At 45.8% G+C, this 53,882-nt stretch overlaps 4 protein-coding genes, 1 long non-coding RNA gene and 1 pseudogene across 5 annotated transcripts; 2 read left to right on the top strand and 4 right to left on the bottom strand.

Annotated features, from left to right (window-relative positions):
- The first annotated feature begins 4,476 nt into the window (after positions 1-4,476).
- LOC139248316 (histone H1-like) lies at positions 4,477-5,356 on the top strand. The gene is made up of 2 exons (XM_070872111.1): positions 4,477-5,037; positions 5,137-5,356. The coding sequence occupies exons 1-2, from the start codon at positions 4,477-4,479 to the stop codon at positions 5,239-5,241; spliced, it is 666 nt and encodes a 221-aa protein (XP_070728212.1). The 3' UTR covers positions 5,242-5,356.
- A 3,100-nt stretch (positions 5,357-8,456) lies between these two features.
- On the bottom strand, positions 8,457-8,844 carry LOC139248160 (histone H2A.J-like; annotated as a pseudogene).
- Positions 8,845-15,625: 6,781 nt separating this feature from the next.
- LOC139248199 (uncharacterized) lies at positions 15,626-33,417 on the bottom strand. The gene is made up of 4 exons (XR_011591000.1): positions 33,333-33,417; positions 31,992-32,262; positions 31,543-31,631; positions 15,626-15,942 (listed from the first exon to the last, which is right to left on the bottom strand). It is a non-coding gene; the product is annotated as an uncharacterized lncRNA (long non-coding RNA).
- A 2,638-nt stretch (positions 33,418-36,055) lies between these two features.
- Positions 36,056-36,562, top strand: LOC139248159 (histone H1-like). The gene has a single exon (XM_070871904.1). The coding sequence runs from the start codon at positions 36,056-36,058 to the stop codon at positions 36,560-36,562; it is 507 nt and encodes a 168-aa protein (XP_070728005.1).
- A 2,286-nt stretch (positions 36,563-38,848) lies between these two features.
- On the bottom strand, positions 38,849-39,235 carry LOC139248252 (histone H2A.J-like). Its single transcript, XM_070872010.1, has one exon. It carries the CDS (start codon positions 39,233-39,235, stop codon positions 38,849-38,851), a length of 387 nt encoding a protein of 128 aa, XP_070728111.1.
- Positions 39,236-40,114: 879 nt separating this feature from the next.
- Positions 40,115-40,623, bottom strand: LOC139248185 (histone H2B 1.2-like). Its single transcript, XM_070871924.1, has one exon. The coding sequence runs from the start codon at positions 40,621-40,623 to the stop codon at positions 40,246-40,248; it is 378 nt and encodes a 125-aa protein (XP_070728025.1). The 3' UTR covers positions 40,115-40,245.
- Between the last annotated feature and the right edge of the window lie 13,259 nt (positions 40,624-53,882).

Raw genomic sequence — 53,882 nt, 5'->3', positions numbered from 1 at the left:
CCTTGGCCATGCCCAGGAGCAGTCCTACGAGGAGGCCTTCCGATCTGCCCGCTCCCCTCCGCACAGGGGGCCCAAAGATCAGGAGCGGGGGACTGAAGTGCAAACGATTGCATCCTTATGCAGGAGCCGTCAAGCAAACTCTACCAAGTAACGTTCATTGGTTCATGTGCAACGGCCTGCGGAGAACCATGAGATGCTACTGTAAGAACTGCTTACAACCAGAGTCATCAGAGGACCATTTTATCCTCAAGTCGAAAGTAAGAGACTGTCCACACACAGCCCGAGAATGGCTTCTCCCTTCCCCCACTCACTCCATGTTCCGGAACTAGTTCCTGCTCCACTCTGCCTCTGACAAACAAACAGCCCCCGACGGAACTAAACCAGGATCGTTCACTCCTGGTTAGGAGAGAGAAAGCAGCAATGATTGTAAACAGCAGATTCTGCCCATTCTGTCTCCCTTCCCCCTGGACACACACTGTCCACACACAGCACGAGAATGGCCTCTCCATCTCCCCACTCACACCACGCACTGACACTGGTTCTTGCTCCACACCGCCCCTTACACACAGACCCCGACTCCCCCCGGACTCAGTGCCGGTCTCTGAGCCCATCTGCGGACACGCTCCCAAAGCGCTGCGCTGCTGTAAGGAGGCTGCTGCTCGCTGCCTTACCCCAAAGCCGCGGGCTCTCCATTCCCGGCTGTTTGAAACCATCTTCTTCCGCTCACTGAGTGAATGGCGATCACAGGCAGGACTGGGGGAGGGGAGGGCGCATGCGCTCTTCTGCTCACTGGGAATCGACACAGGGGGCGGGGCTGAGCCGCGCATGCGTAGCTCTCTGCAATAATTCAGCCTGTAAAAATCAATGTGCACCTTTCCCAATTTACTTTTATCAGAATCTGACAAAGGAACTGGGCCTGGGGGGAAAGGACAGATAATGATTAAAGCTGGGAGCCTTGTCCCTTGGAGATGCTCAATTTGGGATCATTCCGTGCAGAGTGTTTCTCTCTCCATGAGCCCGTCTTCACAAAGCAATCCTGCAGAAACATCGGAGGGACGAGGGAGTGGGAGTGTTTGCTGGGACCGTGCAGGAGTTAATATCTGACAGAAACAGTCCGAGATTAGTTTAAACACTCTCACTGTGAGTAATATCGAAGTGCACAATCAAGAGGTTATAGGTAGGGAGGAACTTATTACAATCACTATCACTAATGAAGTAGTACTCGGTAAAATAATGGGACTAAAGGCGGACAGGTCCCTTGGACCTGATGGCTTACATCCTGTGGTCTTAAGAAATGTGGCTGTAGAGATAGTGGATGCATTGTTTGTAATCGACCAAAATTCCCTGGATTCTGGGGAGGTCCTAGCAGATTGGAAAATTGCAAATGTTCAAAAAAGGAGGCAAACAAAAAGCAGGAAACTATAGACCAGTTAGCCGAACATCTGTTGTTGTGAAAATGCTGGAGTCCATTATTAAGGAAGCAGTAACAGGACATTTGGAAAAGCATGATTGAATCAAACAGAGTCAGCATGGTTTTATGAAAGGGAAATCATTTGCTGGAGGTCATTGAGGATATAACAAGCACGGTAGATAAGGGGCAAACTGTGGAAGTGGTGTATTTGGATTTCCAGCAGGCATTTGATAAGGTGCCACATAAGTGGTTACTACACAAGATAAAAGCTCATGGGATTGGGAGCAATATATTAGCATGGATAGAGAATTGGCTAACTAACAGAAAACAGAGAGTCAGGATAAATGGGTCATTTTATGGTTGGCAAACAGTGATGAGTGGGGTGCCACAGGGATCGGTGCTGGGTCCTCAACTATTTACAATCAATATTAATGACTTGGATGAACTGGCCGAGTTTAATTTAGCCAAGTTTGCTGATGATACAAAGATGGGTGGGAAAGCAAATTGTGATGAGGACACAGTACATATGCAAAGGGATCTCGACAGGTTAAGTGAGTGTGCAAACATTTGGCAGATAAGAATATAAGAACATAAGAAACAGGAGCAGGAGTAGGTCATATGGCCCCTTGAGCCTGCTCCGCCATTTAATACAATCATGGCTGATCCGCTCATAGACTCAGGTTCACTTCCAAATGGAGTATAATGTGGGAAAATTAGAGGTTATCCATTTTGGCAGAAATAATAGAAAAGAAAATTATCATTTAAATGGAGAAAAATTGCAACATGCAGCAGTAGAGAGCCCTGGGGGTCCTTGTACATGAAACACAAAAAGTTTGTATGCAGGTACAGCAAGTAATCAGGAAGTCAAATGGAATGTTGGCCTTTATTGCAAGAAGGATAGAGTCTAAAAGCAGAGAAGTCCTGCTGTACAGGGTATTGGTAATGCCACACCTGGAGTACCGTGTACAGTTTTGGTCTACATATTTAAGGAAGGATATACTTACATTGGAGGCTGTTCAGAGAAGGTTCACTCGGTTGATTCCGGAGATGAGGGGGTTGAGTTATGAGGATAGGTTTGAGTAGGTTGGATCTGTACACATTGGAGATCAGAAGAATGAGAGGTGATCTTATTGAAACTTATAAAATAATAAGGGGGCTTGACAAGGTGGATGCAGAGAGGATATTTCCACATGGGGCAACTAAAACTAGGTTACATAGTCTTAAAATAAGGGGCCGCCCATTTAAAATTGGGATGAAGAGGAATTTCTTCTCTCAGAGGGTTGTAGATCTATGGAATTATCTGCCCCAGACAACTGTGAAGGCTGTGTCATTGAATATATTTAAGGCGGAGATAGACAGATTTTTGATTGATAAGGGAGTAAATGGTTATGGGGAGGGAGCAGGGAAGTGGAGCTGAGTCCATGATCAGATCAGCCGTGATCTTATTGAATGGCAGAGCAGGCTCGAGGAGCTAAATGGCCTACTCCTGTTCCGATTTGTTATGTTCTTATGGCGCTGGGCTGCACGATTGCAGATAGTTCAACAGGCAAGCGAGTGATAAATGTGGGACATTGTTTCTCTCACTCTCTGACACTGTCCCGCAGTGTGGGATTAATAATGTGTCTGTCTCTGGTACAATATCAGTGAGAGAGGAGACTGCATCTTCTGTCTCTCCAATGGGAACTTTCAGAATAAAACGGGACTTCACAGGTCAGTCTGGAACTAATACTGTGCATGTCTTCTGTGTCTCACCGCCCTACCTCGCACTCTTCTGTCTCTCGCTCAGCCGTCTCCCCTCTCTCTGCCTCTCTGTTGCTATCCCTCTCTCTTGTACTTTTTGTGAAGGCGGGATACTGTTATTTAGCGTGATGTGGAAACAGTGTTGGAAGTGCAAGACTGATAATGTCTCTGTTCTCTCTGGTGCAATACGTGAAGGTGTGGCATTGTTACTGAGCGTATTATGGAGACACTGATACAAAGTGTAAAACTGATACTGTATCTGTCTCTGTGTCTTTTCCGCTGGTGCTGTACATTAATGTGTGATAATATTATTGAGAGTAATATGGAGACACAGTTCGGTAGTTTAAGATTGATTCTGTGTCTGTCTGTCGCTCTCTCTGATAGCCATCTCTGGGTGTTGAGTATGGGATGGATCGGGCACCAGTAACTGTTCCATCTCCCTCATTTTCTGAGAAGAGAGAGACAAAGAGAGGCTGCAGGGGCGGTGAGCTCATAATTTGTATTTTCATGTTAGTCAAACATATTTCGGCATTAGAACAATAACAACTTAAAAGCAGATATGGGTTAAGCCAGCCACAGCTGTGATTGGCTCCTGCCCCTGAATCTGGGAACAGACACTGTGAGGAGCGCCGGCCTCAGAGTGTTTAACACTTACTGAGCTGGGAAACGACAACTGACCCGAGAATCGGCAGCACAGCCGAGCGGAGAGGAAAACCTGTGCTGGGAACTGTAAATCTGGGAACAGTTTGTGCTGTGAATGTGCAGATTTCAACATTGTGTGAGCGAGAGTGTGTTAAAGGGGCGGGCGGGTTAGACTAATGTTACTGTGTTTGTGTGTCCGCTCTCATCGCCGGATTTCAGAGTCCCTCTTGTGTAAAATTCAAAGATTTCCCCGTCACAGGATCGCCCTGCTGCCCTGCTCAGGCCTGAAGTGGGACTGAATCAGAAAGTTTGATTTGGTTTCAAATTTCAGTCAAAAAACAGAGAAAATATCCGCGATCGGCTGAGAGAGCGCGACCAGTGCAGCAATGAAACGGGTTTAAATCGAAATTACTGCCTTCAATTCGGATGGAACTTTCTCGGCAGCAAACATCCCGGTCTTCGGGACAGAAAGAGGCCAGTCTGGGAATGTGGAGGGCCCGAGTTGAATTCGAATCGGAGAGTTAGTGAGGAGAGAGAAACACAGAGAGGCTGGAGGGACCGGGAGCTGACAGCAGGATGTCTCCACCCCGTCCGCTCGCTGCCTTTAAGTTGCTCTGTGTCGCCGCCTCTCGTTTCATTTCTGACCCAGCTCTGACTGTCAGAGATTTTCCAGAGTCGCGGACATGACTGATACTGCAGCCGCCGAAACGGCTCCTCTTGCCGCCGTCGCTCAAACCAAGGCTCCCAGCAAGAAGAAGAAGGCGGCTCCCCGCTCCGGGCCAGCCGGTCCCAAGTTGCGCGACCAGATCCTCAAGGTTGTGGCTGATGGCAAGGATCGCAGGGGAATGTCCCTGGCCGCGATAAAGAAGGCTCTGGCGGCCAATGGCGTCGATGTGGAGAAGCGCGGCTTCCAGATTAGGTCCAGTATCAAGAAGAATGTGATGAATGGTTCCCTGAAGCAGATCAAGGGCACGGGCGCCTCGGGCTCATTCAAAGTCGCTAATACAGATCCCCAGGGGAAAGTGGGAAAGAAGGTGAAGAAGCCAGCAGCCAAGAAATCTCCAGCAAAGAAAGCAGCAGCCAAGAAATCTCCAGTAAAGAAAGCAGCAGCCAAGAAATTACCAGCAAAGAAAGCAGCAGCCAAGAAATCTCCAGTAAAGAAAGCAGCAGCCAAGAAATCTCCAGTAAAGAAAGCAGCAGCCAAGAAATTACCAGCAAAGAAAGCAGCAGCCAAGAAATCTCCAGTAAAGAAAGCAATAGCCAAGAAAACGAGCACCAAAAAGGCGCTAACGGCAAAAAAGACAGCGAAAGGGCCGGCTGGGAAGAAGGCGGCGGTGAAGAAGCCAAAGAGCCTCAAGAAAGTGAAGGCGGCCAAAAAGGTGGAGAACCCGAGGGTCAAGGCCACGTCCAAATCAGCAAAGGCCAAGAAAGCAGCGCCCAAAAAGTAAATAAAAAGGCAACTTCTAAACATTTAAACCCAAAGGCTCTTCTCAGAGCCACCCACGCCTCTCAGAAAAGAGCTGATCCCGGAATCAAATAATCCCTGTCCCGGGCTCAGATTCCAGATAGAAATCATTGAAAATGACCCCGGGATCCCTCGTGACTCGTTGGCATTGGCTGCACCCCACCGCGCCCCCAGTGTCTGCACCCACCCCTCCCCCAGTGCCTACAATAAAACACAGAGAATGGGATGTCCGGCCCGGGCCTCACTGTAACTGGGGTTTGAGTCCGGCTCCAGTCTCAGTTCTGGTCATTGTCATTTCACAGATTCAGGGCGAAGAGTCTCTGTGAGACGATGGGACTGGCGGCGATATCTCGCCTCACAACTTAAACCCCAAACTCCAGATTCTCCAAATCAGCTGGAATAAGGTGTTTGTAAAGTGCTGCACCTGTCTGTGAGAGGAGATGGAATGAGGTCTGAGATTGACAGGGAACGGACTATATAGGCGGGAATATTCCTCATTGTTAATTGTACCGGGACCTTATTTAAAAGCTTCTGGTCCCTGGAAGCCTTGAATATGAATTCCGAGTCTGTAAGGGTTTGTGCGGAGCGCTGTGTATCGGTTGTATTGTGGAGAAAACAATTTGAAATTGGCGGTTGCAGAAAGCTGGAGGTGGAGCTGGAAGATCAGAGGCGGCGCTCTGCTCTGTCTCTCAATCTTGATTCTGTCTCCTTCCCTGCCGCGCTCTCTGTTTAATCTCTCACTCTGTCTCCTCCCCTTCCCGCCTCTCTCACTCTGGGCTTTCTCAGTCAGGTCGGGGTCGGCTCTATAAAAAAGGAGCCATGAGAAGTTGTTTCCTCATTCAGCGACAGTTTGAGTGAAGAATCATCATGTCTGGACGAGGAAAAGGAGGCAAAGGACTGGGCAAAGGCGGAGCCAAGCGGCACCGGAAAGTGCTCCGTGATAACATCCAGGGCATCACCAAACCCGCCATTCGCCGCCTGGCTCGCCGTGGCGGTGTCAAGCGGATCTCGGGCCTGATCTACGAGGAGACCCGCGGGGTGCTGAAGGTTTTCCTGGAGAATGTCATCAGGGACGCCGTCACCTACACCGAGCACGCCAAGCGCAAGACGGTCACTGCCATGGATGTGGTGTACGCTCTCAAACGGCAGGGCCGCACTCTCTATGGATTCGGCGGCTGAACAACTCCACCCTTTCCACCCAGCACAACACAAAGGCTCTTTTAAGAGCCACCCACCGCTTCACAGAGAGAGCAGTGACCTGAGGATGGGTGTGTGGACAATTTGGGTGGGAAATTATTTTAGTTATTTATTTAATGGAAAGTAACACGCCGAGTTATGTAGCGCCTTACACGGCCATCGGACTTCTCAAAGCCAATAAAGTACTTTTGCAGTGTAGTCGCTTTCGGAATATGGGAATTATTAAATATTTGAGAACAATAGTTTAATATGAGATCAGAAACTCCGGGTGTCCCGGTCACAATCAGCGGGCGGGGATACACAGTCTCCCCTCACAGATAATCCTGTCATGTTGTGAGCTTTGTGTAAGAATCGGTGAAACGGGACGGCACTGGCGGGATGGATGCGGGACTTTGTGTTTATAGGATGCAGTGACCGGGGAATTATTCCCGCCCGCTACAGACACATCAGGGAATGGGACAGAATTAAAAACCGGAATGTTAAAGAGAATGGGATTGGTGATTTATAATGGGGCACCATCGAGGTTATAAAGAGCCGAATTCTTAAATTGCTGGCGGGAAATTAGAGTTTCTTTAATCTCTGTTCGTTGAGACTCTGAAATTGGCGGGCTGTTTGAAATTGACGACCTGTTTGAAATTGACGACCTGTCAGTTTCATTTCAGTCAATCATGGCCCAGTAATCCCCGCCCTTCCCTTTCGCTCTCGGTGATTGATTGAAACATGATTGGCGGTCGGACTGTGACCAATCACAGCCCAGGGGCGGACCCTGACAGACACTTTAAAAGGACCATTCCCAGTCCGTGTGTCCCAGATTGTGCTGAGATCGGTTCAGAAGATGGCCAGGACCAAGCAGACAGCGCGCAAATCGACCGGAGGGAAAGCTCCTCGTAAACAGCTGGCGACCAAAGCGGCCCGGAAGAGCGCTCCGGCCACGGGCGGAGTGAAGAAGCCTCATCGCTACAGACCCGGCACCGTGGCTCTGAGGGAGATCCGCCGCTACCAGAAATCCACCGAGCTGCTGATCCGCAAGCTGCCCTTCCAGCGCCTAGTGCGTGAAATCGCTCAGGACTTCAAGACCGACCTGCGCTTCCAGAGCTCGGCCGTCATGGCCCTGCAGGAGGCCAGCGAGGCTTACCTGGTGGGGCTGTTTGAGGACACCAACCTGTGCGCTATCCACGCCAAGCGAGTCACCATCATGCCCAAAGACATCCAGCTGGCCCGCCGCATCCGCGGGGAGCGCGCCTAGACTCTCCCTGACCGGGCTCTAAGCTTTCGCACCAAGTGCAACAACGGCTCTTTTCAGAGCCACCAAATCAGCAAAGGAAAGAGTTGCGACCGGATCCACGCAACCTGTCCCGTGTACACACCGTGCACGTCTTGTGTTACTATAACTGGGGCTTTAGGCGGTGATTATCTGACGGTGCGGCTTTGATCCAGGTATCAATGCGAGTCAGATGCCCAGTATACCGACTGCACCAGCCCAAAGGGGGGCGCTAACTAAAAGTGGGAGATCTGACAGTGAATTGATCCCACTACACATACCGGGATAGATTCCAGAGGGGACGAGCTGCCTGCAATCTGTATCTCACCTTTAACCCAGCTCTTAATGCGGGCACAGGTCGGATACTATTTGTAATATTTTAAATTAACCATGAGCTGGAATTCCATCCTTCTGTACGCAAATTTTAAAAAAGGGTAAAAGTCCTCATGGATCAATGTGTTCAGAATGTATATATTTCTCCCTGTGGAATTATTGCCCATATAAAAGTAAGTGAGCCCATCAACCGCTCATTCCTTTATACTCGGCTCTTATCATCCGGTTCATATTCGGCTGTCCCAACATGTTCAATGACGAGCGGTCTCACGTTCAGCTTCCGTCTGTTTAGTATTAAATTAGATCAGGGGCAATTGTGATCCACAGAACAGAAATCAGCCCTTTCACAGATAGTGTGGGTTCCTCTGAAAAGAGCCTTTGTGTTATTAGATTAAATCCTGTCCGCTTTACTTGCCCTTGGGCGCACTGCCGGTTTTCTTGGGCAGCAGCACAGCCTGGATATTAGGCAGCACCCCTCCCTGAGCGATGGTCACCTTTCCCAGCAGCTTGTTCAGCTCCTCGTCGTTGCGGATGGCCAGCTGCAGGTGTCTGGGGATGATGCGGGTCTTCTTGTTGTCGCGGGCCGCGTTGCCGGCCAGCTCCAGGATTTCAGCGGTCAGATACTCGAGCATAGCAGCCAATGTAGACCGGGGCTCCGGCACCCACACGCTCAGCGTAGTTCCCCTTTCGCAGATGCCTGTGAACACGGCCCACAGGGAACTGCAGTCCGGCCCGCGAGGAGCGAGACTTGGCCTTGGCACGAACTTTACCGCCGCTTTTTCCTCTCCCAGACATTTCCGCAATCCACACGTTCAGAGAAAGAATGAGAAACTCCTCCCACATCTGCCTTTCTTGTACCTTCTGGAGGAATGCAGGGAACGAATTTGTGATTGGTCGCTCGGTGGTGAATTTCATTGGTCTTTCCAGGTGACCAATCACAGTCTGTTTAGCCCACCAATGAAAGTAGGGCGGAAATTACTGTCTCCAACAGTCAGAATATCGATTTTTAATTCAAAAACCCCAAGAAATTTTAAAATAGCGGATTATGTGATTATAAATTCACCATTAGTCAAAGATTTCCCAACACGTTTTAATTAATTTTGTCTTATTCCATATTCCCCTTGCAAGTTCCAGGCTGTTACAATCAGGATTAAATTCGGGTACTATTTCAAACTGTCTAATGGGCGGGAATCAATCCCCACCGATTCTGTAACGGGACACATTACAACTCAATCTTTGTAAAAGTTGGGTTTCACAGATTATCGATCGATCCCCTGCAAAGGCGGGAGTGAGCCCAGAACTGGGAGTCCTTCTGTGAAAAGAGAAGAGGGACAGAGTATTCAAACTGCTCCGGTTCTGGTCTCTGTAAGAACTCCCATTCTGGGTTGTGACACTGCGGGGAGTGTCGGCTTAATAAACGGACTGACCCGCAACAGGAATGGAAAAATAAACTTGAAAAGGGCTTGCGAGAGAGAATGTGTGACTGAAATCTGAGTCTCAGCCCCTAAACAAGCTCTTAATTCGGCAGGCGGTGTAAATGAACGTGTCTGAGAGCAAAGGGAAACAGCGACCAGGGACCGTATTTGTCGTTGGCGGAAAATTCCAGCGACGCTAAGGTGGAACCGGACAGTGAAACTGATATCTGAGAATTCAAAACTAAATCTGCAGCTGGAAGTGTAAAACGTCTCAAATATACTTGTTCAGGAAATAATTACAGTAAATAGAGTGTAAAGGGAGATGCGTTTGTGCAGCTCTTTCAGAGAGGTTGTGGGTGGCTCTTAAAAGAGCCGTTGTGTTTGGGGTTTGATCTGTCAGGACAGCGGGCAGTCTCACTTGGAGTTGGTGTACTTGGTCACCGCCTTTGTCCCTTCCGACACGGCGTGCTTGGCCAGCTCCCCGGGCAGCAGCAGGCGCACGGCGGTCTGGATCTCCCGGGAACTGATGGTGCGGCGCTTGTTGTAATGGGCCAGGCGGGAAGCCTCACCCGCGATGCGCTCGAAAATATCCTTCACAAACGAGTTCATGATGCCCATGGCCTTGGAGGAGATGCCGGTGTCGGGGTGAACCTGCTTCATCACTTTGTAGATGTAGATGGCGTAACTCTCCTTCCTCGACCTTCTGCGCCTCTTGCCGCTCTTCGCTGGGGTTTTCTTGATTACTTTCTTGGCGGGACCTGTTCTCTTTTCGTCAACCATCGTCTCGTTCAGTCAGGCGCAGATTTGGGGAAACTCTGCTCCGAGCCCGCATTAACCCTGATCCATGAGCAACTCAAGCCCAAGGAGAGCATCCTCACAGTCAGACACTGATTCTACACCCACCGACGGCACGAAAGCCAGGAAATTGCGAAATACGCTGCAGACCTCAGGAGGCTGGTGGCACCGTGTGATTTCGGCAACCACCTTAACAAAGCGCTGCGGGACATTTTTGTTATTGGAATTGGCTATGAGGGCCTTCTTCATAAGCTACTGTCGGCGGATACCACAGTCACACTGCAGAAGGCCATCTCCGTGAGCCAGGCATTCATGACCTCGATCTGTGGCTCCAGGCAGATGACTCACCTACAGGACTCAAACCCGGCAGGTACTGTGCACAGAGTGCACCGTTTAGAGGCTGGACTGTAGAGTGCGAACTGTCTCAGGGAAGAGAGAACAGGCCCCGAGTCCCTTAACTCAGAGTCTGCCGAGGGGGGCTAATCGAGTAGCTCCATGCTGGCGTTGTGAAGGGAATCACAGGGCTCACCAGTTAAAGACTATGTGTGCAAAGGCTGCAGCACAAAGGGCCACTTCCAGCGAATGTGTAAGAAAAATATGACTCATTGTGTCGATTAAGAGTCTGCAGAGGGCCATGAATCCAGCGCGGACTTTTCAGAATTGCAGGCAGTGACTAGTGGCATACCGTGCTGAGGCCCCAGCTGTTTACACTGTACATTAATGATTTAGACGAGGGGATTAAATGTAGTATCTCCAAATTTGCGAATGACACTAAGTTGGGTGACAATGTGAGCTGCAAGGAGGATGCTATGAGGCTGCAGAGTGACTTGGATATGTTAGGTGAGTGGGCAAATGCATGGCAGATGAAGTATAATGTGGATAAATGTGAGGTTATCCACTTTGGTGGTAAAAACAGAGAGACAGACTATTATCTGAATGGTGGCAGATTAGGAAAAGGGGAGGTGCAACGAGACCTGGGTGTCATGGTACATCAGTCATTGAAGGTTGGCATGCAGGTACAGCAGGCGGTTAAGAAAGCAAATGGCATGTTGGCCTTCATAGCGAGGGGATTTGAGTACAGGGGCAGGGAGGTGTTGCTACAGTTGTACAGGACCTTGGTGAGGCCACACCTGGAGTATTGTGTACAGTTTTGGTCTCCTAACCTGAGGAAGGACAGTCTTGCTATTGAGGGAGTGCAGCGAAGATTCACCAGACTGATTCCCAGGATGGCAGGACTAACCTATCAAGAAAGACTGGGCCTGTATTCACTGGAGTTCAGAAGAATGAGAGGGGACCTCATAGTAACGTTTAAAATTCTGATGGGTTTAGACAGGTTAGATGCACGAAGAAGGTTCCCAATGTTGGGGAAGTCCAGAACCAGGGGACACAGTCTAAGGATAAGGGGTAAGCCATTTAGGACCGAGATGAGGAGAAACTTCTTCACCCAGAGAGTGGTGAACCTGTGGAATTCTCTACCACAGAAAGTTGTTGAGGCCAATTCACTAAATATATTCAAAAGGGAGTTAGATGAAGTCCTTACGACTCGGGGGATCAAGGGGTATGGTGAGAAAGCAGGAAGGGAGTACTGAAGTTTCATGTTCAGCCATGAACTCATTGAATGGCGGTGCAGGCTAGAAGGGTCGAATGGCCTACTCCTGCACCTATTTTCTATGTTTCTATTTTTCTATTATATCGGCAGCCCCACACTCCGCCCACAGCCCTATGCTAATGAGGGATGGGCGAAGGCAATGGTTGTGATTGGCTTGTCAATAGCCATTGTTCTGTATCTCTCTGATTGGATGTTTAAAGAGACCAATCAAATTTGTTGCTTGTCACAATCTCAAATTCTTGAATGAGGTCATGTGTTGCAACACCTCCTGATTTATACTCTGTTCTTTATGTGTTTTTGTTCTGCTATCAGGCAAAAATCTTACGAAGAAGGTTCATGCATTTTTTCCTATAATATATATATTTTAGAATCTGAACAGCAAACTCGCTGCTCTGTTTGCCGATCTCGATTTCTACATGTTCAACAGACATTGACCGCTTTCTACCCGAGATTGACTGAGGGTGACTTCTGGTCAGGAAACTCCCAGTTTATCAACCGTCGGGATTTAATATTAAGTAGAAAAATACTGACTTGGATTTATATAGCGTCTTTCATGACCTGCTTCACATCCAATGAAATACTTTTTGAAGTGTCGGCACTGATGTAATGTAACGCGGCAGCCAATTTGGGAACAGCAAGCTCCCACAAACAGCAACATGATAATGGTCAAATGATCTGTTGTGTTGTGTTGATCGAGGGATAAATATTGCCCAAGACACGCGATAACTCCCCATATTTCTATGAGATCTTTTGCGTCCAGCTGAGAGAGCAGACGGTAGCTCAGTTTAACATCTTATCCGATCGATGTCACCTCCGACAATGTAGCGCTCCCTCAACACTGCACTGGAGTTTCAGCCTAGATTTTTCTGCTCAAGACCCTGGAGTGGGACTTGAACCCACAACTTTCTGACTCAAAAGTGAGGGTGCTCCCAACTGAAGCACAGCTGATAAGATTGTGATCAATAGATCAGTTTCTTCAGACAGTAACCAGCCCTTTCACAGATAGAGTGGGTGGCTCTGAAAAGAACCAACGTGGTATTAGATTAAATCTTGTCCACTTTCCTTGTTCTTGCTGAACCCAGCCTTGGATTTCTTTGTCAGAAGCACTGCCTGGATATTGGGCAGTTCAGCCATGATCCTATTGAATTGTGGAGCAGGCTCCAGAGTCCTTTTGGCCTTCTCCTATTTCTTATAGCTGTCAGTCACTGATATGTGAGTGTTGTTTTTTACCTCAGTTACTGGCAGGCGAATTTGGGTTTTATTATACACCTGTCAAATTCTGGTATGTGATTATCATTCTGTTTCTGTCTGTCTGTGTATTTGTGTGGGTTTATTCTGCACTTTGTCAGTTTCTGTATGGGAGTGCGTGTTTTATTCTCTACCTGGCAGCCTCTGGTATGGTAGTGTGGGATTTCATCTGTACCTGTCCATCTGTGGCTGGTATCTGAGTGGGGTTTAATCTGTCATTTCTGGGATGTGAGTGTTGGGTATAATCTGTACCTGTCATTTCTGGTATGTGATTGTGGGGTTTAATCTGTACCTGTCAGTTTCTGGTGTATGAGAGGGGGGTTTAATCTGTACCTGTCAGTTTCTGATATCTGACTGTGGGGTTTAATCTGTACCTATCTGTTTCTGGTATGTGAGTTGTGTGTTTTAATCTGTACTTGTCAATTTCTGGTATGCGAGTGTTGGATTTATTTTATACCCGTCAGTCTCTAGTATGCGAGTGTGGAGTTTAATCTGCATCTGTCTGATTCTGGTATGTGAGAGTTGGGTTTCATCTGTACCTGGCAGGTTCTGATATGTAAGTGTGGGGTTTGTTCTGTACCTTTCTGCCCGAGTATGTGAGTGTAATGTCTATTCTGTATCTGTCAGTGACTGTGGGGGATATTCGATACATCTTTGTTTCAGGTGTGTGTGTGTGTGTGTTAGATTTAGTCTGTACCTGGTTGTTTCTAGTATATAAATGTTGTGTTAAATCTGTACCTGTCAGTTTCCACTTTGTTAGTGTAGCTGTCTGTCTCTGGTATATGAGTGTGGGATTTAATCTGTACCTGTCATTTCTGGGATGTGAGTGTGGGGTATAATCTGTACCTGTCATTTCTGGGATGTGAGTGTGGGTTTTATTCTGTATCTATCATTTTCTGTTATGTGAGGGTGGGCTTTTCTCTATCTTTCTGGCCTTGGTATGGGAGGATGGAATTTCATCTGTACCAGCCACAGATTGGATATGAGAGTGGGGTATAATCTGTACCTGTCACTTTCAGGGATGCGAGAGTGGGATTTAATCTGCACCTGTCGTTTCTGGTGAGTGTTGGGTAGAATCTGGTCCTGAAGGATTTTCTCGCTGTCAACTTCTTCTACTAAGTTTTTCCCCTAAATTTGTCAGTTTCTGGTATGGGAATGTACCTGTCAGCATTATATATGTGAGTATGAGTGTTTCCCTGTATATATCTGTCTCTGGTATGTGACGGTGGAATTTTCCCTGTATTTTTCTGTCTCTGGTGTGTGAGGGTGGGATTTTCCAAGCTTATATCTGTCTCTGGTATGTGAGAGTGCAATTTTCCCTGTTTATATCTGTCTCTGGTGTGTGAGGGTGGTATTTTCACTGTATATATCAATCTCTGGTATACGAGGGTGTAATTTTCCCTGTATTTTTCTGTCTCTGGTATGTGAGGGTGGAATTTACCCGGTATATATCTGTCTCTGATATGTGAGGGTGTGATTTTCTCTGTATATATCAGTCTCTGGTGTGTGAGGGTGGGATTTTCCCTGTATATATCGGTCTCTGGTGTGTGAGGATGGGATTTTCTATGCTTATATCTGTCTCTGGTATGTGAGGGTGGGATTTTCCCTGAATATGTCGGTCTCTGCTGTGTGAGGGTGGAATTTACCCGGTATATATCTGTCTCTGATGTGTGAGGGTGTGATTTTCTCTGTATATATCTGTCTCTGGTATGTGAGAGTGGGATTTTCCCTGTATATATCTGTCTCTGGTATGTGAGAGTGGGATTTTCCCTGTATATATCTGTCTCTGGTATGTGAGGGTGGGATTTTCCCTGTATATATGCAGTCTCCGGTATATGAGGGTGGGATTTTCCCTGAATATATCTGTCTCTGGTGTGTGAGGGTGGTATTTTCTATGTATATATCTGTCTCTGGTGAGTGAGTGTGGGATTTTCTATGAATATATCTGTCTCTGGTATGTGAGGCTCGGATTTTCCCTGTATATATCTGTCTCTGGTGTGTGAACGTGGGATTTTCTCTGTATATACATGTCTCTGTTGTGTGTGGGTGAGATTTTCCACGCTTATATCTGTCTCTGGTATGTGAGGGTGGGATTTTCCCTGTATATATCTGTCTCTGGTTTGTGAGGGTGTGATTTTCCCTGTATATATCTGTCTCTGGTGTGAGAGAGTGGGATCTTCTCTGTATATATCTGTCTCTGGTCTGTGAGGATGCGATTTTCTCTATTTATCTGCCAGTTTCTGAAATGTGAGTGTGGGTCTTCCTCTGTACCTGACAGTTTCTGCTTAATTGAGAATTGATGCCGCCTATCTCATACCGTTTAATTCAACACCTTTCTTATCTGTCACTGCTGCTGTAACTACATTCGTTGTTTTACTATTACCTTCACTTGGAGTATCCTTGGCACTGTTTGGGACCCGAACTCTGCTCTTCACCCATTTTTTGGATATTTAACGACCATTTTTACTATAGTTTTTCACTGAGCACTCATTTATTAGTTTGAAGTCCCTTTTAGTTTCATTTTTTTAATTTTAATTTACAAATGGGATTGACAATTGCCTTGTTGTAAAATCCTGCTGCAAGATCCCATAATTCAGTTCTGACCTGACCTCGGTTGCGATGGCCAAGAATTGAACCCGGTTCAACTGCTTGAAAGGCAGCTATGCTCAGCACTATACCACCATCGCCCACACATCAGTCATTTTGTATTTGCAGACAAACTGCTTCTTACGGGTCTTCAGCGGGACAAATAAATTGCTGAGCAATCATTTTAATCAGAATGTAAGCACGGTGCTGGGACACCTTCCCTCCAATTACAACTGGTCACTGCAATAAAGCAATAAAGAAAGGAAAGATAGATTACGAAGGTAAACTTGCGCAAAACATAAAAACGGATAGTAAAAGCTTTTACAGACATATAAAACGGAAAAGAGTGACTAAAGTAAATGTTGGTCCCTAAGAAGATGAGAACGGGGATTTAATAATGGGAAATGTGGAAATGGCTGAGACCTTAAACAATTATTTTTCTTTGGTCTTCACAGTGGAAGACACAAAAACCATGCCAAAGATTGCTGGTGACAGGAATGTGGGAAGGGAGGACCTTGAGACAATCACTATCACGAGGTGGGTAGTGCTGGACAGGCTAATGGGACTCAAGGTCGACAGGTCCCCTGGTCCTGATGAAATGCATCCCAGGGTATTAAAAGAGATGGCGGAAGTTATAGCCGATGCATTCGTTATAATCTACCAAAAGTCTCTGGACTCTGGGGAGGTACCAGCGGATTGGAAAGCAGCTAATGTAACGCCTCTGTTTAAAAAAGGGGGCAGACAAAAGGCAGTTAACTATAGGCCGGTTAGTTTAACATCTGTAGTGGGGTAAATACTTGAAACTATCATTCAGGAAGAAATAGCGGGACATCTAGATAGGAATAGTGCAATCAAACAGACGCAGCATGGATTCATGAAGGGGAAATCATGTTTAACTAATTTACTGGAAGTCTTTGAGGATATAACGAGCATGGTGGATAGAGGTGTTCCGATGGATGTGGTGTATTTAGATTTTCAAAAGGCATTCGATAAGGTGCCACACAAAAGGTTACTGCAGAAGATAAGGGTACGCGGAGTCAGAGGAAATGTATTAGCATGGATAGAGAATCGGCTGGCGAACAGAAAGCAGAGAGTCGGGATAAATGGGTCCTTTTCGGGATGGAAATCGGTGGTTAGTGGTGTGCCACAGGGATCGGTGCTGGGACCACAACTGTTTACAATATACATAGATGACCTGGAAGAGGGGACAGAGTGTAGTGTAACAAAATTTGCAGATGACACAAAGATTAGTGGGAAAGCAGGTTGTGTGGAGGACACAGAAAGGCTGCAAAAAGATTTAGATAGGTTAAGCGAATGGGCTAAGGTTTGGCAGATGGAATACAGTATCGGAAAGTGTGAGGTCATCCACCTTGGGTAAAAAAACAGTAAAAGGGAATATTATTTGAGTGGGGAGAAATTACAACATGCTGCGGTGCAGAGGGACCTGGGGGTCCTTGTGCATGAAACTCTTTTGGAGTTCCTGCATGAATCCCAAAAAGTTAGTTTGCAGGTGCAGCAGGTAATCAGGAAGGCGAATGGAATGTTGGCTTTCATTGCGAGAGGGATGGAGTACAAAAGCAGGGAGGTCCTGCTGCAACTGTACAGAGTATTGGTGAGGCCGCACCTGGAGTACTGCGTGCAGTTTTGGTCACCTTACTTAAGGAAGGATATACTAGCTTTGGATTCACGAGGCTGATTCCGGAGATGAGGGGGTTACCTTATGATGATAGATTGAGTAGACTGGGTCTTTACTCGTTGGAGTTCAGAAGGATGAGGGATGATCTTCTAGAAACATTTAAAATAATGAAAGGGATAGACAAGATAGAGGCAGAGAGGTTGTTTCCACTGGTCGGGGAGATGAGAACTAGGGGGCACAACCTCAAAATACGGGGGAGTCAATTTAAAACCGAGTTGAGAAGGAATTTCTTCTCCCAGAGGGTTGTGAATCTGTGGAATTCTCTGCCCAAGGAAGCAGTTGAGACTAGCTCATTGAATGTATTCAAATCACAGATAGATAGATTTTTAACCAATAAGGGAATTAAGGGTTACGGGGAGCGGGCGGGTAAGTGGAGCTGAGTCCACGGCCAGATCAGCCATGATCTTGTTGAATGGCGGAGCAGACTTAAGGGGCTAGATGGCCTCCTCCTGTTCCTAATTCTTATGTTATGTTATGAATAGTAATCTTGCTTGGACCGAGCCCTCACCCCATTTATTAGTTTAAAGTCTGGACTGAGTCCTCACCCCAGTTACTTTTTCTTCAGTCCCCGATAGATTAAACAATAGTTATCACCAAAAATAAATGAAACCTCAATTTTATGTGATAAATAAATGGATGATGAATGTGCTTTGTAAATGTTAGAGAAATGGCATTTGTTGGAAGGCACTCGTGTTCGGTTCTAAACTGCGACATGGTGACATAAACTGTATTAAATGGAGCCTGTTTGTGCTGGCCGAGAATGAAACCCAAGTCAATCCCTGGGAAGACAGCTATGCTCACCACTATAGCACCATCACACTAAGTTTAACATGTAAACCTCTGTATTGACAGACCACTCACCATGGGTCTTTAGAACTTTAGTCAGCACTAACTGCAATCATTGTAATCTGAACGTAAACAAGGTGTTCAGGTTATTTGTCTCCAGCTTAAAACAGTTACTGATGGATGGTTATCTTGTTGCACTACTGGCTGGCAGCCAGGAGATGGCACCAACCTCCAATAGTTTGGCTGTTGTGGATTGTGTGCACACCCAGACCGCTGTGAGTCTAGTGCTGCCCGGGGAGCTGGCCAAGCACGCCGTGTCGGAATTGGACTAAGGCGGTGACCATTGCAAATAAATTCACAACACAGGAAAAAGCTTTAAAAAAGCAACGGCTCTTTTAAGAGGAAACCACAGCGTTAATTTAGTCGATTTATTCATTCTGCTATCGTCCTTTTATAAAATAATGGTACAACACAGAGTGTGTGAGTTTCACTCTGTATCTATCTGTCTCTGGTATGTGAGTGAGTTTCACTCTGTACCAGTTCTGGTGTGTGAGTGCGCATTTTATTATGTACCAGCTGATTTCAGCTAAGTGGGTGTATGGCTTACACTGTATCTATCAGTTTCTGTTTGCGAATGTGGGACTTAATCTACCTGTCAGTTTCTGATATGCAAATCTGTGTTTTACTCTAACTGTCAGGTTGTGAAAAGTGAGAGTGGGTTTTACGCTGTAACTGTCAGTTTCTGGTTTGTGAATGTGGGTTCCACTCTGTACCTGTCAGTTTCTGATGTGTGAGTGAGTTTTACTCTGTACCATTCATTTACCACTACATGAGTGTGGGTTTTCTTTTCTACCTGTCAATTTCTGCTGTGGAAGAGAGGGATTTATGTGAGTTTGAGTTTTAGTCTTTATCCGTCAGTCCCTGCTTTGTGAGTATTATTTTTTTTTTCCAGTATCTTCTCTTTCTGGTCTGTGAATGTAGGTTTTATGATGTACCTGTCAGTGTCTGAAATGAGAATGTGGGTTTTACTCTGTATCTGTCTGTCTCTGGAATTAAATTTGTGGGTTTTATTCTGTAATTCTCATTTTCTGGTACGCGAGTGCGGGTATTACTCTGTATCTGACAGGCTCTGAGATGCGAGTGTGGGTATTCCTCTGTATCTGCCAGTTTCTGGTAGGAGTAGAGGTTTTACTTTATATGAATAGAAAACCAGAATATTGTTTAAAACCTGAGAGATTAGTAAATGTTGCAATTCAGAGAGACTTGAGTGCCATAGTACGTAAAACATTGAAAGTTAACATGTTGGTGCAGCAAGCACTTAGGAAGGTGAAAGATGTGGGTCTATACACTTGGAGATGAGAAGAATGAGAGGTGATCTTATTGAAACATATAAGACCCTGAGGGGGATTGACAGGGTAGATGCTAAGAGGCTGCTTCCACTGGATGGACAGTCCAGAACTCGGAGTGTTAGACTCACAGTAAGGGCTCAGCCATTTAGATCTGAGATGAGGAGAAATGTCTTCACTGAGAGGGTTGTGTATCTTTGGAATGCGCTACTCCAGAGGGATGTGGATGCTCAGGTGATGAGTGTATTCAAGATTGAGATTGACATTTTGTTTGATACTAAGGGAACCAAGGGATAGGGGGATAGTGCGGGCAACGGAATTGAGGTAGAAGATCAGCCATGATCTAATTCAATGGCGGAGCAGGCTCGAGGGGCAAATCATAGAATCATAGAAATTTACAGCATGGAAGGAGGCCATTTTGGCCCATTGCGTCCGCGCCGGCCGACCAAGAGCTATCCTGCCTAATCCCATTTTCCAGCTCTTGGTCCATAGCCCTGAAGGTTACGGCACTTTAAGTGCACATCCAAGTATTAAATGTCGTGAGGGTTTCTGCCTCTACCACCCTTTCGGGCAGTGTGTTCCAGACCCCCACTACCCGCTGGGTGAAGTCATTTCCCCTCGTATCTCCTCTAAACCTCCCCCCAATTACATTAAATCTATGTCCCCTGGTTGTCGACCCCTCTGCCAAGGGAAACAAGTCCTTCCTTTCCACTCTATCCAGAACCCTTATAATTTTATACACCTCAATCAGGTCTCTCCTCAGCCTCCTCTCTCCAATCTTTCCTCATTTCCAATATTCTCCAGTCCAGGCAACATTCTTGTAAATCTCCTCTGCACCCTTTCCAGTGCCATCACACCTTACTGTAATGTGGTGACCAGAACTACACACAGTACTCCAGCTGTGGCCTAACCAGTGTTTTATACAGTTCAAGCATAACCTCCTTGTCTCTTGTATTCTATGACTCGACTAATAAAGGCAAGTATTCCACATGCCTTCTTAACCACCTTATCTACCTGGCCTGCTACCTTCAGGGATCCGTGGACATGTATTCCAAGGTCCCTTTGTTCCTCTACACTTTTCAGTGTTGTACCATTTAATGTGTATTCCCTTGCCTTGTTAGCCCTCCCCAAATGCATGACCTCACACCTCTCTGGATTGAATCCATTTGGCACTGTTCCACCCACCTGACCAGTACATTGATATCTTCCTGCAATCCACAGCTTTCTTCTTCATTATCAACCACACAGCCTATTTTACTGTCAGCTGTAAACTTCCTAATCATACCCACAACATTCCAGTCCAAGTCATTGATATATACCACAAAAAGCAAGGGACCCAGCACTGAGCCCTGCGGAACCCCACTGGATACATCCTCCCAGTCACAAAAACACCTATCAACCATTACCCTTCGCTTTCTGCGTCTGAGCCAATTTTGGATCCAACTTGCCACTTTGCCCTGCATCCCATCGGCTTTTACTTTCGTGACCAGTTGGCCATGTTGGACCTTATCAAAAGCTTTGTTAAAATCCATATACACTACATCTGATAGAGTATTCAAACAGGCTCATTTAGACAGGCTTTGAAAATTCACAGTCCCCCAAGTCAAAGCTACTACATGCTGCTCAGCATGTTGCATTAACTCATCAATCACCTTGACATTTTAGGACCTTGGGTATTGAGCCAATAAGGTCAAAGAAGCCGAGTTATTTTCTGTAAATTGATCCAGGCATAAATACAGCCATTTTGACCATGTGGTTTCAGTAAGACAAAGGAACTGGCAATCAGCCAGCAGTTTGTTGCTCTCTGCCAAGATTAAAAAGTTAAAACTACCATCAGAGTTCGTATTTCATTGAAAATTAAGAGATCGAACAATTTTGGCGCTGCGAACAGGATCGCTGAGGAAAGAAACTGAATTTTGGACATCGGACCTACATACTGAGGTAAGGACACCTCTTTTTAAAAAAAAAAGTCCTCGGTCAAAAGTCTAAATTCGTCTCTCCTTCCATGCGATTCCGAAAGCCTCCGGTTTGCGAACCCTCCGGTTGGTAGTCGGCTCGAGGTCCCATAGACGTCTAAACTTCGACGGTGTGTTAGTTAATTAATCACCGACCTATTGATTGGCTGGGAAAGCTTACGGCTCGAGACCCCAGTAAAGAAATGGCAGCAGGAGATAAGAGCAAAGAATTGCCTACAACTGTTAAAGGTGGGCAAGCACCACCTGAAGTTTCGCTCGATTTAATTCTCGAACAGTTGAAAGAATACATAGAGCAACAATTCAACTTATCTAAAACCTGTATTAAGATCGAACAAAAGTACGGAACCTCCAAAGGACAATGGTCCTTGGACGAGATTAAAAGGTTCTGGGGAAAAACGACCCGTATGAAAAATAAAGAGCGAACTAGATGGTCCCTAGCGGTATGGGCCAGATTCAAAAGCGGAATGAAATTATAATGCGTTCCCAACATGATCAAGAACTGACCAGTACAAAGGATCAATTGCAAGCAGTTTGTGCACAGCTGCGACAGAAAAAGCTTGAACTTGAAAAGCTGGAAGCGGAAGTTAAAGATCTTAAAGGTGAAATTAAAGAATGGAAAAAATCATTAGGTCAAGAGACAGTAATAGGAAAAGGAAAATGTATTGATCAATTCCCAGGGTATCCATGTTTGGATAAATTAAAAGCGCAAACCCGAAGACACGACCGAGGAATAGATACGGATTCTGAATCCTCCGACAATACAGTGTCGGAGGATGATGAATTAGGGGTGCACTTTGCCCCGTTTAAAAAAAGATGAGTTGTAGTCAAATCAGAAGAGACTGCGGATGAGGGCGGAACCAAAAAAACAAAGAGAAGGGTGTATGCAGAATATTTAGTTCATGCTCCGGCAGACCCAGAGAAAATTGATAAATGGTCCAAGGAATTGCCCAATCCAAAGAAAGGGGGAGTAAAAACGTGGGACCAATTGGACCGCTTAAGAAATATATATCAACTTCATCCCTGGGACAGAGTGCAAATTTTGACCATAATGGTGCCAAAAACACAGGGAAGAAAATTGCACGACAAGGTAGATGAAGCTTTGGGGCAGAATGAGCAAGAATTAGATGCAAGATGGGAGGTGATTAAACACTGGCTGCAAGCCTTCAGTCCAGCTAAGACAGACTGGGGAAAAATTGCAGCCTGCCAACAGAAAGGAACAGAGGAGGTCCTGGAGTATGACGAGCGGTTTAGATGCACGTGGCTAGAACATTCGGGTATGAATAATACGGATGAGGAATTGGATGAACAAGTGTTTGGACCCCTGAAAGCAGCTTTCGTGGCAGGTCTAAAGCCAGAACTGTCCAAAATGCTTAAGGTAGTGTTACCGGACTGGGAAGGTAGAGGAACTACCTTTGCAGCATTGGTGGATCGATGTAACCAATTAGATCGGGATATGGGAGTTAAAGTCCGAGCTGTTCAGGCTATGGGATGGAAATCCCAGGATTCCGATAAACAGTTATTAGGAAAATTACCCGGAAAATGTCATTATTGTGGGAAAGAAGGTCACTGGGCCAAGACGTGCAGGGCAAATCAGAAAGATCGTGGCTGGGGAAGAGGACGCAGCCAGGGATACAATTCAGCCAACAAGCCAGGCTTGTCACAAGATAACGACCTCATAGAAGCATTTAAGCGACTGGCAATACAACAACAGAAGGAGTTACTTGGGATAGCAAAAAACGATTAGAGCCCACCCTGGCTGCCCTCCTCGCACTAATACAACAAAGGGGAGATGGGCTATATATAACTGAGGGTGGGCGATAAGCATGTGGACTGTCTTTTAGACACAGGGGCGGAATTAACATGCTTAGCCCTACAATATGGAGACTTTTTGCCATTGGATGGTAGGGTACATACAGCCTATGGAGTTGGAGGCCATAAAATGGAAATTAAAAGGACAACACCGGTACTTTTCAGGCTGGGTCCACATGAACTAACCACGCCGGTCTGGATAGGCCCAGTAGATCAACCCCTTTTGGGAATGGACGTTCTAATCCAAGTAGATTCATCGTTGCATTTTGAGGATGGTTGGGTGACATAGTCAATTAGAACTTTGAAGAAAGAAGAATTGAAGGAACACCATGGCCCCAGGCACTACCAATAGTGCTATGTAGCATTAGGGCAACCCTGAACAGAACTACAGGTCTAAGCCCATTTGAAATTATAACAGGAAGACCCATGTAGTTGCCAGGAACTATCGACTTATGGAAAGCTGATGTTCACTTAATGGGTGACACTTTGCTATTAGTTCTGTTTCCCGACAGGTATCGGCAGCTTGGGTAATCCACCCGAAGGAGGACACGACATCATCCCGGGAGTCTGGGTGTATGTGAAAAAGTTGTATAAAGAACCTTTGGGTGCCAAGTGGGAGGGACCTTATCAAGTGTTATTGACCACCCAGGCAGCTGTTAACGTCCAAGGAAAGAAAGCCTGGATCCATGCTTCACACGTTAAACAAGCACCTGTAACTAAAGCTGAAATCTAATAAGGACAATTACTTTTTGCAAAAATGTATAAATGTACTGTATTATTGATTGTAGGTATCCTAGGCATAGGCCTACTTCTTACTGGCCGACCCTCTGCACCAAAGGGAAATAGTAGGGTAGCAAGGGAATTACATGTAAATACCTTTTTATAATATGTCATACATTTATGCCAAACAAGGTAACATTTCTAGTTGTTGGGTGTGTTCGTATATTCCTATTCACTCAAAGGGAGGGATTCCCTTGAGGCCAGTTCCCTTGAATATCTCGGAAATGGCTGAGTGGATAATTAATCAAAATAAAACAGGCAATGCATTTCAGGATACGGAAAACTGGGCACGTAAATGGAAGTCAGCAGGTTACAATCTGACTACCTTTGAAGGGGGATACCAACCGTGCTACAATAATTCCAAACGGCCCCCATTTTTTGTTATCACTAATACAACGGGAATAGGAAGACCGGGGGAATCGGTCTGTCTGATTAGAAACATCAAAGGAGGCCAAAATATGGGGTATAGTAACTGCTCCCGGAATTATAATAAAATCAAGCCATGGAACCGTCCAAACTGGGCCGATGTGGGAATTTTTAACGTAACGGGGATTCTGAATAAAACAGATGGAAAAGCCTGGACTGGCCCTGGAGTGTTGCTGACAAAGAAACAGCTAACATTCATTGCCTATAATGGCACCTATTGGGTGTGTGGCCACAAGGCCTACCCTTGGCTGCCCCAGAATTGGATGGAATCCTGCTATTTAGCCTACATTGTGCCTTATATGTCTCATATAAAGTCACTGTCGGAACATTTACACCGTCCTAAGAGAGTTATCACAGAAACAGAGAGGTTCTTTGCCATTCTGATCCCCGGATATGGGACCGCCAAACTGGCAAGGGAATCCATTAACATGGCATCCATTGTGGAACGGGTAGCCAATGATACCTCAGAGGCCCTAGTTAAAATCAATGCAGAAATGGTAGCAATCCGCACAGTAGCCCTACAGAATAGACTGGCCCTTGATTACATCCTGGCTGAAAAGGGAGGTACTTGCGCCCTACTCGGAACTGAGTGTTGCACATATATTCCAGATAGCTCCGAAGAAATTACCAACTTAGCGGAGCATATCCAAAAGGAGGTAGAAAAATTTAAGCAACCCCCATCATTCACTTTGAGGAGTGGAGCCACTGAATGGCTAGGTTCAACAGGAACTTCATTGGTGGAAGGTTTAATTCTATTTGTTGTAATTGTTTTACTTTTATATTGTTTGTTTATGTTGATTAAATGTTGTTGCGACCAGGTGGCTGTAGTTGCTGTCCCGCAGGTGAGACACCTTGCAGGTCCCAGCAGACCGTCTGTACGTGGCACAGGGGTATGTTATGCTTAAGAAAAGGTTGTTTACTGATTGAATTAAGATACTGATTTGGATTAAATTGGAATAAGGTTAATTAACCTACTAAAACCAGACTTCCATTGTGGCCACGATGGAACTCGGGTTGGTTTAAATTTGTATGGAAGCTACTAGTCCGGACATGTGGCAAAACACATCAACAAATTTTAGAAGGAAACTCTATTAACATGTATGAAATTATTTTGTAGAATGTTTAACCAGTGATACCTGAAGTTTTATGATTCAGTTTGTGAAAGAATCAAAGGGGGGATTGATAGAGTATTCAAACAGGCTCATTTAGACATGCTTTGAAAATTCACAGACCCCCAAGTCAAAGCTACTACGTGCTGCTCAGCATGTTGCATTAACTCATCAATCACCTTGACATTTTAGGACCTTGGGTATTGAGCCAATAAGGTCAAAGAAGGAGAGTTCTTTTCTGTAAATTGATCCAGGCATATATACAGCCATTTTGACCATGTGGTTTCAGTAAGACAAAGGAACTGGCAATCAGCCAGCAGTTTGTTGCTCTCTGCCAAGATTAAAAAGTTAAAACTACCATCGGAGTTCGTATTTCATTGGAAATTAAGAGATCTAACAACATCACATGCACTGCCCTCATCGATCCTCCTGGTTACCTCTTCGAAAAATTCAATCAAGTTAGTCAGACATGACCTTCCCTTAACAAATCCATGCTGACTGTCCTTGATTAATCCATGTCTTTCCAAATGAAGCTTTATCCTGTTCCTCAAATGGCCAACTCCTGCTCCTATTGCTTATGTTCTTATATGAGTGTGAGTTCATTCTGCACCTATCTGTCTCTGGTATGTGAGTGTGAGTTCATTCTGTACCTATCTGTCTCTGGTATGTGAGTGTGAGTTTCACTCTGTATCTATGTGTCTCTGGTTTGTGAGTGTGAGTTCACACTGTATCTGTCTGTCTCTGATATGTGCGTATATGCTTTTCTCTGTATCTGTTATGGGAGTCTGGATTTTATTCTGTACTTGTTATGTTCTGATATGTTAGTGAGTGTCCGACCCTATAACTGCCAGTTTCTGCATAATTGGAAGTTGCTTTTGCTTTGTATCTGTCAGTTTCAGGGAAGGGCAAGATGCTATAACCCTGTTCCAGTCAATAACTGGTAAGTGAGGATGGTCTTTACTCTATCTGTCAGTATCTGTTGTGTGAGTGTGGGTTTTACTTTGTACATGTCACTTTCTGGTATGTGATTGGGTGCTTGATTCTGCAACTGTTAATTTCAAATTAGTGAGTTAGTAATTTACACTATGTATCTTTCGCTAGAACACGAATGTGGCATTTACTCTGTATCTGTCAGTATCTAAGTGTAAGTTTTATTTTACCTGTCAGTTTCTGATATGTGAGATTCAATTTTATTTTGTATCTGCAACTCTGGTATGGGAGTATGGGTGGAGATAAGAAATAATAAGGAAAATAAGTCACTGGTGGGAGTGATCTATAGGCCCTCTAACACTAGCTACACTGTAGCACAGACTATAAATGAAGAAATAATGGAGGCTTGCAAGAAAGATACGGCAATAATCATGGGTGATTTTAATCTTAATATTGATCGATAAATCAAATTGGTAAATGTAGTCCCGAGAAAGAGTTCATAGAGTGTATTCGGGATGGTTTCTTAGAACAATACGTTGTGGAACCAACCAGGGAGCAGACTATTTTAGATTTGGTAATATGTAATGAGACTGGATTAATTAATAATCTCATTGTAAAGGATCCTCTTGGGAAGAGTGATCATTGCATGTTAGAATCTCAAATTCAGTTTGAGGGTGAGAATCTCAAACTAGTGTCCTGAACTTAAATAAAGGCAATTACAAAAATATGAAGGCAGAGTTAGCTAAAGTGGACTGGGAAAATAGACTAAAGGGTAAGATGGTAGTTGAGCAGTGGCAAACATTTAAGGAGATATTTCATATCTGTCAACAAATATATATTCCAGTGAGAAAGAAGGACTCTTAAGAGAAGGATCAACCATCCATGGCTAACCGAGGAAGTAAAGGATGGCATCAAATTGAAAACAAAGGCATACAAATGTTGCAAAGAATAATGGAAGGTCAGAGGATTGGAAAATTTTTAGAAACCAGCAAAGGATGACTAAAATTAATAAAGTGAGAAGATAGATTACCAGAGTAAACTAGCAAGAATTATAAAAACAGACAGTAAGAGCTTCTACAGGTATAGCTACAGTAAAAGTTGGTCTCTTAGACAATGAGACTGGGCAGTTAATAATGAGAAACAGAGAAATGGCAGAGACTTGGAACAAATATTTTGTATTGTTTTTCATGGTAGAAGACACTAAAATAACTGATAATCAAGGGGCTATTTAGAGGGGGTAAACTTAAAGCAATCATGATCACTAGATAAAAAGTACTAGGCTAATTAATGGGTGTAAAGGTGGACATGCCCCCTGGATCTGATGGCCTGCATTCTAAGGTCTTAAAAGACATGGCTGCAGAGATATTGGATGCATTGATTGTAACCTACCAAAATTGGTAGGTTACAATCAATGCATCCTGGATTCTGGAGAGGTCCCATCAAATTGGTAAACCGCAAACATAATGCCCCTATTTAAGAAAGGAGGGAGACAGAAAGCAGGAAACTATAGACCAGTTAGCCAAACTTCGGTCATTGGGAAAATGCTGCAGTCCATTATTAAGGAAGCAATAGCAGGACATTTAGAAAATCATAATACAGTCAAGCAGAGTCAGCATGGTTTTATGAAAGAGAATTTAGGATTTAATGAGCAGGGTAGATAAAGGGAAACCAGTAGATGTTGTGTACAGTGTATTTGGATTTCCAGTAGGCATTTGACAAGGTGCTACATAAAAGGTCACTGCACAAGATAAGCGCTCAGGGGGTTAGGGGTAATATATCAACATGCATAGAGGATTGGCTAAAGAATAAGTCGGGATAAACGGGTCATTTTCAGGTTGGCACAATGTAACTGTAACTAGTGGGGTGCTACAGGGATCAGTGCTGGAGCCTCAACTTTTTATACTGTATTAATTTATTAATTAATTGCATTATATTAATGACTTGGATAAAGAGACCGAGTGCAATGTAGCCAAATTGTTGATGACAGAAAGATTGGTGGGAAAGCAAATTGTGATGAGGTGGCAAAGAATTTGCAACAGGATATCGATAGGCTAAGTGAGTGGGCAAAAATTTGGCAGATGAAGTATAATGTTTGAAAATGTGAGGTTTTCCACTTTGGTAGGAAAAATAAAAAGGCAAATTATTATTTAAATGGGGAGAGATGATAAAATGCTGAGGTACAGAGGGATCTGTGGTCCTTGTACATGAAACACAAAAAGTTAGTATGCAGGTACAGCAAGTAATTAGGAAAGCCAATGGAATGTTGGCATTTATTGCAAAGGGGTTAGAGTATCAAAGCAGAGCAGTGCTGCTACAACTGTACAGGGCATTGGTGAGACCACACCTGGAGTACTGCGTACAGTTTTGGTCTTATTTAAGGAGGGATATACTTCCATTGGAGACAGTTCAGAGAAGGTTCACGGGGTTGATTCCTGAGATGAGGGGGTTGTCTAGTAAATGAGGGAGTTGAGTGTCTTAGTAAACACATCACAGAAAGTTAATGTGCAGGAACAGGAAGCAATTAGGAAGGTAAAAGTTTTGGGCCTATACCCTTGGAGATGTGAAGAATGAGAGGTGATCTCAATAAAACATCAGATTCTGAGGGGGATTTACAGGGTAGATGCTGAGAGGCTGCTTCCCCTGGCTGGAGTGTAGAACTAGGAGCGATAGACTCACGATAAGGGCTCGGTCATTTAGGACTGAGATGAGGAGACACTTGTTCACTCAGAGGGGTGTGAATCTTTCGAATTCTCTACTGCAGAGGGCTGTGGATGCTCAGTCAATGACTGTATTCGAGACTGAGATCGGGAGGTTTTTGGGCACTAAGGGTTATGGGTATAAGGTGGGTAAATGGAGCTGCGATAGAAGTTCAGTTCAGATATTATTGAAAGATAGAGCTGGCTCGAGGGGCTGTATGACCTATTCCTGCTCTTATTTCTTACTTTATTTTAGCGGTCACTCTTTGGGTTGTGAATGTGAGTTTTAGTCTGTATCTGTTAGATTCTGATGTGAGTGTGGGGGATTTACTCTAGCTATCAGTCCCCGATATGCAAGTGTGGATCTTAGTCTGTATCTGTTAGACTCTTCAATGCGAGTGTTGGATTTACTCAATAGCTGTCTGCCTCTTTGATGCGAGTGTGGGTTTTATTCTGTATTTGTCATTTTCTGGTATATATGAGTGTGGAGTTTAATCTATACCTGTCACTTCTTGGTATATGTGTGTGGCTTACATCTATACGTGTCACTTTCTGGTACTTGAGTATGGGTATCTATTCTGTACCTGAAAGTACCTGGTATATGAGTGTGGGGTATAATCAGTACCTGTCAGTTATTGTCATGTGAATGTGGGTTTTAATCTGTACAAGTAAGTTTCAGGTATGAGTGTGGGTTGCACCTGTACCTGTCAGTTTCTGGTAATATATGAGTGTGTATTGTATCTGTCCTTGTTAATATGTGGTATATGAGTGTGGCTTTAATCTATATATCAGTTTCTGGTATTTGACTGTGTTTTATCCTGTACCTGTCAGTTTTTGGTATGTGAGTATGGGTGGTATTCTGTAACTGTCAGCTTCTGAGATGTAAGTGTGGGCATAATCTGTACCTGACGGTTTCTAGTATACGAGTGTGTGTTTTAATCTGTTCGTCAGTTTCTGCTATATGAGTATTGTTTTAATCTGTACTGATCAGTTTCTGGTATGTGATTGTGGATTTTATTCTGAACCTGTCAGTTTTTGGTATGTGAGTATGGGTGGTATTCTGTAACTGTCAGCTTCTGAGATGTAAGTGTGGGCATAATCTGTACCTGACGGTTTCTAGTATACGAGTGTGTGTTTTAATCTGTTCGTCAGTTTCTGCTATATGAGTATTGTTTTAATCTGTACTGGTCAGTTTCTGGTATGTGATTGTGGATTTTATTCTGAACCTGTCAGTTTCTGATATGTGAGTGTTGGTTTAATCTGTACCTGTCAGTTTCTGGCTTATGAGTGGTAGTTTAACCTGTAACTGTCAGCTTTTATGTATGATACATGAATATGGGCTTTATACTGTATGTGTCTCTGATATGCGAGTCTGTGTATATTTCTGTAACTGTCAGATTTAGGTATGTATGTGAGGGTTTAATCTGTGCCTCTCAGTTTCTGGTGTGTTAGTCTGGGTTTAATCAGCACCTATTAGCTCCTGCAATTTGGGTGTATGTTTTAGACTGTACCTGTCAGTTCCTGCTACATGAGCGGGGATTTACTCTGTATCTGCCCGTCTCTGGTATGTGAACGTGAATATCTGTTTTATGTTCTACCTGAATTTGTCTGATATGTGAGTAAAGGTTTTACCTTTCTGATAGGTGTGTGTGGGTTTCACTCTGCATCTGCCAGTTTATGAGATGGTAATATGTCTTTAGCTCAGAAACTGTCAGATTCTGCAATGCAAGTATCAGTTTTACTTTTTACCTCTGTTTTCTGACATGTGACTCTGGGATTTACACTCTACCTGTCACTCTCTGGTGTGGAGTTTACTCTGTGCGTGTCACTTTCATCTATGTGGGTGTGGGTTGCAGATTCTATCTGTCAGTCTATGGTACGGGAGTGTGGGTTTTATTCTGCACCTGTCATTTTCTGGTATATTCGAGATGGCTTAATACTGAATCTCTCCTTTCCTGATACGTGATTATTGCTTTTGCTCTGTACCTGTCAGCTTCTGATTTGAGAGTATGGTTTTTACTTTCTAACTTATATATTAAGGGATGTGATTGTGTGTTTTATTCTCTACCTGCCAGTTTCTGGCAAGTGAGTGCGGGTGTTCAATCTACATGTCAGTTTGATCTGTTTCAATGATGAAACAGTGTCTGATTCTACTGCTCCATGTAAGATTCGCAATGTAACTCTTGTACTGTGGATTACTGTGGCACTGACTGCTTCTGCTGCCTGTGATAATAGGATTGAGGCCAGTTCTGTGTCTCTGCGCTCTGTAAGTGATAACATACTTACTGTGTGTGAGAAGGAGCTGCCTGCACTGTTCCTTGTGTTCCGGGTGGAGGAAAGATCACATTTATTCAGGCTCAATGAAGTACTTCTCTCTGAGAATAATAATACGAGAACATTATTAGTCATGATATGGACAAGTGAGTGGGAGAATATAAAAAATAAAGTTATAATTAACATGTTTGTTTGTAATAAAGTAAAGTATCTGGAGAGGGGAAACCGCGATACAAACAGTGTCATTGTCTGACCTCACTGCAGTACAGTGGCACTCAGATTCTCCACACAAGGTGTGTAGGACAGTTCTATAGTAAGTTATCAGCATCCAGACACAACCCAAACCCAGCACTGGTCCATGAATAGGACCACCCGATTGGAACACTCCAGGTTTATATCTCCCACTCCGATGGGACTATTTGTAAAATTCTGAATCTTTTCCTGGAATATAACTATAGTACCTGGGCTGTACAACAATTGTTTTCAGTCGGTTGAAACCGAGTTGAGGGCCTGTGTAGTTAACAGAATGTCACAGGGCCCGGATCCTGATGTATCTGAGGGAGCGACAGGCTCTCGATCACCAGCAACACGGTTCTGGACAACTCACTGCACCAAAACAAAATAACCGATGCTTGAAATGTCTTCTCCCACACTCCTCGCCTGGTGTCTGCAATAGATACACTTTGTGAAGCTCCTCACATCCTCACTGTCAGGCTGTGTTTCCACTGTTCACTGTCCAAGAACAACAGACACGATGAGATTGGAACTGAATCAGGAACATTCACTATTGATTTGGGGAAAGAAAGCAGCAATGATTTGAAAGAGCGAGGTGATTTACTTTCACTGTTACCCCACACTGTATACACACAACTATTTTAGTAAAACAATAAATCAAGTGCCCCCTTATTAAAGCGGCATTAAAACAGACAAATTAAACTTTGGTGTTAAATGGATCAAATTAAAATTTGGTTCCCAGGGGGATGATGCACTCCAGTCCCTCTGGCGCCCACCTCTCACAGAAGGCCGCGAGCGTACCGGTGAACACCGCGTGCTCCATCTCCAGGGACACCTTGGCTCGAACATAACCGTGGAAGAGAGGCAGGCAGTCGAGCTGAACACCCGCCCGCTGCCTGGACCGGTTAATGGCCACCTTGGCCATGCCCAGAAGCAGTCCTACGAGGAGGCCTTCCGATCTGCCCGCTCTCCTCCGCACAGGGGGCCCAAAGATCAGGAGCGGGGGACTGAAGTGCAAACGATTAACGAGTGTCAACCTTATGCAGGAGCCATCAAGCAAACTCTGCCAAGTAACATTCATTGGTTCATGTGCAACGGCCTGCGGAGAACCATGAGATGCTACTGTAAGTACTGCTTACAACCAGAGTCATCAGAGGACCATTTTTATCAAGTAGAAAGTAAGAGACTGTCCACACACAGCCCGAGAATAGCCTCTCCCTTCCCCCACTCACTCCATGTTCCGGAACTAGTTCCTGCTCCACTCTGCCTCTGACAAACAAACAGCCCCCGACGGAACTAAACCAGGAACGTTCACTCCTGGTTAGGAGAGAGAAAGCAGCAATGATTGTAAACAGCAGATTCTGCCCATTCTGTCTCCCTTCCCCCTGGACACACACTGTCCACACACAGCCCGAGAATGGCCTCTCCCTCCCCCCACTCACTGACACTGGTTCTTGCTCCACACAGCCCCCGACTCCCCCTGAACTCTCCCCGGACTCAGTGCCCATCTGCGGACACGCTCCCAAAGCGCTGCGCTGCTGTAAGGAGGCTGCTGCTCGCTGCCTTACCCCGGGGCCGCGGGCTCTCCATTCCCGGCTGTTTGAAACCATCTTCTTCCGCTCACTGAGTGAATGGCGATCACAGGCAGGACTGGGGGAGGGGAGGGCGCATGCGCTCTTCTGCTCACTGGGAATCGACACACAGGGTCGGGGCTGGACCGCGCATGCGCAGTTCTCTGTAATAATTCAGCCTGTAAAAATCAAAGTGCACTTTTCCCAATTTATTTTTATCAGAATCTGACAAAGGAACTGGCCTGGGGGGCAAGGGCAGAGAATGATTAAAGCTGGGAGCCTTGTCCCTTGGAGATGCTCAATTTGGGATCATTCCGTGCATAGTGTTTCTCTCTCCATGAGCCCGTCTTCACAAAGCCATCCTGCAGAAACATCGGAGGGACGAGGGAGTGGGATTGTTTGCTGGGACCGTGCAAGAGTAAATATCTGACAGAAAGAGTCCGAGATTAGTTTAAACACTCTCACTGTGAGTAATATCGAAGTGCACAATCAAGAGGTTATAGGTAGGGAGGAACTTATTACAATCACTGTCACTAATGAAGTAGTACTCGGTAAAATAATGGGACTAAAGGCGGACAGGTTCCCTGGACCTGATGGTTTACATCCTGTGGTCTTAAGAAATGTGGCTGTAGAGATAGTGGATGCATTGTTTGTAATCTACCAAAATTCCCTGGATTCTGGGGAGGTCCTAGCAGATTGGAAAATTGCAAATGTTCAAAAAAGGAGGCAAACAAAAAGCAGGAAACTATATATCAGTTAGCCGAACATCTGTTGTTGTGAAAATGCTGGAGTCCATTATTAAGGAAGCAGTAGCATGACATTTGGAAAAGCATGATTCAATCAAACAGAGTCAGCATGGTTTTATGAAAGGGAAATCATGTTTGATAAATTTGCTGGAGGTCGTTGAGGATGTAACAAGCACGGTAGATAAGGGGCAGCCTGTGGATGTGGTGTATTTGGATTTCCAGCAGGCATTTGACAGGGTGTCACATAAGTGGTTACTGCACAAGATAAAAGCTCATGGGATTGGGAGCAATATATTAGCATGGACAGAGAATTGGCTAACTAACAGAAAACAGAGAATCAGGATAAATGGGTCATTTTATGGTTGGCAAACAGTGATGAGTGGGGTGCCACAGGGATCGGTGCTGGGTCCTCAACTATTTACAATCAATATTAATGACTTGGATGAAGGGGCAGAGTTTAATTTAGCCAAGTTTGCTGATGATACAAAGATGGGTGGGAAAGCAAATTGTGATGAGGACACAGTAGATATGCAAAGGGATCTCGACAGGCTAAGTGAGTGTGCAAACATTTGGCAGATAAGAGCATAAGAAATAGTAGCAGGAGTAGGCCATATGGCCCCTCGAGCCTGCTCCACCATTTAATACAATCATGGCTGATCCGATCATAGACTCAGGTCCACTTCCAGATGGAATATAATGTGGGAAAATGAGAGGTTATCCATTTTGGCAGAAATAATAGAAAAGAAAATTATAATTTAAATGGAGAAAAATTGCAACGTGCAGCAGTTCAGAGAGCCCTGGGGGTCCTTGTACATGAAACACAAAAAGTTAGTATGCAGGTACAGCAAGTAATCAGGAAGTCAAATGGAATGTTGGCCTTTATTGCAAGGGGGATAGAGTCTAAAAGCAGAGAAATCCTGCGACAACTGTACAGGGTATTGGTAAGGCCACACCTGGAGTACTGTGTACAGTTTTGGTCTCCGTATTTAAGGAAGGATATACCTACATTGGAGGCTGTTCAGAGAAGGTTCACTCGGTTGATTCCGGAGATGAGGGGGTTGACTTATGAGGATAGGTTTGAGTAGGTTGGATCTGTACACATTGGAGATCAGAAGAATGAGAGGTGATCTTATTGAAACTTATAAGATAATGAGGGGGCTTGACAAGGTGGATGCAGAGAGGATATTTCCACATGGGGCAACGAAAACTAGGTTACATAGTCTTAGAATAAGGGGCCGCCCATTTAAAATTAGGATGAGGAGGAATTTCGTCTCTCAGAGGGTTGGAAATCTATGGAATTATCTGCCCCAGACAACTGTGAAGGCTGTGCCATTGAATATATTTAAGGTGGCGATAGACAGATTTTTGAACGATAAGGGAGTAAATAGTTATGGGGAGGGGGCAGGGAAGTGGAGCTGAGTCCATGATCAGATCAGCCATGATCTTATTGAATGGCAGAGCAGGCTCGAGGAGCCAAATGGCCTACTCCTGTTCCGATTTGTTATGTTCTTATGGCCCTGAGCTGCAAGATTGCAGATAGTTCAACAGGCAAGCGAGTGATAAATGCGTGACATTGTTTCTCTCACTCTCTGACACTGTCCCGCAGTGTGGGATTAATAATGCATCTGTCTCTGGTACAATATCAGTGAGAGAGGATACTGCATCTTCTGTCTCTTCAAAGGGATCTTTCAGAATAAAACGGGACTTCACCGGTCAGTCTGGAGCTGATACTGTGCATGTGCCGGTCTTCGGGACAGAAAGAGGCCAGTCTGGGAATGTGGAGGGCCCGAGTTGAATTGGAATCGGAGAGTTAGTGAGGAGAGAGAAACACAGAGAGGCTGGAGGGGCCGGGAGCTGATAGCAGGATGTCTCCACCCCGTCCGCTCGCTGCCTTTAAGTTGCTCTGTGTCGCCGCCTCTCGTTTAATTTCTGACCCAGCTCTGACTGTCAGAGAGATTTTCCAGAGTCGCGGACATGACTGATACTGCAGCCGCCGAAACGGCTCCTCCTGCCGCCGTCGCTCAAACCAAGGCTCCCAGCAAGAAGAAGAAGGCGGCTCCCCGCTCCGGGCCAGCCGGTCCCAGGTTGGGCGACCAGATCCTCAAGGTTGTGGCTGATGGCAAGGATCGCAGGGGAACGTCCCTGGCCGCGATAAAGAAGGCTCTGGCGGCCAAAGGCGTCGATGTGGAGAAGCGCGGCTTCCAGATCAGGTCCAGTATCAAGAAGAATGTGATGAATGGTTCCCTGAAGCAGATCAAGGGCACGGGCGCCTCGGTCTCATTCAAAATCGCTAATACAGATCCCCAGGGGAAAGTGGGAAAGAAGGTGAAGAAGCCAGCAGCCAAGAAATCTCCAGCACAGAAAGCAGCAGCCAAGAAATCTCCAGCACAGAAAGCAACAGCCACGAAATCTCCAGCAAAGGAAGCAGCAGCCAAGAAAACAAGCACCAAGAAGGCGCCAACAGCAAAAAAAAGACAGTGAAAGGGCCGGCTGGGAAGCAGGCGGCGGCGAAAAAACTCAAGTGCCCCAAGAAAGTGAAGGCGGCCAAAAAGGTGGAGAACGCGAGGGTCAAGGCCACGCCCAAATCAGCAAAGGTATGGAAAGCAGCGCCCAAAAAGTAAATAAAAAGGCAACTTCTAAACATTTTAACCCAAAAGCTCTTCTCAGAGCCACCCACGACTCTCAGAAAAGGGCGGATCCCGGAATCAAATAATCCCTGTCCCGGGCTCAGATTCCAGATAGAAATCATTGAAAATGACCCCGGGATCCCGAGTGACTCGTTGGCATTGGCTGCACCCACCCCTCACCCAGTGTCCGCACCCTCCCCTCACCCCCCCCCGTGTCCGCACCCGCCCCTCCCCCAGTGCCTGCACCCACCCCTCCCCCAGTGTCTGCACTCACCCCTCCCCCAGTGTCTGCACCCACCCCTCTCCCAGTGTCTGCACTCACCCCTCCCCCAGTGTCTGCACCCACCCCTCTCCCAGTGTCTGCACCCACCCCTCCCCCAGTGTCTGCACCCACCCCTCCCCCAGTGTCTGCACCCACCCCTCTCCCAGTGTCTGCACCCACCCCTCTCCCAGTGTCTGCACCCACCCCTCTCCCAGTGTGTGCACCTTCCCCTCCCCTCCCCACCCCTCCCCCGGTGCCTACAATAAAACACAGAGAATGGGATGTCCGGCCCAGGCCTCACTGTAACTGCGGTTTGAGTCCGGCTCCAGTCTCAGTTCCTGGACATTGTCATTTCACAGATTCAGGGGGAAGAGTCTCTGTGAGACGGTGGGACTGGCGGCGATACCCCGCCTCACAACTCAAACCCCAAACACCAGATTCTCCAAATCAGCTGGAATAAGGTGTTTGTAAAGTGCTGAACCGGTCTGTGAGAGGAGATGGAATAAGGTCTGAGATTGACAGGGAACGGAGTATATAGGCGGGAATATTCCTGATTGTTAATTGTACCGGGCCCTTATTTAAAAGCTTCTGGTCCCTGGAAGTCTTGAATATGAATTCCGAGTCTGTAAGGGTTTGTGCGGAGCGCTGTGTATCGGTTGTATTGTGGAGAAAACAATTCGAAATTGGCGGTTGCAGAAAGCTGGAGGTGGAGCTGGAAGATCAGAGGCGGCGCTCTGCTCTGTCTCTCAATCTTGATTCTGTCTCCTCCCCTGCCGCGCTCTCTGTTTAATCTCTCACTCTGTCTCCTCCCCTTCCCGCCTCTCTCACTCTGCGCTTTCTCAGTCAGGTCGGGGCCGGCTCTATAAAAAAGGAGCCAGGACCAAATGGTTCCTCACTCAGCGACAGTTTGAGTGAAGAATCATCATGTCTGGACGAGGTAAAGGAGGCAAAGGACTGGGCAAAGGCGGAGCTAAGCGGCACCGTAAAGTGCTCCGTGATAACATCCAGGGCATCACCAAACCCGCCATCCGCCGCCTGGCTCGCCGTGGCGGTGTCAAGCGGATCTCGGGCCTGATCTACGAGGAGACACGTGGGGTGCTGAAGGTTTTCCTGGAAAATGTCATCAGGGACGCCGTCACCTACACCGAGCACGCCAAGCGCAAGACGGTCACTGCCATGGATGTGGTGTACGCTCTCAAACGCCAGGGCCGCACTCTCTATGGATTCGGCGGCTGAACAACTCCACCCTTTCCACCCAGCACAACACAAAGGCTCTTTTAAGAGCCACCCACCGCCTCAGAGAGAGAGCAGTGACCTGGGGATGGCAGTGTGGACAGTTTGTTGGGAAATTATTTCAGCTATTAAATTAAAGGAAAGAAACACTTGGATTTATATAGCGCCTTACACGGCCATCAGACTTCTCAAAGGCAATTAAGTACTTTTCCAGTGTAGTGGTTGTAGGAATATAGGAATTATTAAATATTCACAATATTTTAATGCGATGAGGAACTCCTGGTGTACCGGTCACAATGAGCGGGCGGGGGGGATACACAGTCTCTTTTACCCAGACATGACAGTCTCCGTCTGTTTTGTATTTCTCGGAAGCCAGTCGCCCTCTATTAAATCACTGATCCGAATATCGGCTAACAGCAAACATGCGGCACTGTTTGAAAATCCACACTTCTAGTTGGTTAAGCTTATAACTAAGAACGTCTGAGGCTCATTTTTGATAAGAAAACTTCCAGCTTAATTATAGTGAAGTATGTTAAATTAAATCTGGGACAGTTGTTATCCACAGAACAGAAAGCAGCCCTTTCACAGATACTGTGGGTGGCTCTGAAAAGAGCCTTTGGGTTATTAGATTAAATCATGTCCGCTTTACTTGCTCTTGGCCGCACTGGCGGTTTTCTTGGGCAGCAGCACAGCCTGGATATTAGGCAGCACCCCGCCCTGAGCGATGGTCACCTTTCCCAGCAGTTTGTTGAGCTCCTCGTCGTTGCGGATGGCCAGCTGCAGGTGTCTGGGGATGATGCGGGTCTTCTTGTTGTCGCGGGCCGCGTTGCCGGCCAGCTCCAGGATTTCAGCGGTCAGATACTCGAGCACAGCAGCCATGTAGACCGGGGCTCCGGCACCCACACGCTCAGCGTAGTTCCCCTTTCGCAGGAGCCTGTGAACACGGCCCACAGGGAACTGCAGTCCGGCCCGCGAGGAGCGAGACTTGGCCTTGGCCCGAACTTTACCACCAGTTTTTCCTCTCCCAGACATTTCCACAATCCACACGTTCAGAGAAAGAATAAGAAACTCCTCCCACATCTGCCTTTCTTATACCTTCTGTAGGAATGCAGGGAGCGAATTTGTGATTGGTCGCTCGGTGATGAATTTCATTGGTCTTTTCAGGTGACCAATCACAGTCTGTTTAGCCCACCAATGAAAGTAGGGCGGAAATTACTGTCTCCAACAGTCAGAATAACGATTTTTAATTCAAAAACCCCGCCAAGAAATTTAAAAATAGCGGATTATGTTAATATAAATTCACCATTAGTCAAAGATTTCCCAACACGTTTTAATTAATTTTGTCTTTTACATATTCCCCTTGCAAGTTCCAGGCTGTTACAATCAGGATTAAATTCGGGTAGTATTTCAAACTGTCTAATGGGCGGGAATCAATCCCCACCGATTCTGTAACGGGACACATTCCAACTCAATCTTTGTAAAAGTTGGGTTTCACAGATTATCGATCGATCCCCTGCAAAGGCGGGAGTGAGCCCAGAACTGGGAGTTCTTCTGTGAAAAGAGAAGAGGGACAGAGTATTCAAACTGCCCCGGTTCTGATCTCTGTAAGAACTCCCATTCTGGGTTGTTACACTGCGGGGAGTGTCGGCTTAATAAACGGACTGACCCGCAACAGGAATTGAAAAATAAACTTGAAAAGGGCTTGCGAGAGAGAATGTGTGAATGAAATCGGAGTCTCAGCCCCAAAACAAGCTCTTAATTCGGCAGGTGGTGTAAATGAACGGGTCTGAGAGCAAAGGGCGACCAGGGACTGTGTTTATAGTTGGCGGAAAATTCCAGCGACGCTAAGGTGGAACCGGACAGTGAAACAGATATCTGAGAATTCAAAATTAAATCTACAGCTGGAAGTGTAAAAGTTCTCAAATATACTTGTTCAGGAAATAATTACAGGAAACAGAGTGCAGCTCTTTCAGAGAGGTTGTGGGTGGCTCTTAAAAGAGCCGTTGTGTTTGGGGTTTGATCTCTCAGGACAGCGGGCAGTCTCACTTGGAGCTGGTGTACTTGGTCACCGCCTTTGTCCCTTCCGACACGGCGTGCTTGGCCAGCTCCCCGGGCAGCAGCAGGCGTACGGCGGTCTGGATCTCCCGGGAACTGATGGTGCGGCGCTTGTTGTAATGGGCCAGGCGGGAAGCCTCACCCGCGATGCGCTCGAAAATATCGCTCACAAACGAGTTCATGATGCCCATGGCCTTAGAGGAGATGCCGGTGTCGGGGTGAACCTGCTTCATCACTTTGTAGATGTAGATGGCGTAACTCTCCTTCCTCGACCTTCTGCGCCTCTTGCCGCTCTTCGCTGAGGTTTTCTTGATTACTTTCTTGGCGCCTTTCTTGGCGGGACCTGTTTTCTTTTCGTCAGCCATCGTCTCGTTCAGTCAGGCGCAGATTTGGGGAAACTCTGCTCCGAGCCCGCATTATATCGGCAGCCCCACACTCCGCCCACAGCCCTATGCTAATGAGGGATGGGCGAAGGCAATGGTTGTGATTGGCTTGTCAATATCCATTGTTCTGTATCTCTCTGATTGGATGTTTAAAGAGACCAATCAGATTTGTTGGTCGTCAAAATCTCAAATTCTTGAATGAGGTCATCTGTTACAAACCCTCCTGATTTGTATCTGTTTTTTTGTGTGTTTCTGTTCAGTTATCAGGCAAAAATCTTATGAGGAAAGTTCATAAATCTTTTAGTATATATTCAATAATCTGAACAGCAAACTCGCTGCTCTGTTTATCGATCTGGATTTTTACATGTTCAACAGACATTGACCGGTTTATAACCGAGATTGACTGAGGGTGACTTCTGGTCAGGAATCTCCCAGTTTATCAACCGTAGGGATTTAATATCAAGTAGAGAAATAGTGACCTGGATTTATATTGCGCCTTTCATGACCATCAGACTTCCGAACGTGCTTCGCAGCCAATGAAGTGCTTTTTGAAGTGTAGACACTGTAGTAATGTAGGAACGGCGGCAGACATTTCGCGCACAGCAAGCTCCCACAAACAGCAATGTGATAATGATCAGATAATCCATTGTGTTGTGTTGATCGAGGGATAAGTATTGGCCGGGACACCTGCTCTTCTTCAACATAGTGGCCGTGGGATCTATTACATCCACCTGAGAGAGCGACGGACCTCGGTTTAACGTCTCTTCCAATAGATGGCGCCTCCGACAGTGCAGCACTCCCTCATCACTGCACTAATATGTCAGCCTAGATTTTTGTGCTCAAGTCCCTGGAGTGGGATTTGAACCCACAACCTTCTGACTCAGAAGCGAGGGTGCTACCAACTGAAGCACAGCTGATAAGATTGTGATGAATAGATCAGTTTCTTCAGACAGTAACCAGCCCTTTCACAGACAGAGTGCGTGGCTCTGAAAAGAACCAACGTGGTATTAGTTTAAATCTTGTCCACTTTACTTGCTCTTGCTGGGCCCAGCATTGGATTTCTTTGTCAGGGTAACCGCGTGGATTTTTGGCTGTTCAACCATGATCCTATTGAATTGTGGAGCAGGTTCGAGGGGCCTTATGGCCTTCTCCCATTTCTTACAGCTGAATTTGATTACACCATTGTGTTAAGTGATTAAATATTTATTTAGACTTGCAGGTCAAGGAATTTCTCAAACGTAAGGGATATTTACTTGACACAGCTCGACAAAGGCGCACCTAAGTTTGATAAACATATTTGGAAATATGATTTACGTGAGTGTTGTTTTTTCTTCAGTTTCTGCTCGGCGAATTTGGGTTTCATTATACACCTGTCAGCTTCGAGTATGTGAGTGTGATTTTCACATTGTCTCACTGTCTCTGGGATGTGTGTGTGGGTTTTATTCTGTATCTGGTCAGTTTCTGTCATGCAAATGCATGTTTTACTCTCTACTTGTCAGTTTCTGTTATGTGAGTGTGTTTTACTCTGTCCCTGACAGTCACTGATATGTGAGTGTGGGTTTTATTGTGTATTGTTCAGACTTTGAGATGTGAGTGTGAATTTTACTTTATATGAATGAAACAACTGACTTTATTTAAAAGAGAAAGACTAGTAAATGTTATTGAGTGGAATCTGAGTGTCCTTGTACATGAATCACAGAAAGTTAACATGCAGTTACAGCAAACAATTAGGAAGATAAATGGTATGTTAGCCCTGAATGTAAATGGGTTGGAGTGTAAGAGTAAGGTAGCGTTGGTACAATGAAAAAGAACTGAGATTGGGAGAAATTTGTTCACTCAGAGGGTTGTGAATCACTGGAGCTGGGATTTTAACCTGCATCTGTCAGTTTCCTGTATGTGAATCGTGGTGTTTTCTGGGGTTTTTTGTCAGTAATTTGTGGAGATTTACTTGGAGCGAGTGTGCTTGGCCAACTCTCCGAGTAGTACCAGACTCATGGCCGTCGAGATGTGTGGACACAATCTGTACACTCCTAACTGTTAGAGGTTGCTGCCATCTCCTGGCTGAAAGCGAGTGCTGCAACAAGTGACAATCATTCAGCAGAACCCATTTTAAATTCCACAGATCGCTCAGAACCATGTTTATGTTCAGCTTAAACTATTGCAAAGTATTTTATTGGTCCGGCTGAAAACTCCAAACAACCATTAAAAGCAGGTGGAGGCGCTCACCCGATTCTAGTGTGAACAGTGGGTTAATCACTGAGTGTGGGATAGACATTACTGGGCAATCCATTTCAACCAAACGTGTCTTTGCAGAGACGTCCACAGTGCTGGGGTTAATCATTGAGTGCGGGACAGACACTGCCTCTGTCACTCTGCGTGCTAATGTGGGATTCACTGGTCAGTGTAGGATAGATACTGTATCTGTCACTGTCTGGTACAGTGTGTCAGTGTGTGATTGACTGGGAATATAGTAAAGACACTGTAGCTGTCACTATCTGGTACAGTGTGTCAGTGTGGGATTGACTGGGAGTATAGTAAAGACACTGTATCCGTCACTTTCTGGTACAGTGTGTCAGTGTGGGATTGACAGGGGAGTATAGTAAAGACACTGTATCTGTCACTCTCTGGTAGTGTGTCAGTGTGGGATTGACAGGCACGTGTAAAAACAGAAAGCAATGCTTTCCCGCTTGATGCGTGTGATGGTGGTAGAGTGGTGAGCACAGCTGCCTTCCAAGCTAGTTGATCTGGGTTCAATTCACGGTCGTAGGATCCAGTCAAATTTTAATCCACTTTCTGTTTGGGATATATAAGTGAGTGTTTTAATCAATACCTGTGAATTTCTCGTTTGTGAATGTGGATTCTAATCTTTACACACATTCTCTGATTATTGTGAGGGGTTTCTATGTACTGTATTGGAACCGGGTTTGTGATTATAGACTTTATTCTGAATCAGCCCACCTCTGGTATGTGATTATGACTTATGTTTATTATGATATACAAGTATAAAAGCAAAATACTGTAGATGCTGGAATCGGAAATAAAAACAGAAAATGCTGGAAATTTCCGCGGTTCAGGCAGCATCTGTGGAGAGAGTGAGCGAGAGAGAGAGAGAGAGAGAGAGTTAATGTTTCAGTTCGATGACAAAGGCTCATCAACCTGAAACATTAACTCTGTTCCTCTCTCCACTGATGCTGCCTGACCCGCTGAGATTTACAGCATTTTCTTTATGACATACCAGCATTCATTTTCCTTTCTGCCTGTCAATTATTGATACGGAATAGAGGGGACTACTCTATATCTATCATTTTCAGCTTTGCGATGGTGGGTTTTAGTCTGTTTCTCTCAGTCCCTGGTACGTGAGCGTCGCTCTGTATCTATCGGTCCCTGGTATGTGCGTGTGGACTTTACTCTGTATCTGGCAGTGTCTGTTATGGGAGTCTGGATTTTATTCTGTACTTGTCATCTTCTGATTTATTGGTCTGGGTTTTATCCTATAACTGCCAGTTTCTACCCAATTCAGAGATGGTTTTCCTTTGAATCGGTCAGTCTCTGGTATGGGAGTATGTATGTATCTGTGTGCAAGTCAGTCTCTGGTATGGGAGTATGTATCTATCTGTGCTATCCGTGTCTAGTATGGGAGTATGTAACTATCTCTGTGCCTGTCAGTCTCTGGTAGGAGTATTTATCTATCTCTGTGCCTGTCAGTGTCCGGTATGGGCGTAATATCTATCTGTGTACCTGTCAGTCTCTGCTTTGGGAGTATGTATCCATCTCTGTGCCTGCCATTCTCTGGTATGGGAGTATGTATCTATCTCTGTCCCTTTCAGTCGCTGGTGTGTGAGTATGTATCTATCTCTGTCCCTGTCAGTATCAGGTACAGGAGTATGTATCTTTCTCTGTGCCAGTTAGTGTCTGCTAAGGGTGTTTCCAGTTTCCATCTGTGTGCCGGTCAATATCTGGTATGGGAGTACGTATCTATCTCTGTACCTATGTGGGACTATGCATCTTTCTGTCCCTGTCAGTGTCTGCTATGAGAGTATGTATCGATCCGTGCAGTCCATGTCTGTTATGGGAGTCATCATCGTCATAGGCAGTCCCTCGAGTCGAGGATGACTTGCTTCCATGCCAAAAAGTTCACAGGTGTTTCAATGAAGGACCTAATATTCCAGGTCCCGAACTACATGTTAAAGCGTCGATTTTTTTTTAACGTGTGGTGGCAGTTGCACACCAGCCACCACACGGACTTGACAGAGCTAGGTCTTGGTCCAGTGGCAAGGGTTATCCAAGACGACTGGAAACCAGCTCTGCGGCACTGACCTAGTGCGCACACATATCGCAGTGTGGGCTGGCCCATGCTGCCCCTGGGCCCTCGCCTCTCCTTGGCCCTGATCTACCCATCTGGTACTCCCATCTGTATCTATTTGTGTACCTGTCAGTCTCTGGTATGGGAGTATGTATCCATTTCTGCCTGTCCCGGTCAGTGTCAAGTACGGGAGTATGTATCGATCCATGCTGTCCGTGTTTGGTATGGGAGTATGTATCTATCTCTGTCCCTGTCCGTCTCTGGTATGTGAGTATGTATCTATCACTGTGCCTGTCAGTCTCTGGTATGGGAGTATGTATCTATCTCTGTCCCTGTCCGTCTCTGGTATGTGAGTATGTATCTATCGCTGTCCCTGTCAGTCTCTGGTATAGGAGTCTGTATCTATCTGTGTGCCTGTCAGTCTCTGGTATGGGAGTAAGTATCTGTCTCTGTTCTGTCACCCTCTGGTATGGGACTATGTATCTATCTCTGTCACTCTCTGGTATGGAGTATGTATCCAACTCTGTGCCTATCAGTGTTTGGAATGGAAGTATATATCTATCTCTGTGCCTGTCGGTCTCTGATATGGGAGTAAGTATCTATCTGTGTGCCTGTCAGTCTCATGTGAGGGAGTATGTATCTATATCTGTGCCAGTCAGTGTCTGGCATGGAAGTATGTATCTATCTCTGTGCCTGTCAGTCTCTGGTATGGAAGTATGCATCTATCTCTGTGCCTGTCAGTCTCTGGTATGGGAATATGTACCTATCTGCTATCTGTGTCCTTGTCAGTCTCTAGTATGGGAGTATGTATCTAGCTCTGTGCCTGTCAGTCTCTGGTATGGGAGTATGTATCTATCTCTGTGCTGTCAGTCTCGGGTATGGGAGTATGTCTCTTGCTCTGTGCCTATCGGTCTCTGGTATGGGAGTATGTACTATCTGGGCTGTCAGTTTCTGGTATGGGAGTATGTATGCCCTTCTGTGCCTGTCAGTCTCTGATATGGGAGTATGTATCTATCAATGTGCTGTCAATCTCTGGTATGGGAATATGTATCTATCTCTGTGCAAGTCTGTGTGAGGTATGGAAGTATGTACCGTATATACTCGCGTATCCTACGATCTCGCGTATCATGCGACCCCTAAATTTTCGTCCCCAAAACATGATTTTATCATATATCTCATGTATCATGCGAGTCACTTTTTTGAGATACCAGATGCCACTAGGCTAGGCTTTCAAACAAGTTTAACAAGTACCCAACACGTAACAAATACCCTAACACATAACAACGATCGAATACAGACCTTAACAACCGAATCATGAAACATCGAGTGGATTTTGCTGTGAAAGCTGTTCGCGAATCGAACACCGATATAGCAATCATTCCAGCTGGCTTGACTAGCGTCGTTCAGCCACAGCCTCTACTGTGTTTGCGGGTAAAAGAAGCATGGGCTGAGATAGATGGAGCCTCTAATAATGCAGCAAACTTCAGAGGGAGTTGTGGGTGGCGATCTCTAGACCACAGCAAAGATACAGTACAAGCGACAATAGAGGTATCTAATTCTGCGCCTGTCAGTCTCTGGTCTGGGAGTATGTATCTACCTCTGTGCCTGTCAGTTTTTGGTATGTGAGTATGTACCTATCTGTGTGCCTGTCAGTGTCTGGTATGGGAGTATGTATCTAGCTGTGCAGTCAGTCTCTGGTATGGGATACCTATCTCTGTGTCTGGCATGGGAGTATGTATCTATCGCTGTCCCAGTCAGCGTCTGGTATGGGAGTATGTGTTTATCTCTGTCCTCGGCAGTCCCTGGTATGGGAGTATGTATCTATTTCTGTACCTGTCATTCTCTGGTCTGGGAGCATGTACCTATCTGTTTGCCAGTCAGTGTCAGGTATGGGAGTATGTATCTATCTCTGCCCTCGTCAGTCTCCCGTATGGAAGTATGTATCTATCTGTGTGCCTTCATTCTCTGGTATGGGATTATGTATCTATCTGTGTGCCTGTCAGTGGCTGGTATGGAAGTATATATCAATCTCTGTGCCCGTCAGTCTCTGGTATGGGATTATGTATCTATCTGTGTGCATGTCAGTCTCTGGTATGGGAGTATGTATCTATCTGTGTGCTGTCAGTCTCTGGTATGGAAACATGAATCTCTCTCTTTGCCTGTCATTCTCTGGTACGGGAGTATGAATCTATCTCTTTGCCCGTCAGTCTCTGGTATCGGAGTATGTATCTACCTGAGTGCAAGTCAGTCTCTCATCTGGGAGTATGTATCTATCTCTGTGCTGTCAGTCTCTGGTATGGGAGTCGGCGGCAGTCGGGAGCAGCGTCGAGGAGGTGCGTGGAGAGGCCTATAAAAGGCACAGCAGGGAGTCCGGGGCCCAGCGTCGGCGGCAGTCAGGAGCAGCGTCGAGGAGGTGCATGGAGAGGCCTATAAAAGGCACAGCAGGGAGTCCGGGGCCCAGCGTCGGCGGCAGTCGGGAGCAGCGTCGAGAAGGTGCGTGGAGAGGCCTATAAAAGGCACAGCAGGGAGTCCGGGGCCCAGCGTCGGCGGCAGTCGGGAGCAGCGTCGAGAAGGTGCGTGGAGAGGCCTATAAAAGGCGTGACTTGCGCAGCTACAGGGAGAAGGCAAAAAAGAAGTAGAAAGAAATCAAAAGGTGACGTCACAGCCAAGAGGGTAAGTGATTGGCTGGTGATTAATGAGTAGTTTTTCTTTTTTCTCTTCTATATCAGTGAGTAACTTTTAACATTGTTGTTGCCAATTTAAGTGTATCTAAGGGTTAAGTCATGGCAGGAGAGCTCGGTCGGGTGTTATGCTCCTCCTGTACCATGTGGGAACTCAGGGACGACACCAGTGTCCCTGACGACTATATCTGCAGGAAGTGTATCCACCTCAAGCTCCCGACGGTCCGCGTTGCGGAGTTGGAGCTGAGGGTGGATTCACTCTGGAGCATCCACGATGCTGAGAATGACGTGAGTATCACGTGTAGCGAGTTGGTCGTACCGCAGGGAAATGGTCCACAGCCAGATAGGGAATGGAAGACCAACAGGAAGAGCAGTGCAAGGAAGGTAGTGCAGGAGTCCCATGTGGTCATCCCCCTGCAAAACAGATACACTGCTTTGGGTACTGTTGAGGGGGATGACTCATCAGGGGAGGGCAGCAGCAGCCAAGTTCATGGCACCATGGCTGGCTCTGCTGCACAGGAGGGCAGGAAAAAGAGTGGGAGAGCAATAGTGATTGGGGATTCAATGGTGAGGGGAATAGATAGGCGTTTCTGCGGCCGCAACTGAGACTCCAGGATGGTATGTTGCCTCCCTGGTGCAAGGGTCAAGGATGTCTCGGAGCGGGTGCAGGACATTCTAAAAAGGGAGGGAGAACAGCCAGTTGTCGTGGTGCACATTGGTACCAACGACATAGGTTAAAAAAAGGGATGAGGTCCTACGAAACGAATTTAAGGAGCTAGGAGCTAAATTAAAAAGCAGGACCTCAAAAGTAGTAATCTCGGGATTGCTACCAGTGCCACATGATAGTCAGAGTAGGAATCGCAGGATAGCGCAGATGAATACGTGGCTTGAGCAGTGGTGCAGCAGGGAGGGATTCAAATTCCTGGGGCATTGGAACCGGTTCTGGGGGAGGTGGGACCAGTACAAACCGGACGGTCTGCACCTGGGCAGGACCGGAACCAATGTCCTCGGGGGAGTGTTTGCTAGTGCTGTTGGGGAGGAGTTAAACTAATATGGCAGGGGGATGGGAACCAATGCAGGGAGACAGAGGGAAACAAAAAGGAGGCAAAAGCAAAAGACAGAAAGGAGATGAGGAAAAGTGGAGGGCAGAGAAACCCAAGGCAAAGAACAAAGAGGGCCACTGTACAGCAAAATTCTAAAAGGACAAAGGGTGTTAAAAAAACAAGCCTGAAGGCTTTGTGTCTTAATGCAAGGAGTATCCGCAATAAGGTGGATGAATTAACTGTGCAAATAGATGTTAACAAATATGATGTGATTGGGATTACGGAGACGTGGCTCCAGGATGATCAGGGCTGGGAACTCAACATCCAGGGGTATTCAACATTCAGGAAAGATAGAATAAAAGGAAAAGGAGGTGGGGTAGCATTGCTGGTGAAGGAGCAAATTAAGGCAATAGTTCGGAAGGACATTAGCTTGGATGATGTGGAATCTATATGGGTAGAGCTGCAGAATACCAAAGGGCAAAAAACGTTAGTGGGAGTTGTGTACAGACCTCCAAACAGTAGTAGTGATGTTGGGGAGGGCATCAAAAATGAAATTAGGGGTGCGTGCAATAAAGGTGCAGCAGTTATAATGGGTGACTTTAATATGCACATAGATTGGGTTAACCAAACTGGAAGCAATACGGTGAAGGAGGATTTCCTGGAGTGCATAAGGGATGGTTTTCTAGACCAATATGTCGAGGAACCAACATGGGGGGAGGCCATCTTAGACTGGGTGTTGTGTAATGAGAGAGGATTAATTAGCAATCTCGTTGTGCGAGGCCCCTTGGGGAAGAGTGACCATAATATGGTGGAATTCTGCATTAGGATGGAGAATGAAACAGTTAATTCAGAGACCATGGTCCAGAACTTAAAGAAGGGCAACTATGAAGGTATGAGGCGTGAATTGGCTAGGATAGATTGGCGAATGATACTTAAGGGGTTGACTGTGGATGGGCAATGGCAGACATTTAGAGACCGCATGGATGAACTACAACAATTGTACATTCCTGTCTGGCGTAAAAATAAAAAAGGGAAGGTGGCTCAACGGTGGCTATCAAGGGAAATCAGGGATAGCATTAAAGCCAAGGAAGTGGCATACAAATTGGCCAGAAATAGCAGCGAACCCGGGGACTGGGAGAAATTTAGAACTCAGCAGAGGAGGACAAAGGGTTTGATTAGGGCAGGGAAAATGGAGTACAAGAAGAAGCTTGCAGGGAACATTAAGACGGATTGCAAAAGTTTCTATAGATATGTAAAGAGAAAAAGGTTAGTAAAGACAAACGTAGGTCCCCTGCAGTCAGAATCAGGGGAAGTCATAACGGGGAACAAAGAAATGGCGGACCAATTGAACAATTACTTTGGTTCGGTATTCACTGAGGAGGACACAAACAACCTTCCGGATATAAAAGGGGTCGGAGGGTCTAGTAAGGAGGAGGAGCTGAGGGAAATCCTTATTAGTCGGGAAACTGTGTTGGGGAAATTGATGGGATTGAAGGCCGATAAATCCCCAGGGCCTGATGGACTGCATCCCAGAGTACTTAAGGAGGTGGCCTTGGAAATAGTGGATGCATTGACAGTCATTTTCCAACATTCCATTGACTCTGGATCAGTTCCTATGGAGTGGAGGGTAGCCAATGTAACCCCACTTTTTAAAAAAGGAGGGAGAGAGAAAACAGGGAATTATAGACCGGTCAGCCTGACATCGGTAGTGGGTAAAATGATGGAATCAATTATTAAGGATGTCATAGCAGTGCATTTGGAAAGAGGTGACATGATAGGTCCAAGTCAGCATGGATTTGTGAAAGGGCTTGACAAATCTTCTGGAATTTTTTGAGGATGTTTCCAGTAGAGTGGACAAGGGAGAACCAGTTGATGTGGTATATTTGGACTTTCAGAAGGCTTTCGACAAGGTCCCACACAAGAGATTAATGTGCAAAGTTAAAGCACATGGGATTGGGGGTAGTGTGCTGACATGGATTGAGAACTGGTTGTCAGACAGGAAGCAAAGAGTAGGAGTAAATGGGGACTTTTCAGAATGGCAGGCAGTGACTAGTGGGGTACCGCAAGGTTCTGTGCTGGGGCCCCAGCTGTTTATACTGCACATTAATGATTTAGACGAGGGGATTAAATGTAGTATCTCCAAATTTGCGGATGACACTAAGTTGGGTGGCAGTGTGAGCTGCGAGGAGGATGCTATGAGGCTGCAGAGCGACTTGGATAGGTTAGGTGAGTGGGCAAATGCATGGCAGATGAAGTATAATGTGGATAAATGTGAGGTTATCCACTTTGGTGGTAAAAACAGAGAGACAGACTATTATCTGAATGGTGACAGATTAGGAAAAGGGGAGGTGCAAAGAGACCTGGGTGTCATGGTACATCAGTCATTGAAGGTTGGCATGCAGGTACAGCAGGCGGTTAAGAAAGCAAATGGCATGTTGGCCTTCATAGCGAGGGGATTTGAGTACAGGGGCAGGGAGGTGTTGCTACAATTGTACAGGGCCTTGGTGAGGCCACACCTGGAGTATTGTGTACAGTTTTGGTCTCCTAACCTGAGGAAGAACATTCTTGCTATTGAGGGAGTGCAGCGAAGGTTCACCAGACTGATTCCCGGGATGGCGGGACTGACCTATCAAGAAAGACTGGATCAACTGGGCTTGTATTCACTGGAGTTCAGAAGAATGAGAGGGGACCTCATAGAAACGTTTAAAATTCTGATGGGGTTGGACAGATTTGATGCAGAAAGAATGTTCCCAATGTTGGGGAAGTCCAGAACCAGGGGACACAGTCTAAGGATAAGGGGGAAGCCATTTTGGACCGAGATGAGGAGGAATGTCTTCACCCAGAGAGTGGTGAACCTGTGGAATTCTCTACCACAGAAAGTTGTTGAGGCCAATTCACTAAATATATTCAAAAAGGAGTTAGATGAAGTCCTTCCTACTAGGGGAATCAAGGAGTATGGTGAGAAAGCAGGAATGGGGTACTGAAGTTGCATGTTCAGCCATGAACTCATTGAATGGCGGTGCAGGCTAGAAGGGCCGAATGGCCTACTCCTGCACCTATTTTCTATGTTTCTATCTCTGTGCCTGTCAGTCTCTAGTATGGGAGTATGTATCTATGTGTGCTGTCCGTGTCTCGTATGTGAGTTTGCATCTATCGCTGTGCTGTCTGTTTCTGGTATTGGAGTATGTATATATTTCTGTGCCCGTCAGTCTCTGCTTTGGGAGTATGTATCTATCGCTGTGCCAGTCAGTGTCTGGTATGGGAGGATGTATCTATCTCTGTTCCTGTCAGTCTCTGGTATGGAATTATATATCTATCTCTGTGCCCATCAGTGTCTGCTATGGGATTATGTATCAATCTGTGCTGGCGCTGTCTGGTATGGGTGTATGTATCTATTTCTTTGCCTGTCATTCTCTGGTATGAGAGTATGTATCTATCTGTGTGCTGTCAGTCTCTGGAATGGGAGTATGTATCTATCCGTGTGCCTGTCAGTGTCTGGTATGGGAGTATGTATTGATCTGTGTGCTGTCAGTCTCTGGTATGGGAGTATGTATCTAACTTTGTGCAAGTTAGTCTCTGGGCTGGGAGTATGTGTCTATCTCTGTGCCTGTCAGTCTCTGTTATGGGAGTATGTGTCTATCTCTGTGCCTGTCAGTATCTGGTGTGGAAGTATATATATCTATATCTGTCCCTGTCATTGTCTGGTATGGGACTACCTATCTATCTCTGTGCTGTCTATCTCTGGTATGGGAGTATGTTTCTATCTCTGTGCTGTCTGTCTCTGGTATGGGAGTATGTTTCTATCTCTGTGCTGTCTGTCTCTGGTATGGGAGTATGTATATATCTGTGTGCTGTCAGTCTCTGGTATGGGAGTATGTATATATCTGTGTGCTGTCAGTCTCTGGTATGGGAGTATGTATATATCTGTGTGCTGTCAGTGTCTGGTATGGGAGTATGTATATATCTGTGTGCTGTCAGTCTCTGGTATGCGAGTATGTATATATCTGTGTGCTGTCAGTGTCTGGTATGGGAGTATCGATCTCTGTGCCTGTCAGTCTGGTATGGGAGTATGTATCTATCTGTGTGCTGTCAGTCTCTGGAATGGGAGTATGTATCTATCCGTGTGCCTGTCAGTGTCTGGTATGGGAGTATGTATCGATCTGTGCGCTGTCAGTGTCTGGTATGGGAGTATGTATTGATCTGTGTGCTGTCAGTCTCTGGTATGGGAGTATGTATCTAACTTTGTGCAAGTTAGTCTCTGGGCTGGGAGTATGTGTCTATCTCTGTGCCTGTCAGTCTCTGTTATGGGAGTATGTGTCTATCTCTGTGCCTGTCAGTATCTGGTGTGGAAGTATATATCTATATCTGTCCCTGTCATTGTCTGGTATGGGACTACCTATCTATCTCTGTGTTGTCTATCTCTGGTATGGGAGTATGTTTCTATCTCTATGCTGTCTGTCTCTGGTATGGGAGTATGTTTCTATCTCTGTGCTGTCTGTCTCTGGTAATGGAGTATGTATATATCTGTGTGCTGTCAGTCTCTGGTATGGGAGTATGTATATATCTGTGTGCTGTCAGTCTCTGGTATGCGAGTATGTATATATCTGTGTGCTGTCAGTGTCTGGTATGGGAGTATCGATCTCTGTGCCTGTAAGTCTGGTATGGGAGTATGTATCTATCTCTGTGCCTGTTCGTCATGTATGCGAATGTCTATCTATCTCTGTGCTGTCAGCGTCTGGTATGGGTGTAGGTATCTATCTCTGTGCTGTCAGTCTTCAGAATGGCAGTGTGCATCTATCTCTGTGGCTGTCAGTGTTGGTATGGGAGTATGTATCTTTTTGTGCCTGTCAGTCTCTAGTATGGGAGTCTGTATCTATCTGTGTGCTGTCCGTGTCTCGTATGTGAGTTTGTATCTATCGCTGTGCTGTCTGTTTCTGGTATTGGAGTATGTATATATTTCTGTGCCTGTCAGTCTCTGCTTTGGGAGTATGTATCTATCGCTGTGCCAGTCAGTGTCTGGTATGGGAGGATGTATCTATCTGTGCTGTCAGTGTCAAGTACGGGAGTATGTATCTATCTCTGTTCCTGTCAGTCTCTGGTATGGAATTATATATCTATCTCTGTGCTCATCAGTGTCTGCTATGGGATTATGTATCAATCTGTGCTGGCGCTGTCTGGTATGGGTGTATGTATCTATTTCTTTGCCTGTCATTC

Source organism: Pristiophorus japonicus, unplaced genomic scaffold, assembly GCF_044704955.1.
Source record: "Pristiophorus japonicus isolate sPriJap1 unplaced genomic scaffold, sPriJap1.hap1 HAP1_SCAFFOLD_29, whole genome shotgun sequence".
NCBI classification, from domain to species: Eukaryota; Metazoa; Chordata; class Chondrichthyes; family Pristiophoridae; genus Pristiophorus; species Pristiophorus japonicus.
This window is presented reverse-complemented; position numbering and strand designations above follow the sequence as displayed.

Excerpts from the sequence above, each read along its gene's own strand:
- LOC139248316 (XM_070872111.1), top strand. The coding sequence starts at position 4,477 with ATGACTGATACTGCAGCCGCCGAAACGGCTCCTCTTGCCGCCGTCGCT. Across the intron at positions 5,038-5,136 it reads CAGCAGCCAAGAAATCTCCA|CCAAAGAGCCTCAAGAAAGT; the intron begins GTAAAGAAAGCA and ends GCGGTGAAGAAG.
- LOC139248159 (XM_070871904.1), top strand. The coding sequence starts at position 36,056 with ATGACTGATACTGCAGCCGCCGAAACGGCTCCTCCTGCCGCCGTCGCT.
- LOC139248252 (XM_070872010.1), bottom strand. The coding sequence starts at position 39,235 with ATGTCTGGGAGAGGAAAAACTGGTGGTAAAGTTCGGGCCAAGGCCAAG.
- LOC139248185 (XM_070871924.1), bottom strand. The coding sequence starts at position 40,623 with ATGGCTGACGAAAAGAAAACAGGTCCCGCCAAGAAAGGCGCCAAGAAA.